Raw genomic sequence first — 72,089 nt, 5'->3', positions numbered from 1 at the left:
GCCACTTATCATTTTCTGTCAAGAACTTCAAAAGAACAAAAACCTTGCCTGGCTTGATACAAGATTTCCTCATCATTTTCTGTCAAATAAGAACACTGGCAGCCACAAAACACACAACCAGAAACCCTGTTCTCTCATTCTCTAAAAATCCATCTTGCTTGCCTTTTTCAAAAACAGTCCAAAACTCTCAATGAACTAAGCCTTGCCTTGCCTAAAAAACCATCCAAGCATCATTTTGAACTGATTTGCAACATCATTTTCCACCTGTAAGCAGCAATAGCAGCACTGGTTTTTGCACAGCATCATCCATGACAGTCCAAATCTTGAGCCATTGCAAGGGTTACTGAACCAAGCCACCTTCATCAACCATCATGTGGAGGACCATAGCTCATCTGTTTCAACCTCTCATGGCTTAATCATCACTGCATCTCAACTGTGCTTCAAAATAGGTGAGTTTTCGACCTCAACCTTTTCAAAAATCATGATGTACATCTTATAGGTCTTTTCACCATGAACACAATGGGCTTTGATTCATAAAAAATGATTGCATATTGAGGGAAATACATGGATTTAAAGTTTCACCCTCAAATGTGTTTTTGTTTGGTTCTTGATTGTTAGTATGTTTTGATGAAAAATGATGATGGATTCTTGTTGACCTTGCCGTGCTGATCATGTCTGTATATTTAATTGCCATTTCTGGAAAAATTTTGGACGAAATCGAATTGGGGATGAAGATGACATAACTGTGTAGAAACCCTAGCTTTCAAATGTGTTTCCCAGAATTTTTGGTTCTCTTTCACGTGCATGGCTTGGCTTGATTCCAACAACCAATAGGAACATTTCGTTCCTTGGCCCAAAACGGCATCGTTTCAATTAGTGGCCATGGGAATTACAAAATTGCCACTGGCGTGGCATGGGACATATTAAAATAAGTTGTTTTCTTGATTCTTATTTCATTTAATTACTCAAACTTACAAAAATCATTGCGCTTTCATTTTTAATCCAAATTTGATGGGATTTTTTGCATCATGTCCATCTTGATCTCTACTTTTTTAGCACATTTTTTCCAGAATTTTTGGATGTTTGGTTTTTAATTGGTATGAGGGTTTGTGACATGTATGCATATTTTGTACACTTTGCCAAAACATTTGTGAAATGATGATACTTTATCCAATGGCTCCCAAATTTTTTGTGCTTAAACTAGACACACTCATGGTGATTTTGGTGTAGAGTTTGTGAATTTATCATTGCTGGTTTGTGAGATATGATTTTTTGAATTAGGGTGTGACAATTTGTGTCACACCATTGATGTCCAACTTCATGATTTTCATTACCATGCTTCTTGACCTCCAATTGATCTGATTTTTTGCATGAACCTACTCTTGTATGTCTAGTTTACATGTGAATTTTCTTGGAATTATTTGTGGCATTTCCTAATTGTTTGAGATTTTCTCCCCTGCTTGGTCATATGTTGACTTTTTGTGACACATGTTCCCATTTCATTTGTGAAATTCTCATACTTTATTAGATGGACATGAAATTTTACATGAGATAACTAGACACCCTCATCTTTGCCATGGTTTTGGTCCCATTCATTTATCATACACCATCTCTGATTTATGATTTTTCTAAGTTGATGCATGTTTGGTTGACTTCTTTGAGCATGTTCAAAATTGCTTTGACTTTCTGATTTTCATTGACTGCCTTCCACTTGTCCAAATGAGATGAAATTTGACATGCTTACCATGCTGTGGGTTGGGATTGATCATGATTTATTTGGTGATTTTTGGAAATGTTTGAGTTGACTTTTGAGCTAAGTCTTGCTGTGGACTCCTATGAGCTTCTGTTTGCCATGTTTTGACCTAACCTGTTCATGAAATGATGATGATGATTGGTATGGATGTGAACCCAATTGGTTTTGTTTCTTGAATGTTTGAACATGATTTTGGATGCTTGCCCTTTGCTGTTTTGACTTTTTCATTCTCTTTTGACCCTAGGCTTGTCCTAGTGGTCCTGTTACTCACTTTTGAGCTCATGTTTTCAAGTTAACCAACAAATGACCAATGAGACCAATTCTTTTTGACTGAGCTTGCTTAGATATCATTGTCTAACTTGTTTGTTTTGTAGGTGGCTTGGCTCCCATGCCTTAAGCCTTGTGCCTGGCACATTCACTTGCTTGTGTTGACTGGTTGACATCTGTTTCACTTTGATTTAACTTTGACTTGTATACTGATCTGTTTGACCATTTCAGGTACCTTTAGTTGCTTAGTTCTTTGAACTTACTTGGCTTTGCTTGTATAAGCAATTTGCATTGAGGTACGCTTCTAACTTCATGTAGTCTGGAAGACCTGGCCTGTTACTTGGCCAGGCAACTGTCTGAAGTCCTCCTTAAGAGGCAATGTTTGTGTATGTTTAATTTTGTCCTTGCATAGAGTCAAAGTCCTCCTAAGTGAAGAGGCAATTGGCAGAACCCAAGGGATATGCAACCTATCCCCTGCTATTCAGTGTGTCATCTGTCTTGCTCACACCACTGTGTTGATGCATTGCAGATACAAACCCAAGATCTTGTACAACTGTACAGTTGAGTCAGTTTTAAATGTGTAGAAGGGTTCCCACTTTCTGAACCCACACATTCTTGTCAAATGCTCTCCCTGGCCAGGGATAGAAGCAATGAGGCACACCCCTCATCTCCTTTCATCTTGCTTCACCTTGGCCCCTCAATGGCAAGGTTAAGAGCAACACTCACCCCAGTTCCAGAGGTTTGTTTGTTGAGGTTGATATGACCCCTCGACTAAAACCTAACCCTTGTTTGAGCCACTTGCTTGTGTATAGTGTGTGCTATCTGTGCTTGTATGTTTGTTTGACTTGCTTCCTGTGCAAGTTAGGATTGCTTGACTTGCTTCCTGTGCAAGTTAGGATTGTTTGACTTGCTTCCTGTGCAAGTTAGGATTGTTTGACTTGCTTCCTGTGCAAGTTAGGATTGTTTGACTTGCTTCCTGTGCAAGTTAGGATTGTTTGACTTGCTTCCTGTGCAAGTTAGGGTTAGTTTAGACGTGCTTCCTGTGCAAGTTAAGTATGTGTGTGTGGCTTGCTTCCTGTGCAAGCCATGCTTAGGATAGGTTGGCCCTTGTGCCATTTAGCTAGAAACCTTAACTTAGGGATGATTTGCATGATAACATCTAGGCTCGAGTCGTAGTCTCCCTAGTTGTGTCTCCCTCTGTTATCTGGTTAGGCTAGTCCTGTATCCCTCTGTAGGGGAACTACGTCGCCCTGATCCTCATACCAGATGAGGTACGTAGGCAGGAGATGAGCTGATCTCTCCGGGCGCCCTTTTTCTTTTTTGTGTGTGTTTGACAGTTATAGGCTGAGTCCCCGACTCCCTATTAACTTGTTGTGCTGTTGTGTGCTTGGAAGCTGATGTAAGTCCATCGAGTGGCATTTGGGTTCCAGTGTGCGTGTGTTTGGTTCGGATGCTGATGTAAGTCCAGTGATTGGCATTCAGGCTCCACGTTTGCCTCTTTGTGTGTGTTTTGGTTCGGATGCTGATGTAAGTCCAGTGATTGGCATTCAGGCTCCACGTTTGCCTTTGTTTGTGTCTGTTTGTGTGCGTGTCAGCCGAGCTACGAATGCTCTGATTCTTCTCTCGTCCGAGAAGATACGTATGCATAGGATGCGATATCCTAGCGAGCATGCGTCGTTTCCCCAGTCCGAACTACTTCGACTCTGATGTCTATGCCTGATGGACTAAGTAGGCCCAGGATGCGACATCCTGCCGAGTCAGTTTCAGTCAGTTTCTTTTGTCTCTTTCAGCCAGTGCGTGTGTGTGTTTTGAGCAGTGTTTAGCAACCAATATTCCTTCCTTTTGTGCGTGGATCCCGTAGAGTACTACGGATGCGTAGGGGTGCTAATACCTTCCCTTCGCATAACCGACTCCCGAACCCATACTCTTTGGTCGCGAGACCATGTCTTTTCCTAGGTTTACTCTGAGCGTTTCCTTTCCCTCTTTTGGGATAAATAACGCACGGTGGCGGCTCTGTTGTTCTTGTTTCCCCGCCGGTTTTTCGCGTGATGCGACATGTGTTTGACATGAAGGTCATGCTTTTGGTTTTCTTTTCAGAACCATCATTCAATCCCATCTCAAATGTTTGGAGGGAACCAATTAGCTCATCAACCCTCATGTTGGAGATATCTTGAGACTCTTCAATGGCAATCACCTTCATAGCAAATCTCTTAGGGAGTGACCTGAGTATTTTTCTTACCAATTTTTCATCTGACATCTTCTCTCCCAGGGCTCCTGAGGCATTAGAAATTTCAAGGATACTCATATGAAATTCATGAATATTTTCATCTTCTTTCATCCTTAAATTTTCAAACTTGGAGGTGAGCAGCTGTAGTCTGGACATCTTTACTCTAAAGGTGCCTTCATGAGTGGTCTTGAGAATGTCCCAAGCATCTTTAGCCACTTCACAGTTGTTAACCAACCTAAAAATATTCTTGTCTACTCCATTGAATATTGCATTCAATGCTTTGGAATTTCCAAGGGCTAGATCATCCTCCTCCTTGGACCATTGTTCTTCAGGTTTCTTATCAGTTGTGACCTCTCCTTCTTTAGTAATAACAGGATGTACCCAACCTGTTAACACATCCTTCCAAGCCTTGTTATCAAGAGATTTTAGGAAAGCTACCATTCGAGGTTTCCAATAGTCATAGTTAGATCCATCCAAAATTGGTGGCCTATGAACAGATCCTCCATCTCTCTCCATTGTACCAGAAAGTATTGTCCCTAGATCTCACCTAGAACCAGAGCAGGATGCCTGCTCTGATACCAATTGAAATTCTGGTATCAGATATGAGATGTCGAAGGTAATGTCACGACACTAATATCTGAGTAATGCAAATAGGATAAAGATAGAGAATAGTAATGCAAGAGACACAAGCAATTGTTAACCCAGTTCGGTCCAACTCACCTACATCTGGGGGCTACCAAGCCAGGAAGGAAATTCACTAAAATAGAATCAGTTCAAAGACTCTCCGTACACTTCAACAAGTTACAGTCTTTCTCACCTAATCTCTACCCGTGCAATTTCTACCTAAGCACTCTTAGATATGAGAACCCACTCACTTCCCTATGATCACACCTGTGATTTTAAACACTTTTCAATAACACACACTTGATTTTACTTCACAGTTTCAATCAAGTAGACACACTCTTGATCTTGCTTCACAACTTTGATCAAGAAGACACACACTTGGTCTTGCTTCACAACTTTGATTAAGTAGACACACACTCTTGCTTAACAGCTTTAGAGTGACAAATTACAACCACAAATCAGACCAATTCAATCATCTATGGATGACTTGAATGGCTTACAAGTCTCACGACTAAACAAGACACAAACCCTAACTCTCTCTCTCTATATATTTCGCTCAGTATTGGTTGTGTGTTCAATCAGGTTTTCCAAGTCCCTTTTTATAGAAGCTTTCAGCTGGGCTTGGACATCTTGAAAACCCTAAATCTATTTTTCAATTAAATCTTCTCATGACAACTGGTTAGATCTCTTTGGAAAATAAGTAAATCAGGTTGTAATCCATGATTGAATGCGCCTGCAAATCAGATCTTCAATCATACATAGATTGCTATTAATTGTGCAATCACAAAACACCAGACATTCATACTGAATGTTCTGTGTACAGGATGTCATGACATCGGGTCTGACATCCTGGAACAATCCTGCATAATTCCATAATTCCATTTATAACTTCCAGCAGGTACAAACATATCAGATGCCATGACATTATGTATGACATCTTGAAACAATCCTGCATGATCATGTCTTCCATTTGAACTCCAGCAGGTACACATCATCAGATGCCATGTCATTATGACATTCTGAAACAATCCTGCATGATCATGTTCTTGAACTCCAGCAGGTACATAGGATATCTCATGTTAAGACATCACACATAACATCTTGTGAACACTCTTTGTTTTACCAAAATTGCTGCCAACACTTAGAACCAACAGTTGTCACCATAATTTCCTCTTCCATTTTCTTCTCCTTCTTCATCTTCTTGGCGATCTTCTTTATTTTGCATCATTGGTGGTGATATAAACTCCTATATGTAATAAGTATATTGTTAGTATTCATAAAGTTAGAATATATTTGTATGATTATAGTACAAATTTAATTACCTGTTAAATAGGTGTTTCTAGAATTGATTCTTGTAGAATAACAGTTGGTACAAAAGTCGGTGATACTGTGTAGATTTGCGACCCTTCTTTTAAGTTTTTTGTAGATAACTTTATTTCAAAAATAAGAGTATGATGATCAAGATTAAGTAGTATTGATGGTGTAGACGTGTTAGCTTGTTGTTGCAAGAGCATTTGAGTCGTTGTACTGAATAACTTTTGTGCCTCTTGATCAGACAATGTTAATGTCGCTTTAGCGGTTTCGTCGGACACTTTTAGCATTATCTTGAACCTGTGATTACATGTTTTTATATTATACTACTAATAATATTTTTGATAAGATGGTTTATGATTGAAAATGTCTAACCTTGGATTTGGACATTTTGAAGGTATTTCACACGAAGGACATTTCAATTCAGGGTCTTCTTGTTTAAGTTTTTTCATACATTTTTCATATTCAATATAATGACATCCAAATGTATCACCAATTTCATTTATAGTTGCTGAAGTTGTGAAGAAAACCTTCTATATTTAAAAGTTTAGAAAATTTTGTAAGTAAAATAACTTTAGAATTTTATTTACAAAAGAGTATTTAAATAAAATTTATAGTGTATCTGCGTATCTGACTCTCATTGCCATTATATTTTGCAGTGTAATTCTATTTTGGGTCATCCTCATTTGAGGTGACATATTTAAAAACTAAGTGATTGAAATCTTCTTTATTTCTATTTGGTCATTTGATGGACTTTATAATTTATACAAAATAAAAAGAGATAGTGAAACAATAACTTAAATTTTAGTTATTTAAAATAATAATTCAAAAATATTAGCATTTAACGGATGGATATGAGTTGTGAGTTATAATGAACCTTAAATCAGTATGCAAATTTATTATTATATTCACTAAAATATGTGACTTATGTTCATCCACATATAGGTTTTCTTTCATGATCTAAAAAATATCTATTATATTTATTAGTATTTCATGAGTTTTATATTTTTTAAATGATATAAATTTTTATAATAATACTAATACACGTCTTTTATTAATGTATTTATAAATAAAAATATTTTATTTGTGTAACATTTCATTATGTGCTATTAATATTTGGAAGAAAATATTATATCTATTAATTTTTTTTAATGTTTAGAAATAAAATAATATACTATTATTCATACGCACTTTTAAATTCTTAATAATAATATTAATAATACACAATTTAATTATTTATTATATTCCCTATATAATTTGTATAACATTTTTAATGATGAAATTAATTTCTATGACATTAATTTTTTCAATAATCTTTATGGCATTAATTTTTATCAAGCTCATAAATAATATTTTTTTTATACCTTTTTTATAAATAATATAGTATATTAAAATGATAATATTAGTGGTTAAAAGGAAATGTAGTGTAATTATTTCATTATAATTTTAATTAAAGTTTGTATTACATTTTTATTGGTAATAAATATTTCAAATTAGTTCAAAAATGAAATTGATAATTTTTTATTGTAATTATGAAATAAAAAGTTGTAAATTTGATGTGATTTTATTTTTGAGTAATAAAAATTAAAAATTAAATTAAACTACAGATGGATATTTAAAAGTATAATTAATAGAATTCAATTGGTTTTTCAATTCTAAGTAATAATATTAATAATACAAAGTTTAAATATTTATTTTAATCTTTATTGCATTTAATTGGGAATAGCTTTAAATATAATTTATTGTAAATATTTTATAAACGTTGACTTTTTTTAATGATGACTTAATTTTATGACATTAAAAATTTCAATAACTTTTTACGATGATTCATGAGGATTTATCTTAAAAATATTTGACTCTCTTATATTATTAGTGACAAATTAAATTTATTTTTTATATAGAATAAAATTAATTTTTGTAACATTTTATTATGTGCTATTAATATTTGGGATACAATATTATGTAAATTATTTTTTTAATGTTCAAATGAAATAAAATAGCATATTTATTATTCATATGTATTTTTCAATTTTTCAGTAATAATTCAAAATTTAAATATTTTTTTTATTATTGAATTTAATTGTGAACAACTTTAAATATAGCAGTGGTTGTCCCAAAAAATATATTTAATCATATTAATATTTGAGATAATGATTAATATATATACTATATTATACATATTTCTCATACCTCTGATTTTTAAAGGTGTAAAACTGATTTTTCTAATAATAAAAAATATGTACACTTGATTGAATATAATATAGTTAGTTATTAAATACCTATATTTATTATTTATAATTTAACAAAAATATGAAGAATATAATTTTGATTATAAAAAAAATAAGTATAATTAATTATAAAGATGAATAAAATGATGTACAAAATGATATCTTTTATATTGATAGTTTTCAATGTTAGATTTTAAAAAAAATGATATGAATATTTATAATAATAATAATATATAAGTAAATCATGTATATTGATTATTAATAATAAATTATAATTCAGTAAGAATCTAATGAACGTTAATTGTCATAAAATTAATTATTAAATAGGTAAAATATGATTGTCATAATAATAAATAAATATCATTTTTAAATTATAATACAATTATGATCCAATTAATTCTTAATAATGATAAAATTGAATTAGTCAATTTTTTAATAGGTAAATAAACATTCATATCAATCCATTTTAAACGGTATGAATTATGAGTTATAAAGAACTTTAAATCATTATAAAATTTTATTATTATATTCACTCAATTCCATCCATTCATCTTCATTTTAGTTCTCAAATGAAATTGATATGTTTTTTATTATCATCATAAAATAAATAGTTGTAAATTTGATGTGATTTTATTATTTAGTAATAAAAATTAAAATTAATTACAGTGGATAGTCAAAAGTATAATGTAATAGAATTCAATTAGTTTTACAATTTTTAATAATAATTTTAATAATAAAAAATTAAAATATTATTTATTATATTCGTTATTGCATTTAATTGAGAACAATTTTAAATATAATTTATTATAAATATTTTATGATATTAAGTTTTATGACATTAAGATTTTGAATAACTTTTTACATTGATTTATGACATTTTGTCTTAAGAATAATTTTCATTCTTCGGTTATAAGTGACAAATAAACTTTATTTTTATAGAGAATAAAATGAGAGACATACTTGTCGTAGTGGTGACGCCACACCAATAACAGAATCTTCTAATCCATCAAGAACCATATTTAAATATGGTTCATAAATTAAGTAGTAGTCAATAAATTACACCATAGAAATACAATCAGCAAATATACAAATATAACAAATTTCAGTTGACATTGTAAAATAAATTGGTAAAATTAATGCTTAAACTTAGATAAAAAATAATTGGATTTATATACCTATCATTTTAAATTTGAGTTGGTTGTGTGAGTGTGGTCTTAAAGAACTTCCTTGTACACAATGTTTAAGACAATATTTTCACTTGGTTGGTCGTCATCCGTTGTGAGAATGTCTAATCCACTTTTGATAGTTATCCTTGAGAAACACTTTGAATACATTAAAAAAATAAAAGGAAAGGGAAAATTGATGATCATTCTATTTCATCTTTGTGTTTTTAACATATTTGAAGAATTGTAATTATATTTATGTGTATATTATATATATGGACTTATCAAAAATTATAATCAAATATTGGAGTTTATGAAAAGGGGAAATTAAACCGTAATTGAAGATATCCAAAATTGAATCTTGCAAGAACAACTTAGGAAGGAAAAAATTGAACGTAGGAAGTAGAAAATTGAACTGTAATTGGAGAATTCTAAAATCTATGTGTCTGTAACGATATGAAGAAGAAAATCGAACGATAGAAAGAAGAAAATCTAATGGGAGAACAACCACACTTCTTGAGATATTTGCATGAGTATGAAAAAGAATTTATCATTTTTAACGTGGTATTGGAGAATTAGGAAAGGTGAAATGAGGTTTTTGGAAGAGAAAGAGTCAAAAATTGGGTGTTAGCAAATAATGGTGTTGACAAATAGTAGTGTTTTGATTGGTGGTTTAGTAGAAGGTGTATACATAAGCTAATAAGATGATGTGAATTTTTTTTAAGAAGTTAGTGTTAGGTGTGGCAAAATAATTTGAAGCATTGGATTTAATATATATAAATAGATGGTATCTTGATAGAGGTTGTTCAAAGCACGTGGCTGACGACAAAACCTTATTATCCACCTTCTTTCTCAAAGAAGGAAGATTTTTATCATAGGGAGATAATAATAAGAGAAAATTATAGGTTTTGGCAACATCGGTAAGTCCCCAAATCCAAGGATTCGGGAGGTCCGTTGGGTAAAAGGACTTAAGCATAATTTGCATAACATAAGTCTACTTTGTGCCAAAGATAACAATATAACATTTGATTCTTCGGGTTGTAGAGTCATAAAATCGAAATCAAATGAAACTCTATTTACTAGCTCAAGAAGTGGAAATGACTACCAAGTAAATTTAAATAAAATACCTTCAAGTGATGTATGTCTCCTAAGCAATGAAGATGAATCATGGCTATGGCATATGGGGAATAACACATCCACATGGACCACTTGAACAAGGTGGTTCACACAGATCTTGTAGACGGTCTACCAAACTTACATTCTGAAAAGAACAAATTATGTGATTCATACCAAAATGGAAATAAAGTAAGGGCCTTATTTAAATCTAAAAATATAGTTTCTACTGATCGACCCTTATAGTTGCTCCACATGGAGATTTTTGGCCCATTTGGAAATGTAAGCTTAGGTGGAAATGTCTACGCTCTTGTAATTGTGGATGACTAATCTCGTTATACCAGGACAAAATTCTTATCTAAAAAAAGAGACATGTTTGCTGCCTTATTTTTCAATCCTCTCCACCTTCTCGGCGATTGCTTTCTGCCCCAAGGCGAACCCTTGCATGGCGTTGATCAACTCACTCATCTTCTCTTTCAACTCGAGAATGTCAGCGTTGGACGAATCCATCAGTCTGGGTTTGTTGCGTCTGGTAAAGTATCTATGCGGACGAGCTATGTGCAGAGGGATGATTCTGCGTGCGCAAGCAATGATTCCTATAACAACCAAACACGTTAGGAACCGACACCTGCAAAACAGAAGACATGTTATTATGATTCATGCATGAATGCAATGTCTATCCATATGAGGAACACTCTATCTTTCGATCCTAGTTTCATTGAGACGGATAATAATCCGACAGCAACATTCTGACATCAATCATCTGGTTTTACCATACAGAGCAGAGAGTTATGATTTAGCAAAGATATCACCCGACCATGTGTGTGTTATGTGAGTGTACACAGAAAAGCAAATAAAGCTTGAAGATCAATCATTAACTGATAATAACCACTGTATAGCAAAAGTGCACTACACGTGCGAGAATCATACATCATGTTTGATACAAATCAACTTTACACTTCTCCAAAATCGGAAAGAAATAATAGACATCCCCCATCAAGGTAGGAATGGGATTCCTCTGAGCAAACACCCGGATGGCATTAATATCCACAAAGTTCTTCTGATTAGGGAACAAGATGATTCCATAAATGCTTACAGCAAGCAGAGCACAGACAGTCTTTCAATCACCCAAAACAGCATGTTCCTTGGCTCTGGCCTCCAAGAAACTCAGATGAAACCCGGGAAACTTTCCTTTCTCCTTCAAACCTCTCTTAGTCACTTCTGGGCTCAAATAAAGAGCACGAGAGATCTCACCAACATCAGGTTCTTCCTTAGTGACATAAAAAGGAATCTGGTTTCTGACCCGAATACCCAGAATACTGGCATAATCCTCCATCAAAGGTCCCAACAAGTAGTCTGGGAAGACAAAACATCTCAAACCCGGATCATAAAACTGGAGAAGAGTATGGATGACGCTCCTATCCTCATCTGTGAGCCTGAAAACCATCTTCAGAATACCACCATAAGCCTCACGGAACATCCACACGTGGTCAGGCGTAATCAATGCTATCATACCCTTCAACACGCCAATCTCTGGGTCAAAGAAACTGTAGACAACATCATCTTTCAAACCGGTCCTCATATCTGGAACAAGGATGTCTCTCAACCAGAATCTCAATCAAGAATGTACCCTGCATATGGATAAACATGAGTTAGATGTGGATAAATGCAAAATGGGAATGATGCAGATGCATGAATACAAGTCACTGTGACATCCTCCAAGTCGTCTGAACACCAACTGTACTGGATTCCGGTCTTAGAACTGATCACAACCATCTGAGGGACCGAGTAACCACAAATCCAACTCGAGAGTTCCGAAATAAACGGAACGGAGGATACATCACCATCATCACAAGAAAGTCACTGTACGGATATCAACCAGATCATCTGAACAAGTAACCCTTAGATTCAACCCGGGGATCCGAAATAAACGGAACCCGCTGATAAATACCACGGACAGAACTCCGGTGTGTCAGAAATAAATATCCATAAATCCGGCTTATAGACAGAACTCAGATCACAAACCGAACCAAAGTCACCATCAAAGAGTCACCAACAGAACCTGTATCTGTAAGAATCAAACCCCTCCCCTCACAGGTGACTTCTAATAAGGTCATCCTAAGGCGGATAATGGTCTCGACAATCGGACAGGATACTCAACGGGTTTGCCTTTCGGGTGTGCCATGCAGCTCTCATAAGATCATCTCAACCAAAGATCCGGGAAAGAACGGTCACCGAAGTCAACAACTCAAAAGAGATAACTCAACCATAGTGGAGACTCCACCAGGAAGAGCCCTCTCAAAAGAACCTCGTCCGGCTGTGGTATGTCATGTCGCAACAACATGCTGATCCAACATGTGAGGAGACGTGAGACCACGCTAATCCTAGGTGTATACTCGGGCTTTGGGTTTTAGCCCCACTCAGAACACCCACCCCAAATCATAAGAACCACACTTGTCCAGAGTCCAACATAGTGATAATATGATGCATGCAAACATATATGCAAATATATACAATCACAGTATAATAATCACAAATGCAATAAATAAAGCAATAAAAGCAACCCAAAACTACCCTAAAAACTACGCTAGAGAGTGCTAGGATTGACTCGCTTAGGGAAAATGGACCAGCAAGAGGTCAACCTTAGTCCCCAGCAGAGTCGCCAGCTGTCGCAACGCGAAAAAAAACCGGCGAAAAAAAGGTTTACAGAGCCGCCACCGACGCTATTCATCCTATGACGGAAAGGAAGCGCAGGACTAACCTAAGAAAGGGAAAGGAACGGTCTTACGACCAGAGATTGCAAGGTACGGGAGTCGACTACGCAAGGGGAAGGTATTAACACCCCTCACGTCCGCCGTACTCGACGGGATCCACGCTCAAAAGATAGTTCAAAGAATAGAGAAAGGTTGCTACTAAAACTGCTCAAAGAAATTGCACAAACTGGAATAATAAAACAGGTGAAAGAAGATGGAGGAAGTGGACTCGGCAGGATGTCGCATCCTGGGCCTACGTAGTTTGTCAGAAACAAACATCAGAGTCAACGTAGTTCGGGGAAAAGGGAGACGTGCTCGCTAAGACATCGCGTCCTATGCCTACATATCTTCTCTATCCAGAGAAGAATCAGAGCACTCGTAGCTCGGCTAACGCACGCCGAAACAAAACACCAAAAAGAGACGCTGAGACGTCAAAAGAAACACTCAAAAGGAAACAGAATGCCAATACATGGACTTATATCCGACTCCTAACAACAACAAACAAAAGGAAACAGAATGCCAATACATGGACTTACATCCGACTCCAAACAATAACAAAACAAAAGGAAACAGAATGCTAATACATGGACTTATATCCGACTCAAAACAATAACAACCGCTAACCAGCGAACACCAAAGAAAAATGTTATCAGAATGACCCCAAATGAGTGACAACCGTCACAAATGAACCCCAAGTGAGTGACAACCGTCACAAATAAACCCCAAGTGAACCTCAAAGATGAACCCCATAAGGTATAAACATACCACACACGCCCACGCTGGACGAACAAATACTCACACCAAAACAAAGAAGAGGGTGAATACACACAAGACAACACAACAAAAAAGAAAAAGGGTGCCCAGAGAGATTGCTCGCAACCTCCTGCCTACGTATCTCATCTGGTATAAGAATCAGGGCGACGTAGTTCCCCTTAACAAGGGAAAGGAGACAACAAACTAATAGGGAGAATCAGACTCGAGCCTAATAGTTGTCATGCAATCAACAATATCCCTAGGTTGAGGTCTCTAACAAGAACTTAACTCGCTCTGGAAGCGATTCAACTAAAACAGCAAATAAACATCAACACAAGTGAACAAACATCACACACTATATTCATACAAGTGGCCCAAACAATGGGTAGGCTTTAGTCAAGAGGGGTCATGTCAACCTTGACAAACAAGCCAAACTGTAATGGGTAATCTGTGGCTCTTAACCACTAACATTGAGAGTTAGGGTGAGCAGATCAAATGGTAATGAGGATGAGACCTCATAGCTCTTAACCCTGGCCAGGGTGAGCTCATGACAAAGAAAGCATGGGGATCCAGAAAGAGGGACCCTATTCCACTTGACAGACTCTGGACAAAGATCTTGGGTTCATGTTCAGAAGCATCAGCACGTAGTGCGAGCATAATGAACGACTCACTGAATAACGGGGGATTGGCTACTAATCCCTTTTATCCGTCAATTGCCTTTTCACTTAGGAGGACTTATCAAGTATCACATGCCTCATCTTGGAGGTCTTTGGCACAAATATAAACAAACACAAACAGAGCCTCTTAAGGAGGACTTGCCAGCAAAATGCCTGCCAAAAAGGTGACAGGACTTCCAGACTACATGGAGTAAGAAGGTAGCTACCTAAGTGGTGTGTCAACCACAATCCAAAGCTCAAGCAAGAGCTAAAAGCAAGCAACTAATGTACCTGTACAAAAGCTAACCAGTTAATATCTCAGACAACCAATCAGAAAACAAACAGACAAACAGTCCAACTGTTACACAATTCAATGAGCAATGCTCAAGGACTCATATGAAGCAATGAGCTCAACACATTAACTTAAATCCCTACAAAACACAAAGAAGTTAGAACACAATCCAATTTGCATCTCAAAAGGTGAGCAACTCAACCATTAATGCTAAGTGTCCAAACCTGAAACACAAGACAAGGTTAGTTCATGTACAAAACACTAGTACAAAGACCAAGTTCAAAACCAAATCAAATGATCAAAACAGAACTCAATCTTTCACATATTGCACATTCAAACAATTAAGAAAATGTCCTCAAAAGGACCAACATCAATTCACAAGGCAAATAGCTCAAATGATCCATGTAAAGCAAAGGCAAGCAAATGAGCACAAAATGGACATCCAAATTAGAAAATCCAAATCAAAACAGAAAAGCATGCAATAGCCTTGAAATTTTTTATGTAAGTTTCTCATGTCATGAATAAGCAATGTGCAAAATATCAAATCCAGAAGAGTTCAAATGATATGTGAACAAAAATGCACAAATGCAAAACCAAAAATGTGACACAAATTGTCACATTACATTTTCATGTGTCAAAAACAGTGATAGCAAATGATAAAAATTCCAAACCAAGGCTCACAAATTCATATCACATGTGAAGATCAAGCATATGAAAATTCAGATCAATTGGATCAACACATAGCATTTCACATGGCATTGAACATAACATATCAATTAAGCACAACATGGATTCAAAAATTCCAAAATAAAAATTCCAGAAATAAACAAATCATGAAATTAATCCTATAAGAAACTAGACATCAAAACAAGATTGTGAAAAAAAATTGAATTCAATTTGGATCATTTTTCTATTTTTTATGAATTTTCAAAGATAAACAAATAAAATGAAATAATAAAAGAAATGGAGGGAAAATAGTATTTGAAATTAAATCAGAATTATTCCTAGCCATCAGATCAAGCGCGAAAATGCAATCAGCGGTCCACATTTAAACAGGCAAAACGCAACGTTTTATTAATTGAGTTGGCAACACTCATTCATCAGGTCAATGCACACGCAGCGCAATCAACCAAAGCATAGCCAATGAAATATACACACAAGCGCATACGTGGATGCCACAAGGACTAAACCCTAACAGAACCAGACGGCGGAGCCGATCATCTTCTCCGGCCGTCTCCGGCGGAGCTTCAACAATATTTTTCCAGAATTACATGAAATCTATACCATTCGAATCAACATTCAACATACATCTCGAATATCATATTCAATCATCCTAAATCATCATGAATCGCACGGATCGAGCAAAAACATTTTCATCACAAAAACTTTAAGTTCATCATACAAACTCATTTCTCAACCAAATTCAAAACTAATCATATCAGCATGTTCAGCTAAGCAGGATCTATACATTCATGTACATAAAACAGCAAAATGTGAGGATCGAATTTTCACCTACTTGAAATGCAGTTTGTTGAATTCGCGTGATCAAGCTCTCTACAGCTCCAGATCTTCTTCCTTAACCTTGTCTTGAAGCTTTGAACAAGAAGCAACACTTGAAACAACTTGAATCTTCCTCAATTTCAGAAATCCATTGCCATGGTGAAGCACTCGATCTGCTTGAAAACCAGCTCAATTGTCCAATCCAAGGGATGAGTCTTGCTCAGAATTACACAAGGATCATGAATATGCAAAGAGATTGAAGGTTTGTGTGAAGAAACTTGAAATTCAAAGTGAGAGAAAAATTGGAGGGAAATGGAAAATTCTAGATCTGAAATTTTGTTATGTGCAAATACAGTTAGGGTTTGGCTTTTATATGGTTCACTAATGATGCTGAAAATCCAATTAGGCTTGTGCTAATCATGATTAGTGAGATTTGAAGTGAATTGCAAAAATTGCAAATGGAGCTAGCATGGCCAATCCACACGTGCACTTGCTCATGCAATGGCTGAAATTCACTTAAAATTAACCAATAATCATGATGGAATGGTTAAATTGCTTGTACCATAAGCCAAATTCAAATTGTGGAATTTCCCTCCAAAATGAACATGAATGAAATAGTGAACATACAAGCTTCTCCCAGGCATGGCAATGGTTCATTTGAAATGTATTGGTCATGAGGAGTATTTTGCAAAAAGAATGGACCAAATTGGAATTTTATATCAAAAGTTATGCCACTTTGAACTTTCATGCACACCTTGTGATCATTTGGCCATAGCTTCTCAACCATCCATCATATGGACATGATTTAGGACTTTTTGAAAAGGGGAGACAAAGATCTTCAACTTTCATGTTCATCAAAAATCCATTTGAAACTCCTTTTATGTTGATAAGTCAAGTTGAATGTGGACCAAAAACTTGCCATTTTTGGAAACTTGAAATTACAGGTCACTTTCCATTTTTGGAAACTTTTGCCATGACTTCAAAATCTTCAAGATAGATGTTTAGAATGACAAATGGACCTCTTTTGAACATGATTGAGGTGTCTCAACTCATTTCCCCACCTCATAGCCCTCAGTTGACTGCACAGTTGACTTGTTTGGTCCTCAGATGACCTTGAAATGCTCTGATCAGCTTGAGCCTCTACCACTTGGGGAAATTGCTCAAAAATGAAACCCTAGCTCATGTAAGCTTCTCATAACAAGCATGTGATCCTCATCCCAAGAAAATACCTCATCTCTCAGAGAAACCCTAGTTGGAAGAACGACATTGATTAGGGTTGACCAGAGGTCAGAACCCTAATCCAAAGGAACTTGAGAGTGAACAATGAAACCCTGGATGATGATAGAACCATGATGATGGTAATATATCCTAGCAAACAAGATAATGCTCAAGACCTTTGAAGGATCAGGAAACCCTAATTGAAGTGCAAACCCTCAGATGGTTGATCATCAATTCATAGAGACCCTCAGGCTTGAATCATGTAACTTCTCCATCTTTTGAAAAGACTTTGGAGGATGACCTTCTTATTTCCATATGATATGAAAAAAGCAATGCCTAATGCTCTAAAATATGAAATGCAATATGTCAAACTAGTCTCAAGAAGAGGAGGGCAAATTTTGAGGTGTTACAACTGCCCCTATTCAATCCACTGTGAACCTGTCGATATGAACAGCCTCGGCTTTCAGATGATCAGAGTGAAGAGTGGTTGAATACCAAGAACAGATGAACAATTTGCGCTCCGCTGGGAATCATTATTATTTTTTTTTTGCTTTTCTTGAACCCCAAAACTTCTTGATTTTTTTTTGCTTTTCTTGAACCCGAAAACTTTGATTTTTTTTGCTTTTCTTGAACCCCAAAACAAATATTTTTCTTTCGCGCGGATGATCCCTGATCACCGCATTTGAACCTCGACAACTTCATGTCACTCTTGCTGCCAAACAATGAACCCCGTTATCCATTTGAACCCCAGTCGCCTGACGATAGCTCTCGATCGTCATTGTGAACCCCGTTCTCCAGAAAACACCCAGTGTCTCCTTTTCTCCATTTGAACCCTGTTCTCCATTTTCCCGTGATAATTCCGCTGGCAACGTCGGAAATAACACCAAACACCACTCTGATGGCGACATATCAGAGGGTATACCTTCACAAAAGGAAGGTAACATGTGCGTTTCTTCCTCGGAAGACCCCCATAACGACTTCTCTTGGCCTCAGCCAAAGTCTAAGGTGACACATGATCAGAAGACAATCCTGAGGACCTCATCCCGGATACAATCTTCAACTCCAATCTCTAGTTGAACCCCGTTCTCCAGAAAATGCCCAGCACTTCCTTTTCTCCATTTGAACCCCAATTTTCGCGTTGATCGCGTAACGTTCTCCGATCTTCATTTCCATCTCCGCCCGACGGAAACTCTTCCTCCAATATCGCACTACTGGGGAATATTGTTAATTCAAAATTACGATGCTAAACTCCTCAGAGTAACATCTTCACCAACCAGCTAAACCAATTCTCAAACGGTAACCACGGCTTGAGACTAGTTTATGCTTGCAATGCTGATGCATGAGTTTTTACAGCGTAATGCTCCATAATCATGGAAATGCTACGCAATGAATTATGCAATATGCTATGCTTTTCTAAATGATGAATGTATAAGAAATACCCCCCTCAGGGGACGACACGAGCAACTCTGCTGAGGAACCCGATATCTCTCCAATCTCCAACCCTGCTTGGGATAACACCGCTGCTGGGGAAAAGACAACCCTTACTAAGGATGACCTCCACTGAACCCGATCCGCTTGGGGACTTCGCTGGGGAAACAGCTACCAACGCACACCTCCGTTGGGGAAACAACAACCTTCAGACTTGCTGGGGAAATAACAATCTCAAACCTGCTAGGGGAAACAACAAACCTCAGGCCTGGCTGCCGAGGAAACACCGATCTCGAATCCACTGGGGAGGTACGGAATACTTGACACGGAACACCCGTCGACTCGTCAAACACTGGTATTCACCATCTAACCACAGCGTCAACTTTCCACTTCTTCAGACTTTGAAGAGTCTTCTTGATTAACCCTCCAGGATCGTCGCAATTCTTTCGCCGTCTCTTCACCATTCTTCTATTCCTCGTCCCTGATTGGACTTCACAGAAATCTCTTGTCAAAACGCTTCACGTCACAACCTGCAAGTGAGTGAAAATAAACCAACAGCACCTGCAAAAGAGATCGTTAGATAAAACGTGCCCCAGGCGTGCCAAAATTTCAACACCCAGGTCACTCAACCTTCCGAATAAGATTTCAAGTTTTCAATCCTATAAACATGCATTGGAAGGGACCCCTATGTCTCAAAACGCAAAGATTCTTTATCAAAATAAACGGATGTTTTTGCAATCAAAGCGGTAATGAAAATAAAAACAAAATTATTTGACTGAATATGCATTTTATTGATTGAAAAAGATGGCTCGTAACTGAGCAGATACACCGGAAGCAATCCCTGAAAAGAGGTAATTACGCTCAAAAGGAAAATCTTCCTAATGGCAATGTGAACCCGTGATCTCATCGAGTTCCAACCCGGTTACAACCCATATGTCCTCAAGAGTCTCCGCGCTTTCTGCCTTCTGAACAAGACGCTTCCGATCGATCTCTGCCGGGGATTATCCAGGTGTCTTAACCAAAGTACAAACGATCATGCTAGACGCAGTTGTTCGTTTCATTCCCTCTTTTGCCTGGACCGTCCTTTCGGGTTTTCAGTCCACCGGGATACCCTTTTTTGCCCAAGCCGCCCTTGTGGGGTTTTCGACTTGCCGAGTGTACAGTTTTTTTCTTTTTATCCCTAATTTTTGCCCGAACCTTTTCATTTTTTTCTGGTTCGCCGGGATGCCCATTTTTGCCTGGACTATTTTATTCTTTTCGTCCAGCGGGCCTCTTATACGAAGTATTTTTTAACTGCGTCCGCATTCATAGGGGATGGAAAATCCTCGCCATCCATGGTCGGCAACAACAAGGCTCCGCCAGAGAAAACCTTCTTGACCACGAATGGACCCTCATAATTGGGTGTCCACTTGCCCCGACGATCGTTCTGAGGAGGAAGGATCCTTTTCAACACCATATCTCCCACATGGTACACACGAGGTCGCTCCTTTCGGTCAAAAGCACGCTTCATTCGCTACTGGTACAACTACCCATGACAAATGGTTTCCAACCTCTTTTCCTCAATCAAGCTCAACTCTTCATACCGAGTCCTTATCCATTCAGCCTCTTTCAATTTCACATCTATTAGGACTCTCAATGACGGAATCTGGACCTCAACCGGCAGCACGACTTCCATCCCATACACAAGCGAGAAAGGCGTTGCCCCAGTAGACGTACGCACCGAGGTTCGATACCCATGCAATGCAAACGACAACATCTCGTGCCAATCCTTATAGGTCACGACCATTTTCTGCACAATCTTCTTAATATTCTTATTAGCCGCTTCAACCGCCCAATTCATCTTTGGACGATAAGGAGAAGAATTGTGATGCTCGATCTTGAACTCCCGGCACAGTTCTGCCATCATCTTGTTGTTGAGATTAGAACCATTATCAGTGATGATTCTTTCGGGAACCCCATATCGGCAAATGATGTCTCTTTTCAGGAACCTGGCCACGACCTGTTTCGTCACGTTTGCATAAGACGCCGCTTCCACCCACTTGGTGAAATAATCAATAGCCACTAATATGAACCAGTGCCCATTCGAAGCCGTAGGTTCGATCTTTCCGATCATATCAATGCCCCACATCGCAAACGGCCACAGAGATGACATCAAACTCAACGGGTTTGGAGGCACATGCACCTTATCAACATAAATCTGGCATTTATGACATTTCCGCACGAAGTTGAAACATTGAGCCTCCATTGTCATCCAGTAATACCCAACTCTTAACAACTTTTTCACCATCGCATTCCCACTGGAATGGGTACCAAACGACCCCTCGTGCAACTCTTTCATCAATTGGCTTGCTTCTTTGTCATCGACACATCTAAGCAAAACCCAATTGAAATTCCTCTTGTACAAAACCCCATCTTTGTTCAGATAGAACGCCATGGCCAACCTCCTCAGAGTCTTTCGGTCATTCTTAGACGCTCCCTCGGGATACTCCTGGGTCTCCAAATAGCATTTGATGTCATAATACCACGGCTTTTCATCATCAGGCACTGTCTCGAGAGCAAACACATAAGTCGGTCTATCCAATCGTCCCACCTCAACACTAGGGAATTGATTCCACCACTGCACCTTAATCAAAGCGGCCAGAGTAGCCAAAGCATCTGCTAAAGGATTTTCTTCTCTCGGCACATGGTGCAATTCCACCTTGGTGAAGAACGTCAACAATCTCCTCGTATAATCCCGATATGGAATTAAATGAGATTGATGCGTATACCATTTACCGTTAACCTGGTTCACGACCAAAGCTGAATCTCCATAGATAACAAGGTTTTTGATCCGCAAATCAATCGCCTCTTCGACGCCCAAAATACAAGCTTCGTATTCAGCCACATTGTTGGTGCATTCAAATGCTAGCCGGGTAGCAAAAGGATTGTGGTATCCCTTCGGTGTAACCAAAACAGCACCAACTCCACTACCATTCACGTTAACGGCCCCATCAAACATCAGAATCCATTTGGATTCAGGGTCAGGCCCCTCATCTGGGATCGGTTCCTCACAATCTTTCGATTTGAGAAACATGATGTCCTCATCAGGGAATTCAAACTTCATCGGTTGATAATCCTCAATGGGTTGTTGGGCGAGGTAATCAGACAATACATTCCCCTTTATTGCTTTTTGGGAAGTATACTGGATATCGTATTCAGTCAAAATCATTTGCCATCTTGCAACCCGTCCGGTCAATGCTGGCTTCTCAAATATATACTTGATCGGATCCATCTTGGAAATCAACAAAGTGGTATGGACCAGCATGTACTGTCTCAGTCGGCGAGCAGCCCATGCCAAATCACATCAAGTTTTCTCGAGCAGTGAATATCTTGTTTCACAGTCGGTAAAATTTTTGCTAAGGTAGTAAATTGCATGCTCTTTTCGACCAGACTCGTCATGCTGCCCCAGTACACACCCCATAGACCCCTCGAGGACTGTCAAGTACATGATTAAAGGTCGTCCCTCCACAGGAGGCATCAGAATCGGAGGCTCCTGCAAATATTCTTTTATTTTTTCAAATGCCGCTTGGCAATCATCATTTCACCTGACCGTTTGATCTTTTCTCAACAACTTGAATATGGGTTCACACATGGCTGTTAGATGTGATATGAACCGTGAAATGTAGTTCAATCTACCTAAGAAACCACGAACCTCCTTTTCTGTTCTCGGTTCAGGCATTTCTTGTATTGCTTTTACTTTAGCAGGATCAACCTCGATTCCTCTTTCGCTTACAATAAACCCCAGCAACTTACCGGACCACACTCCGAAAGTGCACTTATTCGGATTCAACCTCAATCTGAATTGTCTCAATCGATCAAACAACTTGGCCAAGTCTACCAAATGCCCCTCTTCTGTTTGGGACTTTGTTATCATGTCATCAACATAACATTCGATCTCATGATGAATCATATCATGAAACAAAGTCACCATAGCTCTTTAATACGTGGCACCGGCGTTCTTGAGACCGAATGGCATCACCTTATAACAAAAAGTGCCCCATGGTGTGATGAACGTTGTTTTCTCCATATCATCTGGCGACATTTTAATTTGATTATAACCAGAAAAGCCATCCATGAAGGAAAACACCGAGAATTGAGCTGTATTATCTACCAACACATTGATGTGAGGTAATGGGAAATCATCTTTCGGGCTAGCTCTATTCAAATCCCGGTAGTCCACACACATCCTCACCTTTCCATCCTTCTTCGGCACCGGCACAATGTTCGCGACCCAAGGCGGATAGTTAGTGACAGCTAGGAAACCGGCATCCAACTGCTTTTGCACTTCCTCTTTGATTTTCATGGCCATCTCAGGTCGAGTTCTGTGCAACTTCTGCTTCACTGGAGGACAATCTTCTCTCAATGGCAGCTTGTGTACAACGATATCGGTATCCAACCCTGGCATATCTTGATAAGACCATGCGAAGATATCAACATACTCTTTCAACAGGGCTACCATTCTGCTCTTGACATTTACCTCCAAAGCGGCCCCAACCTTCACTTCCTTTCTGACCTCCTCGGTACCCAGATTAACAATCTCGACTTGCTCCTCGTGCGGTTGAATAACCTTCTCCTCTTGTTTCAACAACCTGGCTAATTCTTCCGGTAGTTCACAATCTTCTTCGCCTTCTTCTTCGGCATGATAGATCGGATTGTCGAAGTCATATAAGGGTGTAACAGGATTGTTATCAATGAGATCTGGAGAATGATCGCATCTGCATGAATGTTGATTCATGCATTGCTTCAGAGTCGGAACGAAGCAAATTAAAAGGAAGAAAAATGAAAACAAACATTGCCATTTTTATTTTATTTTTATTAAACTACAAAAATAAATGAAAAACAGGGAACGCCGCTTTTAATGTGCAAAACATCCATTTATTAATGATGCAAATAATGCAAAATGAACACATGAGGTGGCCCTTACAATGAACCATTACGTTTCGGGCAAAACGTGTGGCTTTCATGCAAACAGAATCGAAAAGCAGAAATATTACTCTTCACGCAGAGTGACAATGATGATCTTTTCGGCCTTCCAGTTCTGGATCTCCATCCCTGGTACGCACGGTTTTATCCACAAGTCCAGCTCGCAGTCACTGTCAATCTCTTCACCCACCGCACAGCTATGGCCTGCATCCTCAGAAATTGCATTCACCCCCACCTGACCATGCGTTGGCATGGGATTAGCGTTAACATTCGGCGATGGTGCAAAATTGATGGCTTTAAAATCTACCAAGTCCTGAACAACATGTTTAAAGGCCTTACAACCCTCAATGTTATGCCCGGGAGCACCAGAATGGAATTCGTACTTGACGTTCTCATCGTGACTTGCAGGCCTCTGATCCGGTCCTACCGGAGCCAACGTCCTCGGCTGAACCAACCCAAGATCCTTCAACCTCTTAAACAAAAGGCATATGTCACGGGTGGCCTATCAAACTGACGACCTGCCATCCTTCCTCTCACTTGGTACCCAGCTCTCTGGGTCCTCTATTGAAGTGGCTGTTGTTGCTGTTGTACAGATTGACTACCAGCAGGAATTGTTACTGCAGCAACATACGGGTGATAACGATCCCTACCGTGTCCCCTTTGGGCATACACATCACTCGATTCACCCTCCTTCTTACGCTGTCCACTACCAAAGGGCTTCTTTACTCCAGACGACGGAGCATTTCCCTGTATTTTCCCCATTCTCAGCCAGCTTTCAATCCTCTCCACCTTCTCGGTGATTGCTTTCTGCCCCAAGGCGAACCCTTGCATGGCGTTGATCAACTCACTCATCTTCTCTTTCAACTCGAGAATGTCAGTGTTGGACGAATCCATCAGTCTGGGTTTGTTGCGTCTGGTAAAGTATCTATGTGGACGAGCTATGTGCAGAGGGATGATTCTGCATGCGCAAGCAATGATTCTTGTAACAACCAAACACGTTAGGAACCGACACCTGCAAAACAGAAGACAGGTTATTATGATTCATGCATGAATGCAATGTCTATCCATATGAGGAACACTTTATCTTTCGATCCTAGTTTCATTGAGACGGATAATAATCCGACAGCAACATTCTGACATCAATCATCTGGTTTTACCATACAGAGCAGAGAGTTATGATTTAGCAAAGATATCACCCGACCATGTGTGTGTTATGTGAGTGTACACAGAAAAGCAAATAAAGCTTGAAGATCAATCATTAACTGATAATAACCACTGTATAGCAAAAGTGCACTACACGTGCAAGAATCATACATCATGTTTGATACAAATCAACTTTACAATTCTCCAAAATCGGAAAGAAATACAAGCAAGTGAATTCCGTCAACATGCCTGACGGTAATCCAACACATGATAACAACTGCAATAAAAGCTAGTATGAAGAAGGTCTCACAGAAGACTCTGCACCATCAACCATCCTGGTAAACTTCATAGCGAACCTGAGCTCAGTATTCTCCTGCTGAAGTCTTCCCACCTCTTTCTGATGAATCTTCATCTGTCGGAAATAATGGTCCCTCTCAGTAAGATAATGATCTCTCTCGGCCATAATCTTCGCTTTCTCTTCTTCCTTAACCCTCAACTTCGCTTCCCATTCCGCGGTAAGGGCTTTGGCTCTAGCTTCCCTCTGAGTCTTCACAAGGACTTGTCTCTTCTTTTCATCTTCAATAATCCTCAAAGCTCTAACCAACTGCTCTTTGGTGCGGTCGTGCTCCTTCGTGGATGACTCTAAAGCTTGGCTGATCTTACAGTAATAGGCGGTGTTTATCTCAAAACGCTTCACCTCCAGAGCATGTCTCTTAGCCTGGTCTTCTGATTTCCCTTTGATTTCCTGATTAGCCAGTTGAATTCTAGCAACACTCATTTCTATTTCAGTCTTCTCTGCTTGCAGTTGATCTCTCCCCCTCTTCATCTCAAGAAATTCATCCATACTGACAGCAGAACGTGGCTCCTCAATCAACGGGTACCAAAGATCACCCACAGGAAACGGTAGACGAGTGAGCTTAACCCTCTGTCTGAGCCAATCATCAAATGGAGGAAAAGACCTGTTATTAGCTCTACCAAAAGGAATCTTGCCTTTCCTTTAAATGTGACGCCATGCACCAGACACTTGCCTCAACAATGACTGATTACCCTCAACCGAGAAATAGAAAGACTTCTGAATCTCACACTCGAGGGGAGGAACCTCCGTAGCAAATCCCATTTGTCTCTTAAGAAGCGTCGGGTTATAATTAATACACCCTTGAACTCCTATAAGAGGCACATTGGGAAAGCTTCCGCAACTGTAAATAAAATCTCGTCCATCCACACCACAATAAGTCCAAGCTATGTCCTTGGCTCGCAAACCCATCAATTTAGTAGCCCAATTTACAGTATGGTTGTTGATTGTAATTTTCAGTGTCAGGTTTTTGTTATCGTCTCCACAGGGATTGTGAGATATCGTCGCCTTTCGACAGTTGTTTCAATTCTTAACTCGTAGTAACAAGGGGTTTTTTGGTTTTAGTCACTGTATCTTGCATAAAAGTGTGATAAAATGCGGTAAAAGATTTGGTTTTAATATTTGAGAAATATTGCCAAAGTTAGGGTTCGACGATCACTTTGCATGTATATGTTCGATCAACAAAACTTATAAACTCCTTTAGATGATAAACTATTTCACAAAGTCCTCCCAATGTGTTTATCTCTAACACACATTGTGAGTTTTCCCATTTTGATCCATTGTTTATCTCTAACACAATCTATCAAAATGACAACTTTTTGGTTCAACCTTATGGTGAACAAAATCATTCATTACTATCTCTAGCTAACAAACAAGATTGGATGAAAACCTAGGTAAAGAGTTGGTAAACATCTCTCGATCATAAACCAACACAAAGAGTTTTCAATAAAACAAAGTTTTCACCATATATTCACCATTAAAGAGTTTACAAATGAAGATCATCCCATTTACACACAATGCTAATGATCATCTACATCTAACCTTGACAAAATGAAGAACTTAGCTACTCATTTTCATGGTAGCTTGGTCAACAAGTTTCGGAAGAAGGTTGATCAACATCCGAGTCGAATAATCGAGATTGGATGGGAATCCACCTTCTTTTTGTGAAAGATTGTTAAGAGATGAAGAGAAATGATTTCTAGGTCACAAAAGATCTCTAGAGCAATGCTGGAAAAATATCTAAAAAGTACAAAAGTATGGAGGTGTAAAAGTATGGCTCCAAAAAGTAGCCCTTGCTACTTATAGTGCTGCTACTGAGTTGTCATGCTCGCTAGGCGAGCAGAATGGCTCGCCTAGCGAGCCCCAAAATGAGGCACCTGAGGCACCTGCGCCCAAAGAAATATCCTTTGCCAGATTAGCATGTTCGCTAGGCGAACAAATCCTTCGCTAGGCGAAGCACACGCTTCACCCTTCGCTCCAACGAGCTTAGGAGGTTTTGCTACTGTAATTGCTCGTTGGGAGCTCGCTAATGGCTCGCCTAGCGAGTGAGTGCTGGCTGCGCTTTTGACCAAGTCTGGACCTGTTCGCTACACCCTTCGCTGGCTGCTCGCCTAGCGAGTTTGCTGATGTTTGCTACTGTAAAATATTGGAGCTCTTCGCTGGGTTCTCGCTAGGTGCTCGCCTAGCGAGCTCTTCGCCACAGCCCTTGCCTAGCGAGCTAGCTGATGAATGCATCCCTTTTTTGGTCCCTTTGCCAACTTTCTTGTGGCTTCATTTTCTATTATTTCATGCCCTATTCCTGCACAATAACACACAAATCAAAGGTACCAAGATCGTTTATCATTGTATTGCAATTCATCTAAAACAAAGGTGGTTTCGAACACTTTAGCAAGGAAATGGAGTGAAAGATGCCCATATTTGATAGCTCAAATAAACACTTTTGGGTATCTAACAACTCTCCCCAACTAGATTCTTGCTTGTCCTCAAGCACAGTATGCCTCTTGAAGGACAAGAGGATTTGCATTAAGAAAAAGGTTTCTCCGAAATCGGATAAAACGGCTCAAACACAAGCGAATCAGCAGATACAAATTTCCAACGGTTAGAATAAAATAATACACAAGAACTAAAACTTAATAGCAATGCGAAATATGTATCTATCCACAACAATATTATCTTGAATGAATCATCCTATCTCTCCTCTTCGAATAAGGATTGAAGAAATTACGCGTTTGCAACCGCGGGAATAATCTCACTCTCCAACAAACAATGAAGAAATCAATTCAATTCATACAATGTCTAACAATTATAAATGGTAATGTGGAAGCACGAAGATCATTAAGGACTTTTCGGTTGAAGCTTGGTTCGGTTAACAAACAAGGGTCATTTCTAAGGCCATTGAAAACGAAATTGCCGATGCAAAAGAGACATTCACTGTACATTATTCACACATCTCAACTTCGTTCCATTTGTTTCTCATTTGAAACCTTCACAACTCTTATTTCACAACTCAATTTTCGTTTTACCCTATTTTTCTTCCAAGCAAGCATTCATTTTTTTTTCTACTTTTTTCTTTTCTTTCACATCATATTTACAAACAGATGTTTCTCTTTTCTATATTTTATATATATATTTTTTATGCTTGCTCGGTTTTTCAAGAGTTGTGGCACTTACCGATTTTCATTTTCGTTCTCCCCAACTTATTTCTTACTCACCCTAAGTGAATGCTCTTGACTTTTTACGGCAAAAGAACAATTATCAAAATTTTCCGGGTTGTAAAAAAAAGATTTTTGAAATCTCGCTTTATTTCAAGCTGAGATTCAACTGTTTAAGCTCAAAGGGGTTAACGAATACTCTCTCTGCTCACAGGTAAGTTGTATTTGGAACTGGTTGTGCTCGATAAAAAACAAGTACCTTGATCATTTCTAATTGCTTCCACATATTCACAATAATAAAAGACAAAGCATGAATCAAATGAATCAACAAAGCTTATTAGAATCCAGCATTTAAGTGTACAATGGAGGTTTCCTCACAATTTGTGATTTTAAGTCCTAGATGAAACATTCTTTCAATTATGTTGCAAAAAGACAATATTCAATTACAAAAAGAGTAAAGTTCTTAATGCATTCTAAAATTCTAGCCGGAGGTAACCATGTACCTTAACATTATTCACTTGTTTATTTTTATCATTGCCATCCAAGCTCGGATGCACCTTCATTGGATACTTCTTTGAGGAGCAACCAATCTAGAAGGTTTGACACTCAACCAACCAAATATTTATTAAAACAAACGAAATTTAAAACATAAATAATAACATTACTTCAAAATTTAAAATTGTTCATGGGGGACAAAACACCCCAAAAGTACATAACCAACATCAAAAGACACAAATCTGAAAATACAATAGAAATAAAACAAAATATAAAAAATAAAATAAACTTAGCCCTCCAAGGACTCATAACCCTCATCAGTACCGGCTTCAGAACCGGTAGCCTCATCATCATCATCATCATCTCCATCAGCAGCACTAGAAGAAGCACCAACACCCGCCCCCTCTCCAAACACAGGCCTGTCCACAGGCCAGCTAGCGTGCTGTAGAAACTGCTCACGTGTCATCATAGAATGCTCACCGGAGGGGTCGCACATCTGCAGCTGTAACAGCTGCATAGAGTCGTGCATATCGAGCATGGCGCGCTGAGTTGCCGCCATCCAATCCCAGTTGTAGTTGCAGACAGCCTGCTGGAAAGGATCGGATCCTAAAGTAGAAGTACCAGGACCATCAGAAGCCCCGGTAACCTCAGTAGCTGAACTACTTCTTACATTCTTCGGTTTGCAATACTTGGCCACGTATCGGTCATCAATGGGTGGCGGGATCCTTACTTGACCCCTAGAGGGTAGCCTCACCCTCGCTTGCAGGCACAAAGCCATGATTAGGCAAGGGAAAGCCAGGGGACAATTCACTCGTGCCCCCGACTTTAGCCCGCTTTCAATCACGGACTTCAGCTCAAAAGCAATAATCCTCGCCACATCAATCTGGACGTTCGTGAGGATGCTGTGTACCAAGTGTGCCACTGGGATCGGCACGGTAGAAGTATGAGACTTGGGTGCTATGTTTGTAAGAACCAACAAAAGGATCAGTTGAGCCAAGGGAGTCATGTCCTCCCTATGGTATCTCATGGGAACCCCAGATGGGTTCAGCTCAACTGATTTCCCTTTCAAAAGCAGGGCAGCAGAAATCGCATCAGTATCCCGGTGAAGCCTTAAATCTTGGTGGTAGGTGTCTCTCTCCTCGGCTCCCAGATGGAGCGGTTCACCCAGGACACAGTTAATTGCATCCCGATCGAACGTAACAGGACGGCCGGACACTCTAGACGTCCATGTGAATGGCTCGTCGTCGTTCGGCAGTGCGTTCGCGTAGAACTCACGCACTGTTGCGATATCGTAATGCTACAGGGGGGATATTAACCGATCCCACTTTTTGCTGTTAATCAACACGGCGAATGTTCGGTTCGTGCCTTCAGGGTTGATTAAAAATCTCTTTTCCGGTAAAATCTTTCGCTTTTCCAAAGCAATATATCTTGCGGCTTGCTTTGGCCCGACAAATTTGTCGGTGTCGAATTGTATTGGTACGGGACGAGAAGTGTTCCCACCCTTTCTCTTTTTCGAAGCTCCGGACCTGGATTCCATCTGCAAAAACATAGAGAGGAAACAACACAAACACGAAACAGATTAGAGAGCAAAACCAGAATTCCAACTACTGTCATGGTCGCTGCTGCTTCGCCTAGCGAAGCTTCGCTACAGGTTCGCCTAGCGAAGTGGCAGCGAATGCGCGCCACTGATTCGCCTAGCGAGTTGCTAGCGAATCTTACAGGTTTTTGGGTTCTGCAATGTTTACAGTGAAATTTTGGCAAAACCCAAGGTCTCATGGTATCTATTTCAGAACAAAATGATTTATCAAGAATGACATTGTTCTAATGTACATGCAAATCTATACCTACATGCAAAATCTAATGTACCCATTCCCCCAAATTCACCCTAAATGACATATAAATCAGAAATTTACAAAGTTAAAACATAGAGAAATGGAATTAGGGCAAACCTTAGTGAAAGAGATTGATTGAATTTGAAGTGCACAGTGAGGTTTGCAATGCAATGTAACCGTTTAGGGTTTGAGTGAGATGAAAAGTGAGAGAGTGTTTGTGAGAGTTGTGTGAGTGCTTCAGCAGAGTTATAAAAAGAAAAAAAATGTACTTGGGCCCAAAAGAGTGGCTTGCTGAGAATTAAATGAGTGCTGCCACGCAACGCTCGCTGCTGCCTCGCCTAGCGAGCAGCTAGCGAATCCGCTCGCTACTGCTTCGCCTAGCGAGCAGTTAGCGAGCATGACAACATTTGCCTTTTCAAAAACAGCATTCCTGGTACATTTAGCAAGGTTTTAACAATTGGAATCCCAATACGACACCACAGAAAAACTGTAAATACTTACAATGTTGGGGTGCCTCCCAACAAGCGCTTGTTTAACGTCGGATAAGCTCGACGGTGCGATGTTCACAGAGGAGCATCCAAAGAAATAGCACAGCTCTCGCGATCCACATGACCGCCGAGATACACCTTCAAACGTTGGCCATTAACGGTCCAACTCTCCTTCTTTTCCATGTCCTCAATGACAATAGCTCCATACTCCTTCACTTCTTTGACCCGAAATGGCCCGGACCATTTTGATTTCAACTTTCCGGGGAATAACTTCAACCTGGAATTGAACAATAGGACCAACTGTCCGGGCACAAATTCTTTCTTTCGAAGCTTTTTGTCATGATATTTTTTTACCTTTTCTTTGTACAACCAACTTGAGTGATATGCGGCATTGCGCATCTCTTCCAACTCAAGCAGTTGCACCTTCCTTTTCTCACCTGCCAAATCCTTTTCAAAATTTAAAAATTTCAGAGCCCACAAGGCTTTGTGCTCCAATTCGACTGGCAAATGACAAATTTTACCAAACACCAATTGAAAAGGAGTGAGCCCAATTGGAGCTTTAAAGGCGGTACGGTATGCCCATAACGCTTCATCCAATTTTTGTGACCACTCTTTTTTCGAATTTGACACAGTTTTTTCGAGAATTCTCTTAATCTCACGATTAGAGACCTCGGCTTGCCCATTATGTCGCAACCTGAAAAATACAGTGCGCGAAAAAACAACCGGCGAAAGAAAAAGACAGAAGAGTCGCCACCGTGCGTTATTCATCCCAAAGGAGGGAAAGGAAACGCTCGAAGTAAACCTGAAAAAGGAAAGGACAAGATGGGGTCTCGCAACCAAATCTTGGCTTCGGGAGTCGGTTATGCGAAGGGAAGGTATTAGCACCCCTACGCATCCGTAGTACTCTACGGGATCCACTTTTGTGGTTTTTGTCTAAAGGGTGTGGGTTTACCTAATGTGTTTATTTACTAAAAAAAGGTTAAGAGAAATGACTCGCGCGGATGTCGCATCCACTGCATACGTATCTCATCTGAATATGAGAATCAGAGTCTTCGTAGCTCGGCTGACCTATGGGTTGGGGGATGTGTGCTCGCTAAGACATCGCGTCTTATGCCTACGTATCTCATCTGGAATGAGAATCAGAGCAAGCCGTAGTTCGGCTAACTACGGGGTTGTGGATTGGGTTTTGGACGAACAACGTCACTACGCAATCTACCGGATGCTCGACCTTTGGAGACTTACTCGCCTGTAGTAGAAGGAGTAAACGTGTTGCTTTGGGTTTTAGGGTTTGGGATGCTCGAGGGCAAACAGGCAGTCCTTGACGAAGGAACCGCGCTACATGTGGGGATATGAATACAAAACACAAAACATGTATCTCAAAGTAAAATGCCACCAAGGGGCTCAAACATTGCCTCCTATCGAGGTCTTCCAGCTAAGAAAGCGATAAAGTACGAGAAAAGGAAAAAATTACCACACGGATAAAGATCCGAAGTTACAGCAATTAAAGGATTAGCAACCCTGAGATCTCTCCAGCTAGACCATCAAAGAAAATCAGTCAATACGATTAATCAGGATAAACCTCCGGATGGTATCCCTGTAAGAGTATGTGAGCCCTCACGAAAACTCAACAGAAAGGTTAGACAAACAAGGTGAAATCCAGGGAAAACAATGCCATGGCAACACAAAGACAGGTTAGAGAAACAAAATAGGGTAACCCAGAGTGTCCCCTAAATCAAAATGTAACCACATGAATAATTCCATCAAAATTCACAAAAAGCTCACAAAAAGCAATCAAGGGTAGGAGGCCTAAACCTCTTGTCAAACACATGCATCAAAAGGGTATCAAATTCACCCATAATACCTCATACATTTAGAGCATTCCAAATTAAGAGCATAAAGGTAATGGGAATAAGGGCAAACCTGATTGGAGAGCTTGATTGAAATTGAGTGGCACCAGTGAGGTTTACAAAACAATCTTTAGGGTTTATGTGAGGCAGAGGTGATTCTGTGCAGTTGATTTCCCTTCAGGGTTTGGAGGCTGCTCTGAGTTCTCTGTCAGGTTTCTCTCCAGGTTTTGTCCAGGATTTTGTTTCAAGGAAACCCTAGAGTATTTTGCTTCTCTCCCTTTTTCTCAAGTGAAGCCTTGGTATTTATAGACTGAATTTCATGGCTTTGTGGGCTCAAATGAGAGAGACCCAAGTCCAAAATTTTTTGTTATATTTTATTTATTTATTTATTATTATTATTATTTATTTATTTATTTATTTATTTATTTTTTTCTTTTTTTTTTCTTTTTTTTTTCTTTTTTTTTTAAATAAAGTTTCTTGGATCTAATTCTGATTGACATGATGAAATGCAATGTATCTAATGTTAAATGACCTAAAAATGAATGCATGCATGAGGTGTAAAGCGTATGCTTCCAGGAAAAATGAAGGGTAAATTTTGGGGTATTACAGCTGCCCCTATTCAATCAACTGGAGACCCGGAAAGAAGATGGCAACTGTTTTCGTACTTTCGAGGTATCAAGGGATTGAATACAATAAAAGCCCAAAAATTTGCACTGAAGTGAAGTGAAGTGACAATGCCTATCAGAATCGGCAAAGAGGTGGCCTTGAAAGAAGAATCCGTCTGGTACGGTGAGAGTCAGTCTGAATATCGAAAAAGAATGTTAAACTGGATACCAAAATAAATGGTAACACAGAAATAACCATGGCCTGAATGCCGCTCATCAGTCTGAATACTGGAAAAGACTTCGATCTGAACATCGGAAAATTGGCCTGAATGCCACAAGTCGTATCGACCTGAACATCGGAAAGACTTGGCCTGAATGCCACTTCGATCTAAATATCGGGAAAACTGGCCTGAATGCCACTTCGATCTAAATATCGGGAAAACTGGCCTGAATGCCACTTCGATCTGAATATCGGAAACTGGCCTGAACGCCACTTCGATCTGAATATCGGAAATTGGCCTGAACGCCACTTCGATCTGAATTTCGGAAATTGGCCTGAACGCCACTTCGACCTGAATATCGAAAAACTGGCCTGAACGCCACTTCGGTCTGGATACCGGAAAACTGGCCTGAATGCCACTTCGGTCTGGATACCGGAAAACTGGCCTGAACGCCACTTCGGTCTGGATACCAGAAAACTGGCCTGAATGCCACTTCGGTCTGGATACCGGAAAACTTCATGCTTGTCAACATTGGCAGAAATAGGGAATGATAATAAAGGCGACGCATGGGCCGATGACACTTGCTGGGGATAACCAAGGTGGGTCATGAACAATCTTCAGTCTGAGTACTGGAAACAACTTCTAGCTTATCACTTGGGATACCGAGAATGTTTTATGCTTACATGCGTATGTTTGAATCTTTCAATGGCGTAATGCTCCATAAAAATGGAAATGCTACGCGATTTGGGAGAATGCAATGCAATATGATTCTACATGCAGGGATGTGAAATGCTGGGTAGAATGCCAAGCTGAGGCAAGGGGATCTACTGGGGAAATGATCACCATCTTCTGGACTCTGGCAAGGCTGTTGGAGATGCACAGCGCAAAGAATTCTGTGGGGAAATGACCCGCCACACGGTGTTCTAGCAATGACGAAATACCGAGATTCTGACTGGGGAGAGAACGACACTGAAAACCTGCTGTTGGGGAAAGCGATAGTGGTTCTGGCAACCACGATCTGCAGGAGATGACTCAGCAGGGGAAGCAAACACTGATACGGTACCGAGGTTCTGCTTCACGGAAAGAAACCATGGATCTGGCATTGGGATTATCGATCTGGCCTCGAACTCTAAGGAGCAGCCACTTCTGCTGGGAAGATACAGTCTGGCACTGTCAACTCCGCTGGGGGTATACAATCTGGCTCTGTCAACTCTACTGGGGAGTGTATATTCTGAAACAGCCGCTTGGGGAAGTACGGTGGTGAGAACCTGCTGGGGATTGAAGAATCCAACACTCTGATCAGCTCTGCAGGGATAAGACACCGAATTCGTCTGTTGGTGACCTCACTGGGGAAGATATTCACGATCATCTGCAAGGGGATTTTAAGGAAATGCCCCGAGGGTACCTGTTCTGAATAGACGATCCAAAACACTTAAAATTTACAGCAATTTTAAATGTTTATTGAGCATGTACCTGTAAAGCCCTTATGTGTCATGATGCAATGTTTATCAAAAATTCGGACGTCATTTTTGCAAACAAAACAGTAAAATGAAAATGAAAACAAAGATATACTGAATAACATGATTTTATTGATTGAATGGCCTCTGAATAGGCATTTACATCAGGAAGCAATCCCTGGAAAGAGGTAATCGCACAAAAGATAAAAACAGAAATTAATCTAATGGCAATGTGAAATGGATTTCTATTGGGTTCCAATTCTGCTATGACTTGCCCGTCTTTAAGATCCTCCAGATAATCAGCCTTCTGAAAAGGTGATTGGACTGTTTCCTACCTTTCGAAAATTTCCAGTCATCGACATGAGATGAGATTCAGAACTAACTCAGAACGCAGTCATTCGCTTAATCCCTAACTTTTGCCTGGATCGCCCTTTTCGGGTTTTCAATCCACCGGGATACCCATTTTTGCCTAAGTTGCCTTTTCAGGTTTTCAACTTACCGGGTGTACGATCTTTTCATTTTTAATCCCAAATTTTTGCCCGAACCTTTTCATTTTCTTGGTTCGTCGGGATGCCCATTTTTGCCTGGACTATTCTTTTTACTTTCCAGCGGGTCTATTTTATGCGAAGTATTTTTTAACTGCGTCTGAGTTCACAGGGGAAGTGAAGTTTTCACCATCCATAGTTGCAAGCATTAAGGCCCCACCATCAAAAACCTTGGTGACAATATACGGTCCATCATAGTTAGGAGTCCACTTGCCCCTGTGATCTGTCTGAGGAGGAAAGATCCTTTTCAACACTAAATCTCCGACTTGGAAACAACGAGGACGCACTTTCTGATCAAAGGCTCTCTTCATCCGACTCTGATACAACTGCCCATGACAAATGGCTGCCATTCGCTTCTCTTCGATAAGACTCAACTCATTGAACCTTGTCCGAATCCATTCGGCTTCGTCTAACTTGACATCCAACAGGACTCTTAGAGAAGGAATCTCCACTTCAACAGGTAGGACTGCTTCCATACCATACACCAGGGAGTAAGGGGTTGCCCCAATCGACGTACATACTGAAGTACGGTACCCATGCAAGGCGAAGGGTATCATCTCATGCCAATCTCTATACGTGACGACCATCTTCTGCACAATCTTCTTTATGTTCTTATTTGCCGCCTCAACAGCATCGTTCATCTTAGGGCGGTAAGGGGAAGAATTGTGATGCTGAATGTTGAAGTTCTGACACAACTCCTTCATCATTTTGTTGTTGAGATTAGAACCATTATCAGTAATGATTCTTTCGGGAATCCCATAGCGACAAATGATTTCTTTCTTGATGAAACGGGCAACCACATGTTTGGTGACATTCGCGAACGATGCTGCCTCGACCCACTTGGTGAAATAGTCGATGGCAACAAGGATGAAGCGATGCCCATTGGAAGCAGTCGACTCAATCTTTCCAATCATGTCAATGCCCCACATAGAAAACGGCCACGACGAAGACATCACACTCAGAGGATTTGGCGGTACATGCACCTTATCAGCATAAATCTGGCATTTATGACACTTCCGAGCATATTTGAAGCAATCTGACTCCATGGTCATCCAATAATAACCCGCTCTCAATAATTTCTTAGCCATTGCATGTCCGCCGGCATGAGTACCGAAGGAACCTTCATGAACTTCCTGCATTAACATGTCCGCCTCGTGTCTGTCCACGCATCTGAGCAAAACCATGTCGAAGTTCCTCTTATACATCACATCGTCTTTGTTCAAGAAGAAACTGCCTGCCAATCTTCTCAAAGTCTTTCTGTCATTGTTGGATGCCCCTGCAGGGTACTCTTGATTCTTCAGAAAGCACTTGATATCGTGATACCAGGGCTTGTCATCGACTACCAGTTCAGCAGCAAACACGTACGCGGCCCTGTCAAGGCGCATCACATCGATCCTGGGAGCATGGTTCCAGCGAATTACCTTTGATCATGGAGGATAGAGTAGCAAGTGCGTCTGCCATCTGGTTCTCATCACGAGGTATATGATACAATTTTACTGTTGTGAAGAAAGTCAATAGTCTTCTCGTGTAGTCTCTGTAGGGGACCAGAGTGGGTTGGAGAGTATTCCAATCACCATTCACTTGATTGATCACCAGAGCTGAATCTCCGAAGATGTCCAAAGTCTTGATTCTCAAATCAATGGCTTGCTCAATACCCAAGATACAGACCTCGTACTCAGCTTCATTATTTGTGCACTCAAAAGTCAAACGAGCGGTGAAAGGTATGTGGGCACCTTTCGGAGTTGTAATGACATCACCAATTCCACTTCCTCTAGCATTGACAGCCCCATCAAACAACAAAGTCCACTTTTCGTTTGGATCAGGTCCCTCCTCAACAACTGGCTCTTCACAGTCTTTCATCTTGAGGAACATGATGTCTTCATCAGGGAATTCAAACTTCATCGGCTCATAATCATCAATCGGCTGCTCGGCAAGGTAGTCTGACAGAATACTACCTTTGATGGCCTTCTGTGACGTATACTGGATATTGTACTCTGTTAGTACCATTTGCCAACGAGCAACCCTTCCGGTGAGAGCTGGCTTCTCGAATATGTATTTGACTGGATCCATCTTAGAAATCAACAAGGTAGTATGGTTCAACATATACTGCCTCAGTCGGCGAGCAGCCCAGGCCAAAGCACAACAAGTTTTCTCAAGCTGCGAATATTTGACTTCACAGTCGGTAAACTTTTTGCTAAGGTAGTATATGGCATGCTCTCTTCGACCAGACTCGTCATGCTGTCCCAATACACACCCCATCGAGTTCTCAGTCACTGATAGGTACATTATCAGAGGTCTCCCAGGAACTGGAGGTATAAGGATCGGAGGTTTCTGTAGATACTCTTTTATCTTCTCGAAAGCCCTTTGACAATCTTCATTCCACCTGATAGCCTAATCTTTCTTCAGCAATTTGAAAATTGGCTCACACGTGGTTGTTAGGTGAGAGATGAACCTTGCAATGTAGTTCAACCTCCCTAAGAAACTACGGACTTGCTTCTCTGTTCTTGGCTCTGGCATTTCCTGTATCGCTTTTACTTTGTGGGGATCCACCTCAATCCTTTTTCCGCTAACAATAAAACCCAGCAATTTTCCCGATCTCACCCCGAAAGTGCACTTGTTCGGATTAAGTCTCAGTTTGAATTTCCTCAAACGCTCAAACAGTTTCTGCAAATTCACCAAATGTTCTTCTTTTGTCTGAGATTTGGCAATCATATCATCCACATAAACCTCGATTTCATGATGAATCATATCATGGAACAGAGTTACCATAGCTCGTTGATATGTTGCTCCGGCATTTTTCAGACCAAACGACATCACCTTGTAGCAGAAGGTGCCCCATGGGGTTATGAAAGTTGTCTTTTCCATGTCTTCTGGTGCCATCTTGATTTGGTTATAGCCAGAAAAGCCATCCATGAAGGAGAATACCGAGAACTGAGCTGTATTATCCACCAAAACGTCGATGTGAGGTAATGGGAAATCATCTTTAGGGCTAGCTCTGTTCAGATCCCAGTAGTCGACACACATCCATACCTTTCCATCCTTCTTAGGTACTGGGACGATGTTTGCAACCCATGGCGGATAATTGGTGACTGCTAGAAACCCTGCATCCAACTGCTTTTGTACTTCTTCCTTTATCTTGACAGCCATCTCTGGTCTTGTTCTTCTGAGCTTCTGCTTGACCGGAGGACAACCTTCTTTGAGAGGCAAGCGGTGTACCACGATGTCTGTGTCCAGCCCAGGCATGTCCTGATAAGACCAGGCGAAGATGTCAACGTATTCTTGTAGCAATTCAATCAGCCCTTTCTTCACATTGTCTTCTAAAGCAGCCCCTATCTTGATTTCTCTCTTGGCGTCCTCGGTGCCGAGATTAATCACTTCAACAGACTCTTGATGCGGTTGAATAACCCTTTCCTCTTGTTTTAATAACCTGGTAAGCTCTTCAGGGAGTTCACAGTCTTCATCACCCTCTTCTTCAGCTCGAAAGATTGGATTTTCAAAGTCGAAACGAGCCGTAGCAGAAACGTTATCAATAGGATCCGGTGATGTGCATCTGCATGAGTGATGGTATGTGCTTATGAGTGTGAACAAGAAGTGAAAACTAAACAAAACATTGCCATTTTTTATTTTGAAAAACTGCAAAAATAGAAAGACAGGGAACGAAATATTTGAATGCAAAAATACGTCCTTTATTTATGATAAAAATGCAAGTGTCACATAGACGGGCCCTACAATGAGTCATTACGCCCTGGGCGGAACGTAAGACTTGGATATGCATGAATAAACAAAGAAAATTACTTCTTCAGAAAAGTGACTTGGACAATCTCCTCAGAAGACCAATTGTTGATGACTTCACCCGGGATCCTCGGACGCACCCAGTTGTCAATGTCACAATCACTATCCCCACCCTCTTCATTGATTGCTGATACCTGGCCATACTGAAAGATGCCAGCACTGGAGAAAGTGATCGGCCCCTTAAGTGTTGTAGAAGTCAAAACTGGCTGATACCCAATCCCGAACTTATCTTCTTTCACTGGTAATTCCAACAGACGCCCCCAACCGGGAGCAACACCTGAATCCACCACGGCCCGTGCCTGCTTAAAGGATGAGATAGAGGCACCCGCTTTAACCTCTTCCACCGGAGTTGCATCCTTGATTTGAATTGACTCAAAAGCCTGACACAGAGTCTCATGAATTTCACCTTCTACTTCTACATACTTGAATGTAGACAGGTTACTGACCAGGATGTCCTCCTCACCACAGACGGTGATAATTCGTCCGTTGACCGGAAACTTAATCTTCTGATGTAGAGTTGAAGAGACTGCCCCAGCATTATGGATCCAAGGACGACCCAACAGGCAACTGTAGGAAGAACTGATATCCATCACGTAGAAGACAGTGTTGAAGGTTTGTGATCCAATCAGAATTGGCAATTCTACCTCTCCAAACACCGATCTCTTAGAACCATCGAAGGCTCTCACAATAAGATCTGAAGGTTTCAAGACCAAACCCTCTACTTCTAACTTCGACATGGCTCTCTTGGGTAGCACATTGAGAGAGGAGCCTGTATCCACCAGAACATGCGATAACACGGTGTCTCTGCATTCCATCGAGATGTGCAGAGCCTTGTTATGATTGCGTCTGGCTGGTGTCAAGTCAGAATCGGTAAAACCCAACCCGTTGCCTGCATGCACATTGGCGACGATCCCTTCTAGTTGGTTTACCGAGATTTCTTGAGGTACATATGCAGCATTAAGAACCTTCAGAAGTGCCTCCCTGTGTGCCTCCGAACACAACATGAGTGAGAGAATGGATATCTTGGACGGAGTCTGAATCAACTGATCGACTACCTTGTAGTCGCTTTTCTTTATGATTCTCAAAAGCTCGTCCACATCCTTTGCAAAAGTGGGCTCAGAACCATCCTGGGGTGCAGAGGTACCCTCATTCACGACCTGCTTGCCTTTGGTTTTCGCCACAGCATCAGCATTATCAGCTTGGGTAACCGGTGGTGAGAACAATCTACCACTCCTGGTGAATCGGCCGATTCCACCGACATTATCCACTGCGGGACCGTCAAGTTCAGGCTTCTGACCCTCTTCTACTTTCAGTGGCCGTTCCACCTTATGATCGTGCGTATACACGCTCCCCCCATAATGCCACGGAATGGCCCTTTCGCTGGTGAAAGGTAAAGGACCAGGGGTTGTGATGGTCATAGTAGATCGTCGCACTGGTGGCACAAGTTGCGCTTCTGGCACACTGATCTGATTAGTTGGGTAGAAAATAGTGATAGTAGCAATATCGCAGTCGTACTCGGAAATCTCATTCATTGAAATGCAAGCATCCGAAATATCGGGATCAAGTTCAATTACATCAGGATCATCCACATTGGAAAAAATAAATACATCATCATGGATTACAGAATCAGTAGGAACAACATCTGCGAATTCATCAGTAGCATCTTCAAACCCTTCTTCCTCAACCCCTTCCACAAACTCTTGGACAGACAAATCTTCAACCTGGAGGATACCCTTGTCGAGCAAGGCCTGGATACCCTGTTGTAGCTTCAAACAACCTCCACTCTGAGTGGCACAATCCAAACAACCCTTCCCACAACCGGGGAAAACATCGGCCTTCAGCAAGCATCCTTTGATATCCAACAATGGAGTCTTCAACTTCAACACATCCTTAATGGACTTGGCTTTTCCCTCTATCATGTTAACGTTCGCACCACCATGCTGGGGCATGGGATTGTTAACGACATTCGGAGCCGGTGCAAGGTCGATGGCCTTTGAATCTATGAGGTCCTGAACTACGTGCTTAAAAGCTTTGCAGTTCTCAATATTGTGGCCAGGTGCCCCAGAGTGGAAGCTACACCTAGCGTTGGCGTCGTAACCTACCGGAAGTCTACCAATAGGAGGAGCCAGAGTGCACAGTTGCACAAGTTGTAGTTGTTGAAGACTAGAAAGCAACTGAGCGTACGACATTGGAAGGGTGTCGAAACGCCGGTCCATCATCCTTTGCCTCTGTTGATAAGCGGGTCTGTTACCCGGTTGCTGCTGTTGTTGATACTGAGCTGGTTGACGTTGTGATTGTTGTTGTTGTAGTGGCACTGCAGCTGGAATGGTCATAGCCGCAACATACGGTTGCTGATGATAATTCTGAAAATTATTCCTCCGGTTATCCCTGTTCTGATAAGAAGATATGGCATTTGCATCCCCTTCTCCCCTCTTCTGTCCCTGAATGAACGGCTTCTTCACCCCTGATGAGGATCCACCTCCACTCTGGTTCTTATAGGTCTTTAGGTAATTCTCCACCCTTTCTCCAGTAGAGACCACATCAGCAAAGTTGGAAGCATTGCACCCCACCAGACGCTCCAGATAAGGTCCAGGCAGCGTATTCATGAACATGTTAGCCATTTCCTTTTCCAACATAGGAGGCTGAACACGGGAAGCTGTATCCCTCCAGCGTTGAGCGTATTCCCTGAAGCACTCATTGCTTTTAAGAGACAGATTCTGAAGTTGAGTTCTGTCAGGAGCCATGTCTGCATTATACTGATACTGCTTCACGAAAGCCTCTGCCAAATCCCTCCAGCAACGAATGTGGGCTCTGTCCAGCCTCATATACCATTCCAAGGATGCCCCAGCTAGGCTATCCTGGAAGAAGTACATAAGTAGCTTCTCGTCATCAGAGTATGCAACCATTTTACGGAAATAGGCTTGCACGTGAGTTTTGGGGCAAAAGCTGCCATTGTATTTGTCAAAGACCGGGACTTTGAATTTCGGTGGCACTCTCACACCTGGGACCAGCCCCAAGTCAGCAACATCTACTCCCAGAGGATTCTGTCCTTCCACAGCTTTCAGCCTCTCCTCTAATCTTCTAAACATGGGGTCCATGCCATGGCCCATGCCAAAGTCTTCCTGAAGTAGGGGGAATTGATCGGCCTGATCATCATGGACGAGCTGTTGATCAAGGTTGACATGTGGGATCGGGATAGGCCCCGGTCCATTGGGACCATTAGCCTCTCCAGCTGGAGGATCATCCAATGTCTCTGGTTGAGTAGTGGCGGGATTCCTCTGCATCATCTGCCTGAGCTCTTGTTGTCCCTGAGCCACCCCTTGAACCACATCCATGAATTGGTTCATGCGGATCTTCATCTCGGCGAACTCTGCCTGTAGGCTTTCCATTACTCTCTGTTGGTTTCTGCGGGTACCGTACCGGTGAATGCCTGGGTCAGCTATCCTGCTGATGGAACACCAAACAAACTGAGAACACTGTGGCGGTACCTGTTATGCAAGACATGCTATGGATATGCAAATGCAAAGACATGTTTATCAATTCCAAAAGGCATTCTATCCCCTTGGTTCCAGTCTCACATTTGATAAACAGTTTAAGAAGAAAACCCCGACTAGGATCAAGAAGAAGATATAAACCCCTGAGAATAGATAAACATGTGTTAAATGATATGAATGCGAAATGATGTGATGAATGATGTGAATGCGATGCAGTGACATGGGAATCAGGACTGCTGTATCCACTTGAACATCTGTCAGGTTGCACTGTCTGAAGAGAAACCCACTGAGTAATATAATACGAGATCAAAGCTCTGCTCCAGAAAACCGGGTTGGTTGGAGGTTAAGGTTTCCTGAATTTAGCCCGCCCCTCACTGGTAGGTTCTAAGAACAGAAGTTCGTCAGCTTCAGCCCTTCAGTCGCGAATAATACGTTTACCACTGAAGGTTTGGTATTATTACGGGACAAAAGACCTCCATTGACTCCCCTCAACAGGACATCCTAATAGCAAGTCCCAGTCTCGGGATCCTCGGATTGAGCAGCGAGAATGCACCCACCAGAGCTAACATAATCACGTCTCGGAGGAGAGACTTCGACTGAGTTCTCGGGAAATGGTCACCAGAGTCGACGATTTCTAGAGGAACATCCTGCCGTTACGGAACACCCGTAGGACATAATATATCCAAAAGAAACCTCGTCTGGGTGTGGTTCTTCACGAACGACTTAACGTAGCAACACGCCACGCAAGCCTCATGATTATCCACTCTAAAACCTGTGTGTACACTCAAGCCTGGATAATGGGCTTATCTCTCATAGAACACCCCATCCCAACAAACAAATAAACAGATCCAACAGATACAACAGATGCATGCAAGCAGGTAAGCAAATAAATGTACAAAAGCATGAACACCCAATAAACAAGAAATCACACAAGCTAGGAGGGACTCGCTTAGGGAAGATGGACCAGCAAGAGGTCAACTTCTTAACGTCCCCAGCAGAGTCGCCAGCTGTCGCAACCTGAAAAATACAGTGCGCGAAAAAACAACCGGCGAAAGAAAAAGACAGAAGAGTCGCCACCGTGCGTTATTCATCCCAAAGGAGGGAAAGGAAACGCTCGAAGTAAACCTGAAAAAGGAAAGGACAAGACGGGGTCTCGCAACCAAATCTTGGCTTCGGGAGTCGGTTATGCGAAGGGAAGGTATTAGCACCCCTACGCATCCGTAGTACTCTACGGGATCCACTTTTGTGGTTTTTGTCTAAAGGGTGTGGGTTTACCTAATGTGTTTATTTACTAAAAAAAGGTTAAGAGAAATGACTCGCGCGGATGTCGCATCCACTGCATACGTATCTCATCTGAATATGAGAATCAGAGTCTTCGTAGCTCGGCTGACCTATGGGTTGGGGGATGTGTGCTCGCTAAGACATCGCGTCTTATGCCTACGTATCTCATCTGGAATGAGAATCAGAGCAAGCCGTAGTTCGGCTAACTACGGGGTTGTGGATTGGGTTTTGGACGAACGACGTCACTACGCAATCTACTGGATGCTCGACCTTTGGAGACTTACTCGCCTGTAGTAGAAGGAGTAAACGTGTTGCTTTGGGTTTTAGGGTTTGGGATGCTCGAGGGCAAACAGGCAGTCCTTGACGAAGGAACCGCGCTACATGTGGGGATATGAATACAAAACACAAAACATGTATCTCAAAGTAAAATGCCACCAAGGGGCTCAAACATTGCCTCCTATCGAGGTCTTCCAGCTAAGAAAGCGATAAAGTACGAGAAAAGGAAAAAATTACCACACGGATAAAGATCCGAAGTTACAGCAATTACAGGATTAGCAACCATGAGATCTCTCCAGCTAGACCATCAAAGAAAATCAGTCAATACGATTAATCAGGATAAACCTCCGGATGGTATCCCTGCAAGAGTATGTGAGCCCTCACGAAAACTCAACAGAAAGGTTAGACAAACAAGGTGAAATCCAGGGAAAACAATGCCATGGCAACACAAAGACAGGTTAGAGAAACAAAATAGGGTAACCCAGAGTTGCCCCTAAATCAAAATGTAACCACATGAATAATTCCATCAAAATTCACAAAAAGCTCACAAAAAGCAATCAAGGGTAGGAGGCCTAAACCTCTTGTCAAACACATGCATCAAAAGGGTATTAAATTCACCCATAATTCCTCATACATTTAGAGCATTCCAAATTAAGAGCATAAAGGTAATGGGAATAAGGGCAAACCTGATTGGAGAGCTTGATTGAAATTGAGTGGCACCCGTGAGGTTTACAAAACAATCTTTAGGGTTTATGTGAGGCAGAGGTGATTCTGTGCAGTTGAGTTCCCTTCAGGGTTTGGAGGCTGCTCTGAGTTCTCTGTCAGGTTTCTCTCCAGGTTTTGTCCAGGGTTTTGTTTCAAGGAAACCCCAGAGTATTTTTCTTCTCTCCCTTTTTCTCAAGTGAAGCCTTGGTATTTATAGACTGAATTTCATGGCTTTGTGGGCTCAAATGAGAGAGACCCAAGTCCAAATTTTTTTGTTATATTTTATTTATTTATTTATTATTATTATTATTATTTATTTATTTATTTATTTATTTATTTATTTTTAAATAAAGTTTCTTGGATCTAATTCTGATTGACATGATGAAATGCAATGTATCTAATGTTAAATGACCTAAAAATGAATGCATGCATGAGGTGTAAAGCGTATGCTTCCAGGAAAAATGAAGGGTAAATTTTGGGGTATTACACATTAGCCTGTGGGTGATACGGAGTTGCCACTCTGTGTGATACACCGTAATGTTTTAAAATGCTTTCCAACGGTGCATTACAAAAGTGTGACCCTCCGTCACTTATCAACACTCGGGGGGTTCCGAAACGGGAAAATATGTTTTTCTTCAAAAAATTTATTACCGTTTTCGCATCCGCCCGAGGTGAGGCAATCGCCTCAACCCACTTAGAAACGTAATCAACTGCGACAAGCATATACTCGTTACCATAAGAGGGTGGGAATGGTCCTACAAAATCGATGCCCCAACAATCAAATACTTCAACCTCTTGGATGTTTTGGAGAGGCATCTCGTCTCTCTTACCAATCCCACCGCTTCTCTGGCAACTATCACAACTTTGCGCATGGGTATGTGCGTCTTTGAAAATAGTGGGCCAATAAAATCCTGACTGAAGGATTTTAGTGGCCGTTCTCACCCCATTATAGTGTCCGCCGTAAGGCGAGTTGTGACAATGCCAAAGGATGCTCTGCGCTTCATCGCCAGTAACGCATCTCCTTAAAAGGTTATCACTACCCAACTTAAACAAGTACGGGTCATCCCATACGTAATACTTGGCATCCGAAAGAAACTTCCTTTTTTGGTTCGAAGTTAGGTCGGGAGGCACAAAACCACTAGCCTTGTGGTTCGCAAAGTCTGCAAACCACGGCCTAACTTGAATTTTGAAAAGTTTTTCATCAGGAAACTCTTCCTGGATTTCCTTCTCTGAAGCGGTAACCTCCACATTAACTAAGCGAGATAAATGATCTGCCACCAAATTTTCCGATCCTTTCTTGTCTTTGATTTCAACATCAAATTCTTGCAACAAGAGGATCCAACGGATGAGCCTTTGCTTCGAATCCGGTTTGGTGAGCAAATATTTAATCGCCGAGTGGTCGGTATACACTACGACTTTAGACCCTATAAGATAAGACCTAAACTTTTCAAGCGCATACACTATCGCAAGTAATTCTTTTTCAGTGGTGGCATAGTTAATTTGAGTCTCATTAAGAACTTTACTTGCGTAATGTATCGCATGAAATTTTTTCTCTTTTCTTTGGCCTAATACCGCTCCGATTGCATAGTCGCTCGCATCACACATTAGCTCAAAATTTAAATTCCAATTTGGAGCGACTATAATTGGAGCAGTAACCAATTTTTCTTTCAAAGTCTCAAAAGCTTGCAAACATTCATCGGTTAAGAGAAATACCTGGTCCTTAGCTAGCAAATTACTCAAAGGCTTAGCTACCTTTGAGAAGTCTTTGATAAAGCGCCGATAGAACCCGACGTGCCCCAAAAAGCTTCGGATTCCCTTCACATTCACCGGAGGAGGTAACTTTTCAATCACTTCAACCTTAGCACGATCAACTTCAAGCCCTCTTGAAGAGACTTTATGGCCAAGCACTATCCCCTCGGTCACCATGAAGTGGCACTTCTCCCAATTAAGCACAAGATTGGTCTTCACACATCTTTCAAGCACCGTTTTCAAGTTTGCCAAGCATAAACTAAAGGAACCACCAAATACCGAGAAGTCATCCATGAAGACTTCCATTGTTTTCTCAATAAGGTCGGCAAAAATAGCTTGCGCACATCTTTGGAAAGTCGCCGGTGCATTGCACAACCCAAAGGGAATTTTTCGGTATGCGAAAACTCCAAACGGACATGTGAAAGCCGTCTTTTCATGATCGGCCGGGTCAACCGCAATTTGGTTATACCCGGAATAGCCATCCAAGAAACAATAGTATTGTTGCCCCGAGAGTCTTTCGAGCATTTGATCCATGAATGGGAGTGGAAAATGATCTTTTCGAGTTGCGGTATTCAACCGCCTATAATCGATACACATTCGCCACCCCGTTGCAACTTTAGTAGGGATCAACTCATCTTTGTCATTTCGGATCACGGTAATTCCACCTTTCTTCAGAACCACATGCACAGGACTAACCCATGGACTATCCGAAATCGGGTAAATCATTCTCGCATCCAACAACTTGACAACTTCCTTTCTAACAACCTCCTTCATAGTAGGATTTAAGCGGCGTTGTGGTTGAGCTACCGGCTTAAAATCCTCTTCCATTAAGATCTTGTGCATGCAATAGGAAGGACTAATTCCTTTGAGATCGGAAAGAGTCCAACCCATGGCTTCTTGATTTTTTTTCAGCAAATTGATCAAACGGGCTTCTTCATCATTTGACAAAAGGTTGCTTATGATGACCGGCTTTACTTCGGTCTCATCTAGGAATACATACTTCAAAGTAGAAGGTAACATTTTCAATTCAATAGGCGCTTTTTCGTCATTAACCTCCTTCTTCAAGTCTTCCTCCTCAACTTCCCACGATTGTAGTTCGTTTAAACCATCAAGTTCCCTTAAGCATTCATCAAGAGCTTGCTCTTCTTCAACTGTGAAAACTTCAAATGAGTCATCAAGAGCTAACTCCATAGGAGATATCTCATGAATATGCTTAGAAACCTCCAAAATTGCCTATTCGATCACATCGATGCGAAAGCTATCACTTCTATCTTTTGAATGCTTCATTGCTTCGAATAGATCGAAAGTAACTTCTTCATTTTGGACTCTCACCTTCATCAAACCATCGTCAACGTCTATCATCATGCGCGCGGTTTTCATGAACGGTCGACCCAGAATGAGCGGAGCATCATCATCCTCTTCCATATCAATAACAATAAAATCGACCGGGAAAAAGAATTTGTCGACTTTAACTAAAACATCTTGGGCTACGCCATGAGGATGGGTAGTCGACTTATCGGCCAATTGCAAAGTCATCCGGATGGACTTAATTTCAATGTTGCCAAACCTCTTTATAATAGACAATGGTATAAGATTAATGTTTGACCCCAAATCAATTAGTCCTTTTCCGACATAGATATCACCAATTTTAACCGGCAAAGTAACTCGTCCTGGATCAACCTCTTTTTTCGGAAGCGTCCTTTGAATAATTGCACTACAGCTCGCATCTAGGACAATGGTCTCCGGTTCCGTATACCTCTGCTTTTTTGTAAGTATGTCCTTCATGAATTTGGCATACTTGGGCATTTGCTCCAAGGCTTCGGCAAACAGAATGTTGATTTGCAGTTGTTTAAAAATATCCATGAACCGGGCGTAATGCCGTTCATTCTCCCTTTTGGATGGAGCATGTGGATAAGGAAGGTTTTGGATTGGAGTAGCGCTCACTACCTCCTTTCCTTTAGCAACTCTAGAACTTCTTGCTCTTTTCTTTTTCACTTCCTCCACATTACTTCATCACTCTTATTTTTCTCAATTTCCACACTTTCTTTCTTTTCAACTTCACCATTCTTTTCGTTCTTTTCAACTTCCTCCTCACTCCACTCCCCCACTTCACCATCAATATTATCCTCCAATATTTCCTCCTCATTTTTCCTCTTTTCCTCTCTTTGTTCACTCTCATCTCTTTTTTTATTCTCACTAATCAACTCCCTCCCACTTCTCGTCGTGATCGCTTTACAATGCTCCTTAGGATTTGTTTGCGTGTTCGCCGAAAAGGATGGACCGGGTTGTTGTTCCGCTAGTTGCTTAGCAAGTTGTCCAACTTGAGTCTCGAGATTTTTGATTGCCGCATCGTTGCTCTTTTGATTAGCCATTGACATTTGCATAAATTGTGTCAATGTCTCTTCTAATTTTGAAGTTACGACCGGCGGTTGTTGAGGTTGATAAGGATTTTGGGGAGGGTTTTGACGGCTAGAAGAACCACCCCCATAACCTGGGTTATGGTAATAATTACTCCTAGGTTGGAACCCTTGATTCCCTTGGAAGTGTTGTTGTTGATTTTGAGGATGTGGTTGATAAGGTTGTTGTTGTTGTTGTCTCGGTTGGTAGTCTCGTTGGTTTGCCATGTAGTTTACTTCTTCGAACCCGGGAGGTGGACAAAATCCGGTGTCATGCTCACCTTTGCAAAGCTCACAATAAGCTATTTGTTTAGCTTTTGAAGGTTCTCTCAACTCTTTTATTTGCTGCGTTAAGAGTTCCACTTGTTGTGAAATGAGTTTGTTTTGGGCAAGAATGGCATCATTCGTTCCAAGTTCAAGCACTCCCGACTTCTTCAAAGAGTTGCCTCTACTTTGACTTTGAAGATCATTTAGAGCCATTTGATTTATGATATCTGTAGCTTCTTCGGCGTTTTTAGACAATAAAGAACCACCCGAGGTAGCATCCAACAAAGTCTTGCAATTTGGTTGAAGTCCATTTTTAAAAATATGGATTTGAGTCAATTCATCAAATCCATGCCCTTTACACTTCCGAAGCATGGATTTGAATCTTTCCCACGCCTCATTTAATGATTCGTTGGTTCCTTGTGAAAACACTGAGATGGCCGTCTTGGATTCCATGAACCGGTTGTGGGAGAAAAATCTTTCGATGAACTTCTCTTCCAACACGTTCCAGTCTGTCATGAGGGCTGGTGTTTGATCTAAGTACCAATCTTTTGCTTTGCCGAGCAAAGCGTGGGGAAATAATCTTCTGAACAATGGTAGCTCTTGAGCTTGATCAACTCCGGCCGCCAATGCTATCTCGTAAAATTTGGTGAGAAAAGCAAAGGGATCTTCATGGTCCATTCCGGTGAATGGACTTCCATATAGTAAATTAAGAGTTCCCGTTTTCATCTCGGCTTGCCTTCCCGTGTGGTTGGCAAACTGAGCAGTATTCCTTGGACTGTTTACACATGAAGTGGAAATGGGCGGTGGTGGTGGTTCCATGATAGGTATGAACGGGTGTGGATGTGTGGTAGAAGAACTTTCTACTTGTTCTTGTTGTTGTCTAGCTTGTTGCCTCCTTCGTCTCGTTCTGCTATTCAGCCTCCTTGCGGTTCTTTCGATCTCGGGATCAAAAAGAAGTTCGTCCACAGGAATCTGCCCTCGCATAAAATGAAAGCTGCACACTAAACCAAACAAATTACAAGCACAAGTCAAAAATTCGAAAGCTAAAAATTAAGCAACTATTGCGATGCTCGCAATATCAATTCACAATCCCCGGCAACGGCGCCATTTTGTTGATTGTAATTTTCAGTGTCGGGTTTTTGTTATCGTCTCCACAGGGATTGTGAGATATCGTCGCCTTTCGACAGTTGTTTCAATTCTTAACTCGTAGTAACAAGGGGGTTTTTGGTTTTAGTCACTGTATCTTGCATAAAAGTGTGATAAAATGCGGTAAAAGATTTGGTTTTAATATTTGAGAAATATTGCCAAAGTTAGGGTTCGACGATCACTTTGCATGTATATGTTCGATCAACAAAACTTATAAACTCCTTTAGATGATAAACTATTTCACAAAGTCCTCCCAATGTGTTTATCTCTAACACACATTGTGAGTTTTCCCATTTTGATCCATTGTTTATCTCTAACACAATCTATCAAAATGACAACTTTTTGGTTCAACCTTATGGTGAACAAAATCATTCATTACTATCTCTAGCTAACAAACAAGATTGGATGAAAACCTAGGTAAAGAGTTGGTAAACATCTCTCGATCATAAACCAACACAAAGAGTTTTCAATAAAACAAAGTTTTCACCATATATTCACCATTAAAGAGTTTACAAATGAAGATCATCCCATTTACACACAATGCTAATGATCATCTACATCTAACCTTGACAAAATGAAGAACTTAGCTACTCATTTTCATGGTAGCTTGGTCAACAAGTTTCGGAAGAAGGTTGATCAACATCCGAGTCGAATAATCGAGATTGGATGGGAATCCACCTTCTTTTTGTGAAAGATTGTTAAGAGATGAAGAGAAATGATTTCTAGGTCACAAAAGATCTCTAGAGCAATGCTGGAAAATATCTAAAAAGTACAAAAGTATGGAGGTGTAAAAGTATGGCTCCAAAAAGTAGCCCTTGCTACTTATAGTGCTGCTACTGAGTTGTCATGCTCGCTAGGCGAGCAGAATGGCTCGCCTAGCGAGCCCCAAAATGAGGCACCTGCGCCCAAAGAAATATCCTTTGCCAGATTGGCATGTTCGCTAGGCGAACAAATCCTTCGCTAGGCGAAGCACACGCTTCACCCTTCGCTCCAGCGAGCTTAGGAGGTTTTGCTACTGTAATTGCTCGCTGGGAGCTCGCTAATGGCTCGCCTAGCGAGTGAGTGCTGGCTGCGCTTTTGACCAAGTCTGGACGTGTTCGCTACACCCTTCGCTGGCTGCTCGCCTAGCGAGTTTGCTGATGTTTGCTACTGTAAAATATTGGAGCTCTTCGCTGGGTTCTCGCTAGGTGCTCGCCTAGCGAGCTCTTTGCCACAGCCCTCGCCTAGCGAGCTAGCTGATGAATGCATCCCTTTTTTGGTCCCTTTGCCAACTTTCTTGTGGCTTCATTTTCTATTATTTCATGCCCTATTCCTGCACAATAACACACAAATCAAAGGTACCAAGATCGTTTATCATTGTATTGCAATTCATCTAAAACAAAGGTGGTTTCGAACACTTTAGCAAGGAAATGGAGTGAAAGATGCCCATATTTGATAGCTCAAATAAGCACTTTTGGGTATCTAACAACTCTCCCCAACTAGATTCTTGCTTGTCCTCAAGCACAGTATGCCTCTTGAAGGACAAGAGGATTTGCATTAAGAAAAAGGTTTCTCCAAAATCGGATAAAACGGCTCAAACACAAGTGAATCAGCAGATACAAATTTCCAACGATTAGAATAAAATAATACACAAGAACTAAAACGTAATCAATGCTATCATACCCTTCAACACGCCAATCTTTGGGTCAAAGAAACTGTAGACAACATCATCTTTCAAACCGGTCCTCATATCTGGAACAAGGATGTCTCTCAACTAGAATCTCAATCAAGAATGTACCCTGCATATGGATAAACATGAGTTAGATGTGGATAAATGCAAAATGGGAATGATGCAGATGCATGAATGCAAGTCACTGTGCCATCCTCCAAGTTGTCTAAACACCAACTGTACTGGATTCCGGTCTTAGAACTGATCACAACCATCTGAGAGACCGAGTAACCACAAATCCAACTCGAGAGTTCCGAAATAAACGGAACGGAGGATACATCACCATCATCACAAGAAAGTCACTGAACGGATATCAACCAGATCATCTGAACAAGTAACCCTTAGATTCAACCCGGGGATCCGAAATAAACGGAACCCGCTGATAAATACCACGGACAGAACTCTGGCGTGTCAGAAATAAATATCCATAAATCCGGCTTATAGACAGAACTCAGATCACAAACCGAACCAAAGTCACCATCAAAGAGTCACCAACAGAACCTGTATCTGTAAGAATCAAACCCCTCCCCTCACAGGTGACTTCTAATAAGGTCATCCTAAGGCGGATAATGGTCTCGACAATTGGACAAGATACTCAACGGGTTTGCCCTTTCGGGTGTGCCGTGCAGCTCTCATAAGATCATCTCAACCAAAGATCCGGGAAAGAACGGTCACCGAAGTCAACAACTCAAAAGAGATAACTCAACCATAGTGGAGACTCCACCAGGAAGAGCCCTCTCAAAAGAACCTCGTCCGGCTTTGGTATGTCACGTCGCAACAACATGCTGATCAAACATGTGAGGAGACGTGAGACCATGCTAATCCTAGGTGTATACTCGGGCTTTGGGTTTTAGCCCCACTCAGAACACCCACCCCAAATCATAAGAACCACACCTGTCCAGAGTCCAACACAGTGATAATATGATGCATGCAAACATATATGCAAATATATACAATCACAGTATAATAATCACAAATGCAATAAATAAAGCAACCCAAAACTACCCTAAAAACTACGCTAGAGAGCGCTAGGATTGACTCGCTTAGGGAAAATGGACCAGCAAGAGGTCAACCTTAGTCCCCAGCAGAGTCGCCAGCTGTCGCAATGCGAAAAACAACCGGCGGAAAAAAAAAGGTTTACAGAGCCGCCATCGACGCTATTCATCCTATGACGGAAAGGAAGCGCAGGACTAACCTAAGAAAGGGAAAGGAACGGTCTTACGACCAGAGATTGCAAGGTACGGGAGTCGGTTACGCAAGGGGAAGGTATTAGCACCCTTCACGTCCGCCGTACTCGACGGGATCCACGCTCAAAAGATAGTTCAAAGAATAGAGAAAGGTTGCTACTAAAATTGCTCAAAGAAATTGCACAAACTGGAATAATAAAACATGTGAAAGAAGATGGAGGAAGTGGACTCGGCAGGATGTCGCATCCTGGGCCTACGTAGTTTGTCAGAAACAAACATCAGAGTCAACGTAGTTCGGGGAAAAGGGAGACGTGCTCGCTAAGACATCGCGTCCTATGCCTACGTATCTTCTCTATCCAGAGAAGAACCAGAGCACTCGTAGCTCGGCTAACGCACGCCGAAACAAAACATCAAAAAGAGACGTTGAGACGTCAAAAGAAACACTCAAAAGGAAACAGAATGCCAATACATGGACTTATATCCGACTCCTAACAACAACAAACAAAAGAAAACAGAATGCCAATACATGGACTTACATCCGACTCCAAACAATAACAAAACAAAAGGAAACAGAATGCCAATACATGGACTTATATCCGACTCCAAACAATAACAACCGCTAACCAACGAACACCAAAGAAAAATGTTATCAGAATGACCCCAAATGAGTGACAACCGTCACAAATGAACCCCAAGTGAGTGACAATTGTCACAAATGAACCCCAAGTGAATGACAACCGTCACAAATGAACCCCAAGTGAACCTCAAAGATAAACCCCATAAGGTATAAACATACCACACACGCCCACGCTGGACGAACAAGTACTCACACCAAAATAAAGAAGAGGGTGAACACACACAAGACAACACAGCAAAAAAGAAAAAGGGTGCCCGGAGAGATTGCTTGCAACCTCCTGCCTACGTATCTCATCTGGTATGAGAATCAGGGCGACGTAGTTCCCCTTAACAGGGGAAAGGAGACAACAAACTAATAGGGAGAATCAGACTCGAGCCTAATAGTTGTCATGCAATCAACAATATCCCTAGGTTGAGGTCTCTAACAAGAACTTAACTCGCTCTGGAAGCGATTCAACTCAAACAGCAAATAAACATCAACACAAGTGAACAAACATCACACACTATATTCATACAAGTGGCCCAAACAATGGGTAGGCTTTAGTCAAGAGGGGTCATGTCAACCTCGACAAACAAGCCAAACTGTAATGGGTAATCTGTGGCTCTTAACCACTAACATTGAGAGTTAGGGTGAGCAGATCAAATGGTAATGAGGATGAGACCTCATAGCTCTTAACCCTGGCCAGGGTGAGCTCATGACAAAGAAAGCGTGGGGATCCAGAAAGAGGGACCCTATTCCACTTGACAGACTCTGGACAAAGATCTTGGGTTCATGTTCAGAAGCATCAGCACGTAGTGCGAGCATAATGAACGACTCACTGAATAACGGGGGATTAGCTACTAATCCCTTTTATCCGTCAATTGCCTCTTCACTTAGGAGGACTTATCAAGTATCACATGCCTCATCTTGGAGGTCTTTGGCACAAATATAAACAAACACAAACAGAGCCTCTTAAGGAGGACTTGCCAGCAAAATGCCTGCCAAAAAGGTGACAGGACTTCCAGACTACATGGAGTAAGAACGTAGCTACCTAAGTGGTGTGTTAACCATAATCCAAAGCTCAAGCAAGAGCTAAAAGCAAGCAACTAATGTACCTATACAAAAGCTAACCAGTTAATATCTCAGACAACCAATCAGAAAACAAACAGACAAACAGTCCAACTGTTACACAATTCAATGAGCAATGCTCAAGGACTCATATGAAGCAATGAGCTCAACACATAAACTTAAATCCCTACAAAACACAAAGAAGTTAGAACACAATCCAATTTGCATCTCAAAAGGTGAGCAACTCAACCATTAATGCTAAGTGTCCAAACCTGAAACACAAGACAAGGTTAGTTCATGTACAAAACACTAGTACAAAGACCAAGTTCAAAACCAAATCAAATGATCAAAATAGAACTCAATCTTTCACATTCAAACAATTAAGAAAATGTCCTCAAAAGGACCAACATCAATTCACAAGGCAAGTAGCTCAAATGATCCATGTAAAGCAAAGGCAAGCAAATGAGCACAAAATGGACATCCAAATTAGAAAATCCAAATCAAAACAGAAAAGCATGCAATAGCCTTGAAATATTTTATGTAAGTTTCTCATGTCATGAATAAGCAATGTGCAAAATATCAAATCCAGAAGAGTTCAAATGATAGGTGAACAAAAATGCACAAATGCAAAACCAAAAATGTGACACAAATTGTCACATTACATCTTCATGTGTCAAAAACAGTGATAGCCAATGATAAAAATTCCAAACCAAGGCTCAAAAATTCATATCACATGTGAAGATCAAGCATATGAAAATTCAGATCAATTGGATCAACACATAGCATTTCACATGGCATTGAATATAACATATCAATTAAGCACAACATGGATTCAAAAATTCCAAAATAAAAATTCCAGAAACAAACAAATCATGAAATTAATCCTATAAAAAACTAGACATCAAAACAAGATTGTGAAAAAAAATTGGACTCAATTTGGATCATTTTTCTATTTTTTTATGAATTTTCAAAGATAAACAAATAAAATGAAATAATAAAAGAAATGGAGGGAAAATAGTATTTGAAATTAAATCAGAATTATTCCTAGCCATCAGATCAAGCGCGAAAATGCAATCAGCGGTCCACATTTAAACAAGCAAAACGCAAGATTTTATTAATTGAGTTGGCAACGCTCAGTCATCAGGTCAATGCACACGCAGCGCAGTCAACCAAAGCATAGCCAATGAAATATACACACAAGCGCATACGTGGATGCCACAAGGACTAAACCCTAACAGAACCAGACGGCGGAGCCGGTCATCTTCTCCGGCCGTCTCCGGCGGAGCTTCAACAATATTTTTCCAGAATTACATGAAATCTATACCATTCGAATCAACATTCAACATACATCTCGAATATCATATTCAATCATCCTAAATCATCATGAATCGCACGGATCGAGCAAAAACATTTTCATCACCAAAACTTTAAGTTCATCATACAAACTCATTTCTCAACCAAATTCAAAACTAATCATATCAGCATGTTCAGCTAAGCAGGATCTATACATTCATGTACATAAAACAGCAAAATGTGAGGATCGAATTTTCACCTACTTGAAATGCAGTTTGTTGAATTCGCGTGATCAAGCTCTCTACAGCTCCAGATCTTCTTCCTTAACCTTGCCTTGAAGCTTTGAACAAGAAGCAACACTTGAAACAACTTGAATCTTCCTTAATTTCAGAAATCCATTGCCATGGTGAAGCACTCAATCTGCTTGAAAACCAGCTCAATTGTCCAATCCAAGGGATGAATCTTGCTCAGAATTACACAAGGATCATGAATATGCAAAGAGATTGAAGGTTTGTGTGAAGAAATTTGAAATTCAAAGTGAGAGAAAAATTGGAGGGAAATGGAAAATTCTAGATCTGAAATTCTGTTATGTGCAAATACAGTTAGGGTTTGGCTTTTATATGGTTCACTAATGATGCTGAAAATCCAATTAGGCTTGTGCTAATCTTGATTAGTGAGATTTGAAGTGAATTGAAAAAATTGCAAATGGAGCTAGCATGGCCAATCCACACGTGCACTTGCTCATGCAATGGCTGAAATTCACTTAAAATTAACCAATAATCATGATGGAATGGTTAAATTGCTTGTACCATAAGCCAAATTCAAATTGTGGAATTTCCCTCCAAAATGAACATGAATGAAATAGTGAACATACAAGCTTCTCCCAGGCATGGCAATGGTTCATTTGAAATGTATTGGTCATGAGGAGTATTTTGCAAAAAGAATGGACCAAATTGGAATTTTGTATCAAAAGTTATGCCACTTTGAACTTCCATGCACACCTTGTGATCATTTGGCCATAGCTTCTCAACCATCCATCACATGGACATGATTTAGGACTTTTTGAAAAGGGGAGACAAAGATCTTCAACTTTCATGTTCACCAAAAATCCATTTGAAACTCCTTTGATGCTGATAAGTCAAGTTGAATGTGGACCAAAAACTTGCCATTTTTGGAAACTTGAAATTACAGGTCACTTTCCATTTTTGGAAAGTTTTGCCATGACTTCAAAATCTTCAAGATAGATGTTTAGAATGACAAATGGACCTCTTTTGAACATGATTGAGGTGTCTCAACTCATTTCCCCACCTCATAGCCCTCACTTGACTGCACAGTTGACTTGTTTGGTCCTCAGATGACCTTGAAATGCTCTGATCAGCTTGAGCCTCTACCACTTGGGGAAATTGCTCAAAAATGAAACCCTAGCTCATGTAACCTCCTCATAACAAGCATGTGATCCTCATCCCAATAAAATACCTCATCTCTCAGAGAAACCCTAGTTGGAAGAACGACATTGATTAGGGTTGACCAGAGGTCAGAACCCTAATCCAAAGGAACTTGAGAATGAACAATGAAACCCTGGATGATGATAGAACCATGATGATGGTAATATATAATTGCAAACAAGATAATGCTCAAGACCTTTGAAGGATCAGGAAACCCTAATTGAAGTGCAAACCCTCAGATGGTTGATCATCAATTCATAGAGACCCTCAGGCTTGAATCATGTAACTTCTCCATCTTTTGAAAAGACTTTGGAGGATGACCTTCTTATTTCCATATGATATGCAAAATTCAATTCCTAATGCTCTAAAATATGAAATGCAATATGTCAAACTAGTCTCAAGAAGAGGAGGGCAACTTTTGAGGTGTTACACATATATCACAATATTCCACCTTGCTTAACTTTTGATATGAGCTTCAAATGAGAAAGGCGTCTTCATCAAAGTTGTATATCTCTAAAAGAACTTAAAAATGGTCACCAATTTCATGTCATTTGGATTTAAAATGATAAAGTTATGCATTTTTGAAGTTTGGAAAAAATCACTTGATCAATGGTATAGGTAAAAAATGACCTATAATGTTACCTCATATCATATGCTCAAAAAAGTTGAATTAGCTCCCACTCCAAACATAAAAGTTGAATTAGAAACATTGGATTTGATTGGTCAACTTGTAAATATTTCATCTCATAAAAATTGAGCAAGTTATGGCCTTGGGAAGTTGACTTTCAAATTAGGGTTTAGACAAAATGACCTATAATATTTCAACATAGAAAATGATTTTAAAAGCAAAAATATCTCTAAGTCTCAACATGAAAGTTGTTTGGAATGTCATTTAGAGTAAGTTTTCTCTTGGAATAATTTTCATATGGTGAAAATTGTAGGAGATAGGGTCTAGGGAGACCCAGTTTTGATCAGATGAATTCATCTGGCCAACCACCATCAACCAACTTGCTAATTTACAATTCTCTTAACTTTCTTGGCTCATGGTAGATCATATATGCATAATATGATGAAATTTGAAGTGTCCTTTGAGAAATTTGATCAATTGGTGAGATAGCTTGTTGGACAAGTTACTCAAGATACCCAACCAAACTAGGGTTTCCAAGGCAAATCACCCTCAAACTCTTGAAGAAAACTTGATCAATTGATCAATATATGATGTTCATAACCATTATTGAATCAATTCTTGGTTGTGATCTTTGTTCATGAGGGTCTCAAACCCTAGATGTGAACTTGATAGATCAATGAGATCATGCCCTACCTACAAAAGAGTTAGACAAATACAAAGACATATTTTTGGTATTTTGGTTAGTGAAATGATAAAATACAAGTATGATATAATCACAAAGTGCTTGGTGATCTCTCCCAAAACAAACCCAATAAAGAAGGGGTAATGAGGATGCCAAGACATGATCCCAATGCTAATGCTCATGATGAAATTGCATGAGGGATCTTAGGGTCAAAATTGGGGTCTTACAGCTGCCCCTATTTAAGGACATTCTAACTGAGGAGGTAAAGGTTAAAATCTTCGGCTCGACTCAGTAGAATGGGCTTAAATAACAACATAGAGAAACAAATTTTGGTCCCTAAGAGACCTCATGATGCATATGAGTGAATGCAAAAGTTAATGATCTGTGGGGAAATATTTCCACAAAGAAAAAGAAATCAGAGAGACCGAAAGTCTGTAGAAGTATAATGCATTCCGTAAGGAAAACTTGTTGGGGGCGACAGAGACTCTGAGGGGATAAAAAGGAGTTATGCGTAGGCCAGACTATGACTTAAAACTATTGGGGGACCAGAGGGATTCCACACAAAATGGAAAGACTCAGTCGGGGAAATAACAACATCTGTAGGGGACACGAATAAGTCAGGATAAAACTGAAGTACTCGACTCATGCAGGGGAAAGCGATTTCACTAAGGAAATGCGCACTCAACTCAACTGGGGAGAAATAAAATTTTAACACAGGAGGAGCAGAAATCTATTATCTACTACCTGTTACTGGGTAAGGAGATAATAAAAGTCTGACAGAGAGACCATTTATCATCGGTTGGGATGAACATATCAAGGATAACTCGCTGAGGACCAACAAGAAAGAGAATTCATTACCGGTTACTGGGTAAGAATAACCTTGCTGGGGAAAATTGCAGAAAATAGGATTTATAACTACCATTTACTGGGCAGAAGACCAAGGGTGAGAGTATCCGTCACCGGTTAGGATGAACATATCAAGGATAAACTCGACAGGGAAGAAAATCCGTCATTGGTTAAAGTGAACATATCAAGGATAGACTTGCCTGGAAAATGTCAAGGAGGATACCCGTCATCGGTTAGGATGAACATATCAAGGATATACCAACTGACCAAAAAGGGAGGAATTACATCTATCGAAAACTGGATAGAAAATCGCCAGAGAGAGAATCCGTCACCGGTTAGGATGAACATATCAAGGATTAACTCTGCGAGGGGACAAAGTAGGATTTACAACTACCGGTTACTGGGTAGAAGACCAATCAAAGAGAAAATCCGTCACTGGTTAAAGTGAACATATCAAGGATAGACTCTCAAAAGGGAAATAAAATAGGGATTACATCTATCAGTTACGGGATAGAATACCAAAGAAGAGAAAATCCATCACTGGTTAAAGTGAACATATTAAGGATTAACTCTGCGAGGAACAAAATAGGGATTACAACTACCTTTTTTCTTGGGTAGGAAACCAAAGAAGAGAATATCCGTCACTGGTGAAAGTGAACATATCAAGGATATACTCCTGCGGGGAAAGGAAAGTAATTCGTCACCGGTTAAGATGAACATATCAAGGGTATACTTTCAGGGGACTCTACAGAGAAGACCAAAGGGTACTTTTGCAGGGTTTTGGGCAAGAAGTAACAAACTGCAAACTAAGAAGAATATTACCAGTTACTGGGTAATAAACTCTTAGGGGACCAAAATATCTGTCTAGGTAAGAGCTAGAAAGAAAATAGTCAATCAAGACTCAACGCAATGAGGACATAACTCAAAGGGAGTAATTCCGTCCAGAAAATCTACTAGAGAGGAAACTGAAATAACAACCATCCACGAGGAAACAAACTCAGTGGGGAAACAGAGAAAGGTTAAAGTCTTTCTTCTTAACAGGCTGACACTCTACAATTGAAGGATGACAGACACCAGATTTGATATGGGGATAAAGTACCGCCATAACAAAGAATGAGAATCTCAAACAAATCAAATATGAAGATGCAGGATATGAAAATTATGAAATTGTATGAATGTATATGTATATGTATATATGATGATTATGCTGACAAAACGATCACAAAGGATACAGAGGTGTCGCAAAGAAATTGAACCACCGGTACAATCCTTGGTCAATCCACAAAATATGGAGACTACTGCTGGAGAATAGAGAGGTCAACATCCTAAGGGCTCAACCCTAGCTGAGGATGGAGGAGATCTGCTGAGGAAAGAACGACTAATCTGTGGGGAATTTTATGTCAACATCATAAAAATGGGAGACAACCCTATAGAGAAATGCACAAAAGCTGCTCAGAAACCAGGAGGAAACTCTGTCTGGGAGCAAAGATACAGCGATTGATGGGGACACCAATGCAATCTACTGGGGAAAATCAAGCATCTCTGATGAAGATCCACCTGCTGAGGAAATACGAACTCCGCCGGGGAAGGCCGAAACTCTGTTGGGGACAAGGAAACGCCGTCACTCAACTGGGGATAAAGAAAGGAGTTCCACTAGGAATCAAATAATCCTATGAGGAACTGAATCAACACTGACATCTAGGAATACTGAAAGAGTTAACTGCTTGGGGAACCTCTGATGTTTAACACTTAAGGACTTGCTCCTTACTGAAACGCGGTTGATATTCCTCTTACTTGCTTTGGAAAAGTTCTTGCTTTTATATTTTAAGGAAAACTTAATTTTGATTTAAAAATTTAATTTCAAAATGATCATAATAAAATTTAAAACTATTGGCTGAAGTAAATAAGAGTAGAAACGATTGGATAAAAGCTCAACTTTATTTAAAAGCAAAAATATCTCTAAGTCCCAACATGAAAGTTGTTTGGAATGTCATTTAGAGTAAGTTTTCTCTTGGAATAATTTTCATATGGTGAAAATTGTAGGAGATAGGGTCTAGGGAGACCCAGTTTTGATCAGATGAATTCATCTGGCCAACCACCATCAACCAACTTGCTAATTTACAATTATCTTAACTTTCTTGGCTCATGGTAGATCATATATGCATAATATGATGAAATTTGAAGTGTCCTTTGAGAAATTTGATCAATTGGTGAGATAACTTGTTGGACAAGTTACTCAAGATACCCAGCCAAACTAGGGTTTCCAAGGCAAATCACCCTCAAACTCTTGAAGAAAACTTGATCAATTGATCAATATATGATGTTCATAACCATTATTGAATCAATTCCTGGTTGTGATCTTTGTTCATGAGGGTCTCAAACCCTAGATGTGAACTTGATAGATCAATGAGATCATGCCCTACCTACAAAAGAGTTAGACAAATACAAAAACATATTTTTGGTATTTTGGTTAGTGAAATGATAAAATACAAGTATGATATAATCACAAAGTGCTTGGTGATCTCTCCCAAAACAAACCCAATAAAGAAGGGGTAATGAGGATGCCAAGACATGATCCCAATGCTAATGCTCATGATGAAATTGCATGAGGGATCTTAGGGTCAAAATTGGGGTCTTACAGCTGCCCATATTTAAGGACATTCTAACTGAGGAGGTGAAGGTTAAAATCTTCGGCTCGACTCAGTAGAATGGGCTTAAATAACAACATAGAGAAACAAATTTTGGTCCCTAAGAGACCTCATGATGCATATGAGTGAATGCAAAACTTAATGATCTGTGGGGAAATATTTCCACAAAGAAAAAGAAATCAGAGAGACCGAAAGTCCGTAGAAGTATAATGCATTCCGTAAGGAAAACTTGTTGGGGGCGACAGAGACTCTGAGGGGATAAAAAGGAGTTATGCGTAGGCCAGGCTATGACTTAAAACTATTGGGGGACTAGAGGGATTCCACACAAAATGGAAAGACTCAGTCGGGGAAATAACAACATCTGCAGGGGACACGAATAAGTCAGGATAAAACTGAAGTACTCGACTCATGCAGGGGAAAGCGATTTCACTAAGGAAATGCGCACTCAACTCAACTGGGGAGAAATAAAATTTTAACACAGGAGGAGCAGAAATCTTTTATCTACTACCTGTTACTGGGTAAGGAGATAATAAAAGTCTGACAGAGAGACCATTTATCATCGGTTGGGATGAACATATCAAGGATGACTCGCTAAGGACCAACAGGAAAGAGAATTCATTACCGGTTACTGGGTAAGAATAACTTTGCTGGGGAAAATTGCAGAAAATAGGATTTATAACTACCATTTACTGGGCAGAAGACCAAGGGTGAGAGTATCCGTCACCGGTTAGGATGAACATATCAAGGATAAACTCGACAGGGTAGAAAATCCATCACCGGTTAAAGTGAACATATCAAGGATAGACTTGCCTGGAAAATGTCAAGGAGGATACCCGTCATCGGTTAGGATGAACATATCAAGGATATACCAACTGACCAAAAAGGGAGGAATTACATCTATCGAAAACTGGATAGAAAACCGCCAAAGAGAGAATCCGTCACCGGTTAGGATGAACATATCAAGGATTAACTCTGCGAGGGGACAATGTAGGATTTACAACTACCGGTTACTGGGTAGAAGACCAATCAAAGAGAAAACCCGTCACTGGTTAAAGTGAACATATTAAGGATAAACTCTGAAAAGGGGAATAAAATAGGGATTACATCTATCAGTTACTGGATAGAATACCAAAGAAGAGAAAATCCGTCACTGGTTAAAGTGAACATATTAAGGATTAACTCTGCGAGGAACAAAATAGGGATTACAACTACCTTTTTACTGGGTAGGAAACCAAAGAAGAGAATATCCGTCATTGGTGAAAGTGAACATATCAAGGATTTACTCCTGCGGGGAAAGGAAAGTAATTTGTCACCGGTTAAGATGAACATATCAAGGGTATACTTTCAGGGGACTCTACAGAGAAGACCAAAGGGTACTTTTGCAGGGTTTTGGGTAAGAAGTAACAAACTGCAAACTAAGAAGAATATTACCAGTTACTGGGTAATAAACTCTTAGGGGACCAAAATATCTGTCTAGGTAAGAGCTAGAAAGAAAATAGTCAATCAAGACTCAACGCAACGAGGACATAACTCAAAGGGAGTATTTCCATCCAGAAAATCTACTAGAGAGGAAACTGAAATAACAACCATCCACGAGGAAACAAACTCAGTGGGGAAACAGAGAAAGGTTAAAGTCTTTCTTCTTAACGGGCTGACACTCTACAATTGAAGGATGACAGACACCAGATTTGATATGGGGATAAAGTACCGCCATAACAAAGAATGAGAATCTCAAACAAATCAAATTTGAAGATGCAGGATATGGAAATTATGAAATTGTACGAATGTATATGTATATGTATATATGATGATTATGCTGACAAAACGATCACAAAGGATACAGAGGTGTCGCAAAGAAATTGAACCACCGGTACAATCCTTGGTCAATCCACAAAATATGGAGACTACTGCTAGAGAATAGAAAGGTCAGCATCCTAAGGGCTCAACCTTAGCTGAGGATGGAGGAGATCTGCTGAGGAAAGAACGACTAATCTGTGGGGAATTTTATGTCAACACCATAAAAATGGGAGACAACCCTATAGAGAAATGCACAAAAGTTGCTCAAAAACCAGGAGGAAACTCTGACTGGGAGCAAAGATACATCGATTGGTGGGGACACCAATGCAATCTACTGGGGAAAATCAAGCATCTCTGATGAAGATCCACCTGCTGAGGAAATACGAACTCCGCCGGGGAAGGCCGAAACTCTGTTGGGGACAAGGAAACGTCGCCACTCAGCTGGGGATAAAGAAAGGAGTTCCACTAGGAATCAAATAATCCTATGAGGAACTGAATCAACACTGACATCTAGGAATACTGAAAGAGTTAACTGCTTGGGGAACCTCTGATGTTTAACACTTAAGGACTTGCTCCTTACTGAAACGCGGTTGATATTCCTTTTAAAGAAAACTTAATTTTGATTTAAAAATTTAATTTCAAAATGATCATAATAAAATTTAAAACTATTGGCTGAAGTAAATAAGAGTAGAAACGATTGGATAAAAGCTCAACTTTATTTAATAGAATGGTAGTCTATAAATGACAAGACTCCATAGATTTTACAAAGTTGAAAATGGTAATTTACATGGAAAAGGGTTACATTGAATACAAATGATCCTTAATCCCTCTACCAACTCTTGTTATCCACTGTGCTCTTGACCACTGATGGGATGATGAATTGATGTCAACCCTTGTGCTCGAACAAATCTTCAAAAATCACTAAAGATTAGCACAATGCAGTTACTTGCCATAATCCCTAATTTTTGCATAAGTTGCCCCAAGGTGGGGTACTCAACTTATCGGGAAATTCTTTCTGTTTTTTATGTCTCTAATTGTAGGTGTTTAATTGGCTGCATTGTATGGTAAAACACTAATGTCTTGACTGATGTCATGACATGTATATGTAACTACATTGTAGTTACTGCAGGACTAGCTAACACAGAATTATTGAATGCTGTGACATTCATACCTGTCAACAGATACTAAGGAACAGAAGCTCTGTTAGAACTTAGTATTCATTTGCAGTCTGGTTATCAAGGAAGAACCAGACCTGGCATAAGGCCTACTGACTGAATGTCAAACTGGATGTTGTGACATTCATCATTAACAGCAGCTGGTGAAGATTAGGCAGAGTGGTGTTCTGCTATACTTCAGCATTTTAGTTAGTTTGTTCTTCAAGAGAATTACAGAACTAACTTAAGGCCAATTGCGTAAATGTTAAGTTGGACACTTTGACATTTACTAATGTAAGCTGGTACTGTAGTATGGTCATATTGATCATGTACAGGTCAGCAGATTTGTACAGTCTGTTTTCTGGGAAAACAGACTCAGCATATGGACCTTGATGTCAAGCTGAATGTCGTGACATTCATTCCTGACAGCATATGCTAAATTGTAGGTTGTTCAGTTTTCTGTTACAGCTTTCTCAGGCTATTCTTTAGGAAGTCAACAGCTTAGAGAAAATCCAGGAAATCAACAACCAAGCTACATTCAATGAACCTAACAAATAGCCTATTTGTTAGCAACCTAAATATTGAATTTGTGGGAACTTATGTGACCTAAAATTCAGGAAAATACAGGTGCAAAAGCCCAGGTGCTGCAATATAAAAAGGAAGGCATTCCTCCATTCAGTTTCAGGGATTTTGAGGCGTGAAGATTTAGTGTGTCCATCTTACTTCACTGCTGTATTTTTGTGAGTCTAGAATTAGACGTATCTTGTAAGCCAAGTCATTATCAAATAGATGATTACTTTGGCATAGGGTGTTCATTGAGTTGTAAGTGTTGTGTCACTCGAAGCTTTTAAGCGTGAGTGCTGTGTATCTTGGTTTAAGCTGTGAAGCATAACCAAGAATTGTTTTTGAAGTGTGACTTCAAAGTGTTTTTAATATCACTGAGGTGATTGAGGGGGAGTGAGTAGGAACTCTGATCTTAGGTTAAGATTGAAATTGCATTGGGTAGGGATTAAGTGATAAGTTGTAAACGGGTGAGTTTAGCTTTGAATTGATACTACTAATAGTGGATTTCCTCCCTGGCTTGGTAGCCCCCAGATGTAGGTCATGTTGGACTGAACTGGGTGAACAATTACTTGTGTTATTTATTGCACTTACTGTTAAGTTCTGCATAATCCCTGTCTGTGCAGAATTGGATGTCATAACAACCAGTGTGACATCCAAAGTCTGATAACTAGAATTTCAATTGGCATCAGAGCAGGCACCCTGCCTGTGGAGTTCTGGGTGAGATCTAGGGAAGTTACTTTCTAGTACCATGGACAAGGATTTAGGACACTCAAACAGACCACCCATGTTGGATGGATCTAATTATGATGACTGGAAGCCCCGTATGATAGCCTTCTTAAGGTCTCTAGACAGCAAAGTCTGGAGAGCTGTCAACAAAGGATGGGAACATCCAATGAGGACAAGTGAAGATGGAGGCAGTGTGCAGATTCCTGAAGAAGAGTGGGACAAGGAGCAAGAGGCACTAGCTCTTGGAAATTCCAAGGCCTTGAATGCTTTGTTCAATGGAATCAGCAAGAACATCTTCAGACTAGTTCACCACTGTGAGCTAGCTAAGGAAGTTTGGGATACCCTCAAGGTAACTCATGAAGGCACTTCCAAGGTGAAGATGTCCAAACTTCAGATGCTGACAACCAAGTTTGAAAATCTGAAGATGAAAGAGGATGAGACTATTCATGACTTCCACATGAATATTCTTGAAATTGCAAACACCTCTGGTGGACTAGGTGAGAAAATGACTGAAGAGAAACTTGTAAGAAAGATTCTCAGGTCCTTGCCTAAGAGGTTTGCTATGAAGGTCACTGCTGTAACACCCTTCTAAAATACCCCAAATGTTTAATAATAAAACAACAACAATTAAATCATACATATCAGAGTAATCATGCATCTCAAGGGTGTCACATAACAACTTCTTCACAAAAGTCAATATAAAATCAGTCATGCTCAATTTTATTCAACATAAAACTTCTTTAACAATACGCAGCGGATAAAATATTTCAACATCTGTAATTCATCAAAATTAACATTTATTCAACAATTCAAACATCCCGTCCCGATGTTACATCTATCAGAGCATGACCCTCTAACCACACTAGACTTCAAGCACTAGCTTCTATTCGACTCACTGCTCGTTACCTGAAAAATATAGCTGTAAGGGTGAGTTCCTCAATCGATATAACAAATATTATAATTTATCATGTTATGTTAAGTAATTCTACACGTTAATCACCCTAATTATATCATGCATTAGGCAACGGCACAGTCAACTCAATTATCATATTCAAACACAACGTAAAGGCAACTCAATAACAACATAAAATGCAACTCAATGAGACTCGACTCTTCATGCATGTGGTACCATTTGGAGTAAAACTCCCAACTTAAAATCATTGCCAGTTTAGTGGGCATCAAGGCATAAGCCTTCAACTTTCAACTTAAAAATTTTGCCAATCCAGGCCAACGTGGTGTGAGCAAAAGCCCCATATTTTTTGCCAATCCAGGCCAACGTGGTGTGAGCAAAAGCCCCATATTTTTGCCAATCCAGGCCAACGTGGTGTGAGCAAAAGCCCCGACTTAATGCATATGAATGTATATGTCATGTACGACTTGAAACCTCAACAACAATATAACAACGACAACATAACAACTTTTTCAACAACAACAACTTAAAAATCAACTTTGGCTCACCCGCCTACAATTCAGTATTTTCAACGAAGCAACTTATATTCAACTTTGGCTCATCAGCCTACAACTCAGGATTTTCAACAAACAACTTGAATTCAGTTTTTCACCATATCTACATCAACTTTTCACACATAACCCAATGATTTATTCATCGAAATTAACTACAATAGGCCAGCTACCAATTGCATTCACAACATAAAATCAACTATTTTTCCATACTGCAAAGACTCTGCTCAACTGGAGGGAGTCGGCGCAAAGGCCCCTTGCGTCGACGCATGGGGTCGACGCTTAACTCACGGGTCGGCGCCAAAATGCCTTGCGTCGACGCATGCAGTCGGCGCATGCCCCACGGGTCAGCGCACGCCGACCCTATGGTCGACCGCTCGCGCGCAGACTCAGATTTTTCTGAGTTATCCCAAAGTTCTGTTAGCTTCACGCAGATCAGGTTTTCCGGCCGCTTCTGCATCTAAACTCTTTCTCAGAAAACCTAATTTGTCTCTAATTTAGTAGTTCCGAATCAAGTTTTTAATTGTGATCCGTGCTATAGTCTAACATTTACGACTCACACAACTATCAATTCAATTTGCAGTTTTTAACACGGTTTATCCAACGTCAATTTCAGCATATACAGTCCCAATTAGGGTTAAATCAACGGCTTATCACTACCCATGACATGTTAATCTATAATACCCATTAACCGACGATAAACCCCCCTTACCTGAGTTAATCCGGCAATTCTCTAAGCTTTAGCTTTTCCGTTCCTCAACCGTGCTTTTCGGCTCTTTGCCCTTTTTCCTCTTCTCTGCAGCTTCTCTGAGTTTCACGTGAAATTTCTTTGTTAAGAATGAAACCCTTTTCTTTATTCCCACTTATATATATATATATTCCAATTATTATTATTCCAAAATAATAATAATAATAATAATAATAATAATAATAATCCAATAATCCAATTTATTTAATTAAATTAATAATTATATTATCAACTTAATTAAATAATTCTTTTTCTTTATTTGGGGTGTTACAACCCTCCCCCACTAAAAGAGTTTTCGTCCTCGAAAACATACCTCAAGCAAATAACTCTGGATAGGACTCTTTCATCTGACTCTCCAGCTCCCAAGTCACATTGCCACCTGCTGGTCCTCCCCAAGCTACCTTCACTAAGGCAATCTCTTTACCCCGCAACTGCTTCAACTCTCGATCCTCAATCCTCATAGGTGATATTTCAACAGTCAGGTTATCTCTCACCTGTACATCATCTACTTGGACCACATGCGACGGATCATGAATGTATCTCCTCAACTGGGACACATGGAAAACATCATGCAAATTCGCAAGCGACGGCGGTAAAGCGATACGATAGGCTACTTCTCCTATCCTCTCCAAAATCTGATAAGGACCAATAAATCGCGGTGTCAACTTCTTCGACTTCAAAGCTCGACCAACACCAGTTATCGGAGTGACACGAAGAAACACATGATCCCCCTCTTGGAACTCAAGTGACTTCCTCCTCTTATCATGATAACTCTTCTGACGACTCTGAGCAATTCTCATCTTCTCCTGAATCATCTTAATCTTTTCCGTAGTTTGTTGAATAATCTCCGGTCCAATCACAGCACTCTCACCGGACTCATACCAACATAACGGTGTCCGACATCTCCTACCATACAAAGCTTCAAACGGTGCCATACCAATACTCGAATGAAAACTATTGTTGTAGGTAAACTCAATCAAAGGCAAATAACAATCCCAAGCACCTCCCTTTTCCAAAACACAAGCTCTCAAAAGATCCTCTAATGACTGAATCGTCCTCTCAGTCTGACCATCAGTCTGCGGATGATATGCAGAACTCAATCTCAGCTTAGTCCCTAAAGCCTTCTGCAAACCTTCCCAAAACTTCGATGTAAATCTAGGATCTCTGTCCGAAACAATACTCGACGGAATACCATGCAAGCTTACAATCTTCTCAATATACAACTCAGCTAGCCTCTCTAACGGATAATCCATTCTGATCGGAATGAAATGAGCCGACTTCGTCAATCTATCAACAATCACCCAAATAGCCTCAAAATTCTTACTTGTTCTCGGTAAACCAGAAACAAAGTCCATACTGATACTATCCCACTTCCACTCTGGAATAGCCAACGGTTGCATTAGCCCAGACGGCTTCTGATGCTCAATCTTCGACTTCTGACAAGTCAAACAGGAATACACAAAACTTGCAATTTCTCTTTTCATTCCTGGCCACCAAAATAACCTTTTCAAATCATGATACATCTTCGTAGCTCCAGGGTGAATACTCAACCCACTACGATGTCCTTCCTCAAGAATACTCTTCTTAAGTTCTGTAACATCCGGAACACACACCCGACTACCAAATTTCAAAATACCATTCTCATCAACTCTGAATTCGCCACCTTGACCTTGATTCACTAGAGTCAACTTATCAACCAAAAGCATATCAGATTTCTGACCCTCTCTGATCTCATCCAGAATACCACTTGTTAACTTCAACATTCCCAATTTAACACTATTGTGAGTACTCTCACACACCAAACTCAAATCTCTAAACTGTTCAATTAAATCCAACTCCTTAACCATTAGCATAGATATATGCAATGATTTCCGACTCAACGCATCAGCCACTACATTTGCTTTACCCGGATGGTAATTCAAACCAAAGTCATAATCATTCAGAAACTCTAACCATCTCCTCTGTCTCATATTCAGCTCTTTCTGATCAAACAAATACTTTAAACTTTTATGGTCACTGAAAACTTC

The sequence above is a fragment of the Lathyrus oleraceus genome, chromosome 3 (genome assembly GCF_024323335.1).
Source record: "Lathyrus oleraceus cultivar Zhongwan6 chromosome 3, CAAS_Psat_ZW6_1.0, whole genome shotgun sequence".
NCBI lineage: Eukaryota > Viridiplantae > Streptophyta > Magnoliopsida > Fabales > Fabaceae > Lathyrus > Lathyrus oleraceus.
The sequence above is the reverse complement of the archived record's forward strand: the minus strand, read 5'-3'. Positions refer to the sequence as shown.